This window comes from Homarus americanus, unplaced genomic scaffold, assembly GCF_018991925.1.
Source record: "Homarus americanus isolate GMGI-L3 unplaced genomic scaffold, GMGI_Hamer_2.0 scaffold53795, whole genome shotgun sequence".
NCBI lineage: Eukaryota > Metazoa > Arthropoda > Malacostraca > Decapoda > Nephropidae > Homarus > Homarus americanus.
Genome location: NW_024742832.1, coordinates 1 through 50,975, shown reverse-complemented (window position 1 = coordinate 50,975; position 50,975 = coordinate 1). Strand labels below are relative to the sequence as shown.

The window sequence follows — 50,975 nt, the reverse complement described above, 5'->3', positions numbered from 1 at the left end:
ATATATATATATATATATATATATATATATATATATATATATATATATATATATATATATATATATATATATATATATATATATATATATATATATATATATATATATATATATATATATATATATATATATATATATATATATATATATATATATATCCACTAATACCCCACCCTACCTCCACCTGACATTGCGTCCGGTCAGTTACATGAGACCCACTAATCCCCCACAGCTCCATGAGAGTGGAAAATACCAGTCTTTGCTGTAACACACAGCTTCATTCACGATCATATCATATAGATTTTTATTTTTTCAATATATTTATTTAACCAAACTTTTATATATACTATTCTGGATTATTTTAGTTAACAAACGGACTTTCTAACTTAATTAGATCTGCTTTTACAGACTCCGGTAGTTTAGACTCTTGGAAAACTCCCCAGCACTCAGAAACATTCTGAGGATGTGAGCTAGTGTTTGTCTGTGCAAGATGCATAGTTTAGACACTCGGAAAGTTTTTCCAGTAACCGAAAATATTTCCCGGGATGGGGAATTTTTCCGGGTTTGAGAAAGTCGTCTGGTTTGCCGGAAATCTCTCATCCCCGGAAGGGCCCCTACACCATTTGTTCCGGCTAACTGGGGTATCACTTTCTATTTATTACTGCCTGGCCTTCTAATGATTCTAGCATCGCATCAAGGTTTGACTGTGGCCACACAGCCTTAAGCGTCAGTACAGTATTAGTAGTCAAGTATTTTTCTTACATCGTGAGTGTTTACACGGAGACCCACAGATGGTGAGTAGGTCTATGGTGCCTTAATAACCCAGCACTGTACTGTACTACTGTACTGTACTTCTATACTGTACTGTACTACTGTACTGTACTACTATACTGTACTGTACTACTATACAATACTGTACTGTACTACTGTACTGTACTACTATACCATGCTGTACTACTATACTACTGTACTGTACTGTACTACTGTACTGTACTACTATACTGTACTGTACTTATGTACTGTACTACTATACTGTACTGTACTGTACTACTATACTGTACTGTACTACTGTACTGTACTACTCTACTATACTGTACTGTACTACTGTACTGTAATACTATACTGTACTGTACTACTGTACTGTACTACTATACTGTACTACTATACAGTACTGTATTGTACTATGATACTGTACTGTACTACTGTACTGTACTACTGTACTGTACTACTCTACTATACTGTACTACTGTACTGTACTACTATACTGTACTGTACTACTATACTGTACTGTACTACTATACTGTACTGTACTACTGCACTGTACTACTCTACTATACTGTACTGTACTACTGTACTGTAATACTATACTGTACTGTACTACTATACTGTACTGTACTACTATACTGTACTGTACTACTATACAGTACTGTATTGTACTATGATACTGTACTGTACTACTGTACTGTACTACTGTACTGTACTACTCTACTATTCTGTACTACTGTACTGTACTACTATACTGTACTACTGTACTGTACTACTGTACTGTACTACTATACTGTACTGTACTACTGTACTGTACTACTATACTGTACTGTACTACTGTACTGTACTACTGTACTGTAACACTGTACTGTACTACTGTACTGTACTACTGTACTGTACTACTATACTGTACTGTACTACTGTACTGTACTACTGTACTGTACTGTACTACTGTACTGTACTACTGTACTGTACTACTATACTGTACTGTAACACTGTACTGTAATACTATACTGTACTGTACTACTATTCTGTATTACTATACTGTACTGTACTACTATACTGTACTGTACTACTGTACTGTACTACTATACTGTACTGTACTACTGTACTGTACTACTATACTGTACTGTACTACTGTACTGTACTACTATACTGTACTACTGTACTGTACTACTGTACTGTACTACTGTACTGTACTACTATACTGTACTGTACTACTGTACTGTACTACTATACTGTACTACTGTACTGTACCACTCTACTGTACTGCTATACAGTACTGTACTGTACTACTTTATTGTACTCCTATACAGTACTGTACTGTACTACTATACTGTACTACTGTACTGTACTACTCTAATATATTGTACTACTGTACTTCTATACTATACTGTACTACTGTACTGTACTACTATACCATACTGTACTACTATACTGTACTCCTGCACTGTACTCCTGCACTGTACAGTACTACTGTACTGTACTACTGGACTGTACTTCTATACTGTACTGTACTGTACTACTGTACTGTGCTACTATACTATACAGTACTACTGTACTGTACTACTGTACTGTACTTCTATACTGTACTGTACTGTACTACTGTACTGTGCTACTATACTATACAGTACTACTGTACTGTACTACACTAAGGTATTGTATTGTACTACTATGCTGTACTACTATACTGTACTGTACTACTGTACTGTACTACTATACTGTACTGTACTACTGTACTGTACTACTGTATTGTACTACTATACAGTACTGTACTACTGTACTATACTACTGTACTACTGTACTGTACTACTATACAGTACTCTACTACTGTACTGTACTACTATACAGTACTGCACTACTGTACTGTACTACTATAATGTACTGTACTACTCTACTATACTGTACTACTCTACTATACTGTACTACTCTACTATACTGTACTACTCTACTATACTGTACTGTACTACTCTCCTGTACTACTCTACTATACTGTACTGTACTACTGTATTGTATACTATTCTGTGCTCTACAACTGTACTGTACTACTATACTGTACTGTACTACTGTACTGTACTAATATACTGTACTACTGTACTGTACTCTACTACTGTACTGTACTATTATACTGTACTGTACTACTTTACTACTGTACTGTACAACTGTACTGTACTACTGTACTACTATACAGTACTGTACTGTACTACTGTACTGTATTACTATACTGTACTACTATACTTTAATGTACTACTGCACTGTACTACTATACAGTACTGTACTACTATACTGTACTACTGTACTTTACTCCTGTACTGTACTGTACTGTACTACTCTACTATACTGTACTACTATACTTTACTGTACTACTGTACTGTACTACTATACAGTACTGTACTGTACTACTATACTGTACTACTGTACTTTACTCCTGTACTGTACTACTGTGCTGTACTACTCTACTGTACTACTGTACTGTACTAGTATACTCTACTGTACTACTGGACTGTACTTCTATGCTGTACTGTACTGTACTGTACTACTGTGCTGTACTACTGTGCTGTACTGTACTACTGTACTGTACTGTACTACTGTACTGTACTACTGCACTGTATTACTATCCTGTACTATCCTGTACTGTACTACTGTACTGTACTAGTGTACTGTACTAGTATATAGTATGCTGTACTACTGTCGACTGTACTGTACTACTATACTGTACTACTGTAGTGTACTACTGTACTGGACTGTAGTTCACCAGATGGCCATGAGGCAGTGTTTTGGTAGATGACGCCTCAGATGACTACTTTGTAGCTTCTAATTATTTTGTGGTTACCGTACACTGAAGTCTTCATATAATAGAGCTGACTATAATGGACTTTTCTCTCCATATTGTCTATGAGATGGAAGTCATGTGGTATATTGTATCTGTAGTGCTGTATTTTATTTATTTATTTTGTGCACTGATTGGCTGAACTTAAGACAGGTAGATGCATTTGTAATGATGTCTAGTACCGTATACTATACTGTATGTGTATTAGTTTAGGAAATGTATAATGATTTTTTTTTGTATTATAGGTGCATATGTAAACATTTGTGTGTTGTTCAGTTTAGGAAAAATATAATATGTTGTTATATCTTACAGCTGATATTGCCAGTGATGAATACTCACAGCAGTCAGAGCTCCATCCAGCTGGCTGGCACAGCCTGCTTGTATAACTTGACCAAGGGGCAAGTGGGAGAACAGATCCATCCACACATTCTCAGAGATGTTGTCCACACTACACTGACTGCCATGAACAACTTCCCTACACACGCTCAGGTGTGTAGTGAAACCTCTATTTAGCGGACTATATAGAAAGGAAAGTCCGCAATATCGAGGGTCTGTCAGATGTTAAACCTCCATATAATGGATTATATAGAGAGGAAAGTCGTTATATCGAGGGTGTGTCAGATGTTAAACCTCCATATAATGGATTATATAGAGAGGAAAGTCGTTATACCGAGGGTCTGTCAGATGTTAAACCTCCATATAATGGATTATATAGAGAGGAAAGTCGTTATATCGAGGGTCTGTCATGTACGTGTGTTTGTACACCATTGTAGGGGAGGCAGTTATTTGTTTTACTTTTCTTTTATTTCTTAATTTGATTTAATCTTTCTTTTCTTTATTTTTTGATACTTGTTTCTGTTTAATTTTCTACTTCAACTTCTCCGAGTATTTCTTTCTTTCCATTTCATACTTTATTCCTTCTGTTATCTTAGTTATTTTCCTTCTTAATACAGATATCATTTAAATTCTTAAACATGTGGTAGCATGGCCAGGTGTAGTTCACTCTTAAACATGTGGTAGCATGGCCAGGTGTAGTTCACTCTTAAACATGTGATAGCATGGCCAGGTGTAGTTCACTCTTAAACATGTGGTAGCATGGCCAGGTGTAGTTCACTCTTAAACATGTGGTAGCATGGCCAGGTGTAGTTCACTCTTAAACATGTGGTAGCATGGCCAGTTATAGTTCACTCTTAAACATGTGGTAGCATGGCCAGGTGTAGTTCACTCTTAAACATGTGGTAGCATGGCCAGGTGTAGTTCACTCTTAAACATATGGTAGCATGGACAGTTATAGTTCACTCTTAAACATGTGGTAGCTTGGCTAGGTGTAATTCACTCTTAAACATGTGGTAGCATGGCCAGGTGTAGTTCACTCTTAAACATGTGGTAGCATGGCCAGGTGTAGTTCACTCTTAAACATGTGGTAGCATGGCCAGGTGTAGTTCACTCTTAAACATGTGGTAGCATGGCCAGGTGTAGTTCACTCTTAAACATGTGGTAGCCTGGCCAGGTGTAGGTCACTCTTAATCATGTGGTACCATGGCCAGGTGTAGTTCACTCTTAAACATATGGTAGCATGGCCAGGTGTAGTTCACTCTTAAACATGTGGTAGCATGGCCAGGTGTAGTTCACTCTTAATCATGTGGTAGCATGGCCAGGTGTAGTTCACTCTTAAACATGTGGTAGCATGGCCAGGTGTAGTTCACTCTTAAACATGTGGTAGCATGGACAGTAATAGTTCACTCTTAAACATGTGGTAGCATGGCCAGGTGTAGTTCACTCCTAAACATGTGGTAGCATGGCCAGGTGTAGTTCACTCTTAAACATATGGTAGCATGGACAGTAATAGTTCACTCTTAAACATGTGGTAGCATGGCCAGGTGTAGTTCACTCTTAAACATGTGGTAGCATGGCCAGGTGTAGTTCACTCTTAAACATATGGTAGCATGGCCAGGTGTAGTTCACTCTTAAACATGTGGTAGCTTTGGTGTAGCACATTAAACATGTGGTAGCATGGCCAGGTGTAGTTCACTCTTAAACATGTGGTAGCATGGCCAGGTGTAGTTCACTCTTAAACATGTGGTAGCATGGCCAGGTGTAGTTCACTCTTAAACATGTGGTAGCACTTTAAACATGTGGTATGGCCAGGTGTAGTTCACTCTTAAACATGTGGTAGCATGGCCAGGTGTAGGTCACTCTTAAACATGTGGTAGCATGGCCAGGTGTAGTTCACTCTTAAACATTTGGTAGCATGGCCAGGTGTAATTCACTCTTAAACATGTGGTAGCATGGCCAGGTGTAGTTCACTCTTAAACATTTGGTAGCATGGCCAGGTGTCGTTTACTCTTAAACATTTGGTAGCATGGCCAGGTGTCGTTCACTCTTAAACATTTGGTAGCATGGCCAGGTGTAGTTCACTCTTAAACATGTGGTAGCATGGCCAGGTGTCGGTCACTCTTAAACATTTGGTAGCATGGCCAGGTGTAGTTCACTCTTAAACATTTGGTAGCATGGCCAGGTGTAGTTCACTCTTAAACATTTGGTAGCATGGCCAGGTGTAGTTCACTCTTAAACATTTGGTAGCATGGCCAGGTGTAGGTCTCATACAGTATACTCTTGATTTAATGCAAGGAATTATATTTTTTATTTTTTGCTCAATTTAGTGACTAGTTCGCTAAATCAAGATTAATTCCGTTAATACGCTCACACCTACAGAGACACCACAGACACATGATACAGTAAAACCTACTTCAGCCTACGGTGAGTGTACTAAATGTATAAAATGATAAATAATGATATAAAAAGCACCATATAAGATTCACCCCCCGTTTTAGCAGGGAGTATTTAGGAAACTGTTGCCGGTAACATATAAAACCACACAGGAAAAGGGAAACACTGCTTTATTCAAAGCATCTTCAGAGGCAACTGAATTTGCAGTGACTGAGAGAGGCTTATATACAATGAGTGGCCTTACATAACATAGGTCAGGTCAATAACATGGGATCCACTAATCCACACACCACCTCCACCACAAACAAAAGAAGAGTTTATAAAATAAATGGGTGACAACAACAGGTTAGGTAAAAAACATGAGACCCACTCATCATCTATACTACATCCACCTCAAATGCTTTCAAAGCATTTTTAAACTCGGGACAGTTATTATTTATTAACTAATATCCTAACACCACATGACACACACATCTAGAGTTTGAAATCTTGTGTGTGTGTGAGACACTGTGAGTTGGAGGGAGGGGGGTGGCAGGGAGGTGGGGAGGCAGGGAGGGTGGCAGGGAGGGGTGGCAGGAGGAGGCAGGGAGGTGGGTGGCAGGGAGGGGGAGGCAGGGAGGGGAGGCAGGGAGGGGGGAGGCAGGGAGAGGGGAGGCAGGGAGGTGGGAGGCAGGGAGAGGGGAGGCTGGTTGGTGTATGTTTTATCTTTGATAATATAAAATATTAAACAGTAAAGAAAAAATACTATATTATACAGGGCTGCCTCACTTATCGCAAAGGCTACGGACATGAAACTTGTTGAGAATATCAAAATTGTGAATAACGGAGCAATTTCTCCCATAAGAAATAATGTAAATAGGGGGGATACTGGTGGTCACGGCCGTCAGATTTTAACACTAGTTTTACTCAATACATATAGAACATAAAATAAATAAAGAAACAAGGGCATAATATCAAATAAACATCAATAACAAACACTTTGAGTTTATTAGGCGTATATGTTTACAAGTACAGTATACAGGGGTACTTTACATGTGTGAGTGTTTGAATGTTTATGTGCGTAGGTGTGTGAGGTAAGTTTTAAACATAGACTGTTAATTTACCTCTGATGTGCTGTAACTTGCTTGCTGAAGTTGGCATTAGGTGAGAGGAGGCTGGGGTCATCAGCCACCTCACTCTCCCCACTGTGTTTTAAGGCGCTGGGTCTGGTCGTCAATCCACGTGCTCAACATGCGCTCCATACTTTCGGTTAACAAAATTTTTGGTTAACGAACGACTCTGTGGAACGAATTGTGTTCGTTAACCGAGGGACCACTGTACAGCGGTACGACTGCACAGTCGGGACCAAAAAATTTTTCAAATGACGAGCGCATTTTCTACCGTATATCTCGGCCTATAAGATGGAATTTGCACCTTAAAAAAATCAGCCCAAAATTAGGGGTTGTCTTAAATACCGGGTATAAAATTCTTACCTCTTACATATTGTGGTTTAGCGTGTCAAGAGTGGTGATGGAGAACATCATAAACCACTCACACGGTCCTACCACTAATTATTTTATTCTGAAACTTACGTTTGGGAAGCTGGATTAAAAATAAGATTACCAGTATACAGTTGGGTCTCACTTTACGCGGTTAATGTAACCCACAGGGTACCGCGGAAAGTGAGAAACGCGTAAAGTGAATAACATAACATATGGGATTAAATGAAATAGAGACCGGCTGACCCCCAAACTCCACTTTTTCCGACACAATACCTATGTTCTTGTGTAAATAACATTTTAATTTTATGATGGTACATGCACACAATTAATACTTAAGAGAAATAGAGAAATACAGTCGCCAAGTTAATGTCCATTCAAATAATGGACTCAACTCCCTCCCCCTCTTCTCACACTACACTCGCTGGCTCTTCCCTCTCTGAGAAATTTTTGGGGGAAAACCACTAGATTTTAAGGTATAGTAATAAATAATACCTCAAACTAAAGTTAGGATAATATAATTGACATTGCTGGATTCCTTGTAAGACCAGGAATATTTTGAATATAAATGTCATATATTTTGCACAAAAGATAACATATTTACTCAGAGTAAACATTAGATCTAAAATTTGTATGTCTAATGCAAAATCTATGATGTTTATATTCAAAATCATCATCAAATTGTAAGAATTCCAACAATGTAAATTATATTCTGGCCGGATAATTTGTATGAATTTTATGAGCTAAATAAAAAAATTATACTTCACCCGTGAAAAAGGGGTACACACACCGCGGAATGTGAGCATCCTGGGTTCTGGCAGGGCACCACGTAAACGTGGAAACGCGGAATGTGGGACCGCGTAAAGTGAGGGTTGACTGTATTAAAATAATAAAAATGTATTATAAACCTGTCTAACATACCATAACTTACTCCGGTAATAAACACAGCTGTCATCACGCACCGCCTGCCATTTGCCAGTGACGAGACAAAAAAGGGAAAGTGGCCGCTGTAAGAGGGGGAGATAGGGCTATTTTTAGCCCGTCTTTGTGTCCGAAGTGGCCAGTAATGCATATTGGTATATTTACTGATCATAATACCTGGGTTTGGGTCCCTAACCCCACCATAAGTCGGGGAGGAGCTGTATTTGACTTGGTTTATTATTTGCTGATTTATCTTTATAAATATTTGGAAGAAAAAATGGTAAGTTTGGAAAAAAATTCATGCACCCAATATGAAAGTGATAATGAGAAATATCTGTGTGTCACATTGAAGAGGAGTAAATTTTGAAAATTTATAAGAATATAAGGGAAAAATCCTGGTATTAGGGATCAGGTAGAACCGATTCAGGGGTATTATAGCAACAATGTATCTGGTGTCCGTAACAAATTTTGTGGTTGTGCCGGACGCTTCCCTTTAACCTCTAAAACATGTGGTAGCATGGCGAGGTCTAGGGCACGTGGCTTCAGTTGTATGTAATGGTACCAAGATAGGGGAAGAAACAAAGGTAATACTGCAGGATAACGATACCCCAACAAGCAGTACAAATGATTTATTAAAATGAAATTGAGTACCAGAACAGAACATGCACACATGAACCACTCCTTGGAGTTCACTCAAGACATGACCAAATTTATTTTAGCACATACAAATTACACAGACCACTTGGCCTTACTTCCATGTCAGCCAAGCAAGCATTCAACGTTAACAGGACCAATGATCAGTCAAAATTACTATAGGTACTGGTAACATTCTGTGACAGTGACACAACATAGAATGGTCATCAGTCCTTTCAATTACTTTACTACTTACACGTAAGGTCAGTCCAGACTAGGAAACTTTGTTTGGAAATTTAGTTTGCAAACATTTAGCAAACTGTTTGCCAATAACAAACATTTATAAAAAATTGTTCCTGAAATGTTTGCAAACAGTTAACGAACCATATGTAAACTGTTTGCAAAAAACTTTTAGCATCCAGACTTCAGTTCTCTTCAGAATGTTGGTGAGTGAGGACAATGTGGCAGCAGCCTGTACAATTTTCTTAATGATGAATTCAGTGTAAAACAGGGTAAAGGTTGAGGAAGCTTTAACGAAAAGGAACATTTTATGCTGATGTTCTTCTGACAGAATTGAAACTGGAAGATGGAAGTGGTTTCAGGAATTTTGTCTGAATGTCTCCCACTGATTTTGAAAACCTTTTGCAAATGGTTGGTCCAAAAATATCGCGAAGGGATACGAAATACAGATCAGCAATTCCAGCTTTGATCAGACTGACTATCACAGTGAGTTATTTGGCGACCAGAGATTCATTTACAAGTCTCATGTACACCTTTAAAGTACCAAAACAGACAGACCATCTCCAAAGTAGTGCCTCAAGTCTGTGAAGCTCTAATCTCTTCACTGAAAGAATATGTAAAGTTTATAAATAATCCATTTTAATTTTTCTACCACAAATCTGTTGTCTCAATGATGTCTAAAGTTTTCTCAGTGGGCCTCATGGTAACCATGACTAAATGAACGGTGTTGACTGGTTGAAACCTTTGAACTGAACTGGTGAGAATCACCACTGCTACTCTAATGTTTACAAACATGTCCACACATACATGGTTTGTTTGTTGTTTTTCATTCTAGATGGGAAACAGGAATCACCCTAATTTTGTTTGTGAAATGTTAGTAAACTGTTTGTAAACAGTTTGCTAATTGTTTGCAAGCAAAATTTGCAAACAAAGCAGAGGCATCATTTCAGGTTAGGGGGTGGGCGGCAAAGAAGGCAGTGAGAGGCCACTCATAAGTCAAAATTTATTTAATGCTACTAACTAACATATTGTAGACTATGCACTTTATTAATATCAAAATATTATTACCAAAAATGATTAAATGGTATCAGCTAGACAGGTTTATTTTTCACCTATTTGCAGTAAACTATCAAATTGTTCAGCTAAGCAATAAGGTTTGAAATGGATACCTTGTAATGTAGTAGAGGATATCTTCTAGACTTCATTTGTGCAAAATCATCCATGAAAACATCAAAATCAAGGGTTTTGACCACTTCTTTTTCAGCGGCCATCGGAAGTAAGTCAATCACTTGATCATCTCTCATCGTAGTTGGTAAATAGTGCTTCACTGAACCCAACACAGAAAACAGTTTGCTGGTTACTGGGAGATTGATGATTATTTTCAACATTTCAGAATAAGTTAACTGTAAAGGCCTTAGCTCTTAATACAACTGAATCAGATTCTTTGACTTTTCGCTTTTGTTAGAATAGTGTCTTTTGGCAAAAAAAATTTGGGAATGTAAAAGGATTTCATTCACACCAATGATCTGATATGAGCGTGTGATAGAATTAAGTTCCTTAATTCAAAAAAGTCTCTTGAATTACAGTCAAAGGACGAAATAGCTGTCAAGAGGGGGCATGTTTTCTGAGAAGCGCCTAACAATTTCTGAAATAAACTTGTCTTATATGGAAAAATAATATATTTTGGCTTTCATTGCAAGAGTGAAAGATGTGCTGCTAAAAACCTCAATATTACTTTTCCCAATGGTTGTGTCTGAGAAAATGTTTGAGATGTGAAGAGACCTTCTGAATTATTTGTGATCTTCCCTCATTTTTAGCAACAGTCACTGAATGTGTGTCACCAGGGTGAATGTTAAATGACTCGGCAAAAGTTTTGGCTGTATCAAACTAGAGAAAACATTATCATTTATCATATTTAGTAATTCATTCCTGGTCAACTTAATAAGAGAACTTGCATCAGAAATTTGAGTATAATGTGACTGAATCTGCTGTGACAGACTGTTGATAGCACTAAAAATTTGTTGTACAATATGGAGATTAACAACCCAACCCCCTTGTCGGGTCCTTGTCCTTACCCTCTCAGTTGGAGGCAGGAGGACTGCAGCCCATCACAAGCACCGATGCTTCGGAGCTCATTTGTTTTTGTTATTTACTGTGACATCAGATGTTAGCCATCGATAATTTTTTGTCATAATTCATTGTCATTATTATTTCATTCAAATTATTCTAAAAATTTCTAAAACTCTAAGTCATTTTATTATATTAGTAAAGTACAAAATGTGAGGCACCTTATTTTAAGAAATTTGGCCGTCGAGGCACCCCTGGTGAGCTTGAGGTGGGCGACTGCCATTCACCCCACCCCCCCCCCACCAAAAAAAAAATGATGGCTCTGAAACAAAGTTTCCTAGACTGGACTAGCATTAAATCTTCATAGCACTTCTCAAACACCCGTCACAAGATTGTTGTTTGTGTACGGTTATTGTCAATAGCGGGGATACAGGTTACTCTGGCACTCACAACTCAGTGATACAACTTTACCTCTCATCTCTCTTTCAGTATTATAACCTGTTAACACTTCTTGCAACACAGGATACATCGGTATTCATTAACTCGGGAATAAGATATCCGAGACAACAATTACAAATAAAGACAGGATGTTACCAAGGGCTTATGCCACTTGTATTCAAAACACATGCCGGGTGTTTACTCTCCGTGATGCTGCGGCTTGGTTCCTCTCGTCCCGGGTTAGACCCATGCCTTGCACACACTGCCACACCCGTAGGCGTACGACTCGTCGGGCACCATCCACTTTAGATCTTAATCTCTGTGTTTGAAAGACATCCTGTTGGCCTCTTGGCAGCTCTAGCAGCACACACTTTGCCTGGTTGACAAGGGAAAGGCATTCATAATGCTATGAAATCAAAATACAAATATCACAAAATATGTCTCGTGCAAGAAAGCAGATGGCACATGAACACACTTACTTAACACAAGACTTCAATTACGTTAGCAGAAACACTGACACATTCAACACAATTCAGCTAAGTCAAATTCACTATATGTGTTGGTTAGACATGGAGTAACGCACCTGGTTGACGAGGGGAAGGCGTTCAGAATGAACTATTCAAACTGCACTCTCTTTTATACACCCTATGTTACCATCACCGATACTTTACGTACAATCGTATATACATATTCGTTGTTCTCAGTTACGGTACACCCTGGGCTGTGAAAATTAGGCTATGGGCTAATTTTAATTTCCTAAGATTAACTTTTAAATCTAATCAGTGTTTGAGTTTTGCACTGCAAGAATTAAACTGATGCCAAGTACATAGGATGGCAATACAGTGGTCCCTCGGTTAACAAACGGTTTGGTTAACAAAATTTCGGTTAATGAATTACCTCCCATAAAAATCTTCAATTCGGTTAACGAACAAAAATTCGATTAACGAAATCCTTACGAAAATCATTTTTTGTTGTGAGCATCAGCTGATGGGCTAGTCCGCCAATTCAGTATTGTTATCTGTTCTATGTTTACATTCGTTTCCAATGGAGTAAATATCAATAAAGTTGTGCTCTTTAATATTTTTGCATGTTCTATATTAAAATTATTAGTCATTTTAACATTTATTTAACATATTGATAATATATGCAGTACAGGGAGCTAGTTTTTTGTGCGCCCATCAGATGCGTGAATCAGTCACAAAGCGTCAGTTGGGCTTTGAAAACAGTGGAGAGAGCATCTATTTTGTTGGTGTCTTGAATATTTTTGCATTTTTCATTGAAATTATTGGTCATTCTGAACTTTAGTTAACATATTGATAATATATAGTGCAGTGTAGTGTTGATTTAAAGAAAATAATCTTGAATTACACCGAGTGAACTTAAAATTTTATTGGTGAAATTACTGCATCAAGCATGGGTCGCCTGAAAGGTGATTTCTTTTCCATCCTCACTTCCTTCTCTTCTCCCTTCTCCTCCACCCCAATTCTAATTCCCATCACCATCATCATCAACCAGGAACCTTCTACATACACACCTCAAAGTAAGTGTACATTTTTTTTTTTTACCCAATATCCCATTGAAGCAATGGATTCGATTAACAAAATTTTCGGTTAACGAACAACCTTCTGGAATGAATTGTGTTCGTAAACCAAGGGACCACTGTATACTCAATACATCTTGACTGCTTCAGCTCACGGTAGGTATATCTGACTTATGGCTGCTCATACAGGTTACATTGCACTTTAAATTTACATTACAGAAGACTTCAGGACATAATAGAAAATGGACGGTACCTCTCGCTAGAGAAAACTTGTCTCTCGAGGGGCAACTCATTAGTTTCACACATGTTTTGCGGACGTCAGAGCATAATTTGAATAAGTAGTGGTGAACATACTAGCTGTGCAGTAGTGACAACTGTAGGTTATGTATCTAAGCTACTGTGCTGAGTAGCAACCTTGTATATAAGCTACTGTGCCGAGTAGCATCTATGTATATAATTACGTGGCAACACTGCACGTGTTATGTGGCAACATTGCCCCGAGGCTGCCATATGGCAAGGCAGTCTCAGTCTGACTCTGTGGGCCGTGCAAGGCACACGCAAGTCACCACTTATATTTCTCCTATCCGTTAATAAATGGACTTCAGTGTTACCCGGTGTTTCCCTACCCATCACTGCTTTCTTCAGGGAACACTTGGAACCTTTATGGCGCATGGCGCAGTGAGTAGGATACGAACCTACTGCGCCATGAAGGTTCCAAGTGTTCCTGACTCTGATGATAGAGTTAGCTACCAAACTGCTCATAGTCTTTGTCTTGGCCGGACTTCCTAATCTAGAAATCGCTTTGAGTGTTGGGGTGCACTGTGGGGCGAATCACCGTGAGGTGTAGGGACTCGTCCTCGGTCAGGGGCCAGCAGCAGGGGAGTCAGACTGGCGGAGGAAGCGGCGGTTCCTCCACCAGACACGGCCGCTCAGCATCTTGACCTTATAGTCCGCGACGGCCCGGCGCCCATCCTATGCCTGCTTGTCCCCAGCGCGTGTAAGCCGTCGGGTCCTGGAGGGGCCAGCGAGACAAGGCTGCCCATCTCGAGAGTGGCTGAAGAGGCGGGCACGATAGTCATACCGATCCTTGGCGTCCTGGAGCACGGAGTAGCAGCGCGTGATCGCAGCTCTCGGCTCTGAATGTGCCAGTCCTTAATAAAGGCAACTTGGCGTGTGCAGGAGCGCGTGGGCGGAGGGTGACCATATACAGGATCTGGGCGAGGCGTCCTGTGTGGGTGGGAGTGAGGCGCGGTTTCTGGAGCATCCTGCGGCAGTGCCAGGTGCGTCCTTTCGTTGACTCACCCTGCTGGCGGTATGCGAGCAGCTGGGATCTGCTCAAGGAAAGTCTCCGGGCACCACGCCTAACTCCTTGCAGTGCTCCCGCAGCAACAAGGGTGTGGCGAGGTAGGCATACGTCGATCCATCCGTGACACTGACCTGTGGCGTAAATGATCTCCGGCTTGAAAAGGCCCACAGCGTCCGGCATCTGGGGCGGCTCGCATGCGTGCCGCGGCTGTGGCGGTGGCCCCAGGCCGCGTTGATGAGGCGGTTTCTGGAGGTGCTTCAGGGCTTTCTATCACCGTCAGTATCAGCGCCGGTGTCGGTATCACCTCGATGTGACCCGACACCACCGTGTGTGACGGCGACGGATGGTAGGGGAAGGGGTAGCCCCTGGGGCGTGTGGTCAGTCCACCCTTCTGATGTGACTCAGCTGCTGCGGGGCTGCGTGGGCCGCATTGCATCTGGGCGTGCGTCCACCCTAAGTGCGCTGCTTTCCTCCTCGTCCTCGGGCTTTTGGGCGGGTTGGCGGCAGCGCGCCGTGGTGTCCATGGCGACTGCGGGCCTGACACTTGCGGCCTCGTGCAGGGCACCTGTCTGTGTTGGGCAGTGGCCGAAATGGGGTCGCCCATTTTAATCGTCGGCGGGCATGTCTTGGGGCCATGCTGCTTTCCACAGCTGCTGCAGGAAGCACTGGCGGGGCATGGAAGCGTCGGCAGCCTTCCGTTGTTGGCCGCCTTCTTACCCTTCTTGTATTGTGAGATGGCTCTCACAGCAGGTGGGAGCCCATAAAAGGCAGAGGTAAGGCGGACTTGGTAGCCGCCATTATGACCGACACAGTCACTACCACCTGGGTGTGAAGCGTCAGGGGATAGTTGCTGCCACCAACTCTTCTTGCCTGACACCTGTCAAGATCCGTGTATAGAGCTACTCATTCGGCTGTGCGCATATGCAGACGTCGATCCTCTGACAAACTCTTCAAACCTTAAAAAAAAAAATGCGTCAAAGATTCATTCTCCAGCCTGCTTGCAGCTGGTGAAGCCTTGTGACATAAAGGCCTCGTTATTCCGACCTTCGCGTGCTCCTGTAAAATTGAGCACATCCCGTCACTGAAGATGTAGAATCGGGAGGCACTTGCAACGTGTGCTCCAAAACTCTCTGGGTCTCCAGCGACAAACACATCCGCAGTTGGATGAGCTGTTTGTTTGGAGGCATGCTGTCAAGGTCCACCATCGTGGAGTAATCTGTCCAACGCCGCCTCCACTCACGAAAAAGCTGAAACGTGGCGTCTGGTGAGAGGGCGGGTGGGGGTTGAACAGATGCCTTGGGAGCTGTTGGAGTAGCAAGAGTACCTGGAGGACGCTGGTGTGGTGGAGGAGGGAGGGTACTGGCGCCTTGGTGCGCGAGTGAGGGAGGGTGGGTGGGTTAGCGCCAGGGTCGCCAATATTGCATCAAAGTGCGCCTTTTCCTTCTCTCTTCGTGTCTCCTCCCTCTGAAGTTCCATCTCTCTGCGTCTCTGGTCCCTGTGATCCATCCACCTCAGAATTGTGGCAATGTCCGTCGCTGTAGGTGAAGGATAAGGGGCGGTGGGCGCAGAAGCTCCATCTGTGCCCGGTAGAGGAGAAGGTGGTGGGGAGTCGTGTCTCCCATCTTGACGTTGTCCCTTCTTACCGCCCATCTTAGTATGCTTGAACTGCGCTATTTAGTATATAAAGTGGCGCCTCATCAGCTCAACCACATATATATGACGTAAACAGCGCAGAAATAATGCATAGGGTCCACTGTTCTGTCCGTGTGTGTGTGTGTGTGTGTGTGTGTGTGGTATGTATGTATGTATGTATGTATGTATGTATGTATGTGTATGTGTATGTATGTATGTATGTATGTATGTATGTATGTATGTATGTATGTATGTATGTATGTATGTATGTATGTATGTATGTATGTATGTGTGTGTGTGTGTGTATGTGTGTGTGTGTGTGTATGTGTGTGTGTGTGTGTGTGTGTGGCTGTGTGGCTGTGGCATGTGTGTGTGTGTGGCTGTGTGTGTGTGTGTGTGTGTGTGTGTGTGTGTGTGTGTGTGTGTGTGTGTGTGTGTGTGTGTGTGTGTGTGTGTGTGTGTGTGTGTGTGTGTGTGTGTGTGTGTGTGTGTGTGTGTGTGTGTGTGTGTGTGTGTGTGTGTGTGTGTGTGTGTGTGTGTATGTGTGTGTGTGTGTGTGTGTGTGTGTGTGTGTGTATGTGTGTGTGTGTGTGTGTGTGTGTGTGTGTGTGTGTGTGTGGTGTGTGTGTGTGTGTGTGTGTGTGTGTGTGTGTGTGTGTGTGTGTGTGTGTGTGTGTGTGTGTGTGTGTGTGTGTGTGTGTGTGTGTGTGTGTGTGTGTGTGTGTGTGTGTTGTGTGTGTGTGTGTGTGTGTGTGTGTGTGTGTGTGTGTGTGTGTGTGTGTGTGTGTGTGTGTGTGTGTGTGTGTGTGTGTGTGTGTGTGTGTGTGTGTGTGTGTGTGTGTGTGTGTGTGTGTGTGTGTGTGTGTGTGTGTGTGTGTGTGTGTGTGTGTGTGTGTGTGTGTGTGTGTGTGTGTGTGTGTGTGTGTGTGTGTGTGTGTGTGTGTGTGTGTGTGTGTGTGTGTGTGTGTGTGTGTGTGTGTGTGTGTGTGTCAGCAGATCACGGTGGCCTTAGGCTGGAGCGCCCTTGGAGGCAAGAACGTCAGTGTCTCCCCAGATGTCACGCGAGAAGGGTGCACGCCTGCGTGCTCCGTGGGTACCACAAAAAACAGGCCAATGCTCAACTCTCAGCTCTAGACACACTAATACACTGACACTAACACTGCCACCGTCACTAAAAAGCACTGTGACGGCGCAACACTGCACGTCCCGGCGAAACACAACACAACACACTAAGAGTCGACACGCACATCGCCGGCAGTTGCACGTCGCCGGCTAACTGTCCATTCTTCACACACTTGTAAGTCCACAGATCCTACTCACTGCGCCATGAAGGTTCCAGGTGTTCCCTGAAGAATGCAGTGATGGGTAGGGAAACACCGGGTAACACTGAAGTCCATTTATTAACGGATAGGAGAAATACAAGTGGTGACTAGCGTGTGCCTTGCACGAGGCACGGAGTCAGACTGAGACTACCTTGCCATATGGCAGGCTCGGGGCAATGTTGCCACATAACACGTGCAGTGTTGCCACGTAATTATATACATAGATGCTACTCGGCACAGTAGCTTATATACAAGGCTGCTACTCGGCACAGTAGCTTAGATACATAACCTACAACAACGACAGATAGATTATGTAGAGAGGAAAGTCTGTTATATTGAGTGTTCACTGTATACAGTACCGGTAAATATATATACAGTAAAATCTCATATTTCGCGTGATTTCATTTCGCGTTTTTGAATTTCGCGAGCACTACCTAATGTAACCAAGTCTTATCTTTGGCTTAAAATCTCGTGAATTTAATGAGATCCAGCCCCCTGAATGCTGGCTACCGTCTTGAATGAGGTCACAGCCCTCATACCAGTTACAGTCATTTCTGCTACAACGTGTGTTTTGTCAACGTTAATGATGAATAGGGGAACGCCGTTTGTAAAACACAAACTTTTGCCTACGAATGCTGGCTATTGCGCAATTCCATCCTCAACGTTTTAAGCGTGGTGAGGGGTTATGCAATGTTTACAGTTCACATTCGGCATCACATGTTCAATTGATTCGTGTCTTTTGTTTGAGAAATACTCTGTAAATTTTGTTCTTTTTTTTGCAAATTTAGCTGTTACCCATAAATACTGTATGAAAACAATACAGTTTTACCCCGCTTAACGCGCTTTCACTTAACGCGTTTTCGCATATACGCGGTGCCTTGCCAAAGCTGAACTTTCACTTAACGCGGGTTTTTTCCACATATACGCGGTGAGTGTCCGGCTCGGATGCTATTTTTAGATTTTGACCACGCGCCACCCACCCGCCCGCCTGCCTGCCTGCCTCTCCCTCCTCCTCCCTCCACTTGGGTAAGCGGCGCGGTAAGGTTGCGCAGTGTGTGTCTTTGTTGCGTTATCACTGACGTCATATGACGTCTCGGACTGTGATTGGCCATGCAGCCCTACCCCCCTCTGCTGCTAGCTGTAATTGGCTTAAAGTATTATGACGTGACTACCCCGGGGAGGGAGGGAGGGAGGAGAGACGACGCTTGACCTAGCCGCGGCAGTTTCATCCCTCAAGGCCACGCCGGGTTAACGCGCATCCATTGTTCCGTAAAATGGCTTCCGCCGGACCACCACCCCCAGAGAGAAACCTTTCCTTACCTGGACCCAGCGGCACTAAACCAAAGAAGACACGACGTTCATTAAGCTACGAGCTGAAATACCAAATTGTTCAAGATTTGGAGAAAGGAAGACGCCAAGTTGATCTCGCGCGCCAGCATGGCGTCAACGAATCTACGATTCGTACAATAAAGAAGGATGCAGCCAAGATAAAGGAGCACATGAAGATCACAAAGTCTGCAGGTGCTTCATCTATCAGGTATTGCCAGAACAGGGTGCTGGCAAAAGTGGAAACTTTGCTGGTGAGTTATTTGGTGCGTCAGGCGCGACGCAACATGGCGGTGGACACGCGCTCAGTGCAGGAGTACGCACGTGAGCTATACGCAGCAGTGACACGTAAACTGGGAATTGCAGAGCCCAAACCCTTCAATGCTTCCCATGGTTGGCTGCATAGGTTTAAGAGGAGGAACAAGGTCACCAACATCAGCATTGTTGGTGAGGAAGCGAGTGCTGACCGTGCGGCGGCTAGAGATTTTCCTCCGTTTTTACGTGAGATTATGGAGGAAGGACAGTACAGTGACGACCAGGTGTTTAACATGGACGAATCTGGTCTTTTCTGGAAAAAGTTACCTTCCAAGACCTTCGTTGTCCAGTCTGCGAGCAAGGTAAGGGGCCGGAAGATGCAGAAGGAACGCATCACCGTCCTGTTTACCACCAATGCCTCCGGTACCTGTAAACCAAAGTTATCGGTGATTCACAAAGCCCGCAAGCCGCACGCCTACAAGAATATGGACATGAACAAGCTTAATGTCCACTGGCTAACCGCACGTAAGGCGTGGATGTCCTCTTCTCTGTCCCTCTTCTGGTTTGACAACTGTTTTGTTCCTGACGTGCAGAAATTCTGCGAGCAACAGAATGTTCCTTTCAATATTTTGTTGCTCCTTGACAACGCACCTGGACACTCGCCCCTACTTATGGATCGTCACCCCAACGTAAAAGTGGTCTTCCTTCCTCCCAACACTACGTCATTAATCCAGCCCATGGACCAGGAGTTAATCTGCAATGTTAAAGCTGCATACTCGGCAAAGAAATTCAAGCTCCTGAACGACTCTACCAACACCAAGGATGAGTTGCGTAAGCTGGGTGACACCGACAGCGAGAGTAAAAGCGACGAGGACAAGGAACAAGAGTTGGCGACTCAAGAACTTCTCGTCAAACAATTTTGGAAGAAGTTTAACGTCAAACAAGCTGTAGCCTTCTTGGTGGAGGCATGGGATCTGCTGACTATTGCTACGATTCGTCACGCATGGAGACATGTGTTGCATGGCATACCAGGTGAGAGGAGGAGTGAACCTGTGACTGGTCAGGTTCAGACTGTTGCAGTAGCAGTGGACCTTGCCAGAGAAGCTGCGCTCAGTATTACAGCTGAAGGCTTCTCCGAGACCACCAACGAAGACATCATGGAGGTGATCAGAGATCCTGAAGTGACTGCCGACGAGATGTTGGAAGAAGAACCCGCCAGTGAAGAGGAGGAAGAAGGTGCGTCATTCTCCGAAGAACCTAGTTTAAGTCATAGTGATATTAAGTGTCTCATAGAGTTAACAGAAAAAATTAAGTCCATCGTTTCCCGCGACACTGACGATGAACGCCATGACGTCTTCCATACCCGACTGGTGCAGGCTATGGAGCCGTACATCACGGTGTATCATGACAACATCAAAGCCAGCCGTCAGCAAAGCATAACCGAGTTCTTCGCCTGCAACCCACCACAGCCAGCCCAAGCCAGTGATAGTGATAGTGAAGTTGATTTTGAGGGATTTGTCAGGGAAGCCATAACAACTGTAAGTGACAGTGATATTGATTCACCTAGTAATGGTGATTCACCTAGTAATGGTGATTCACCTGAGGGGCAGTAATCTGCCCTCTGCCTCGGAACCAGCCTCCATCCCCGTATGCCGACCCATCTCTTCTACTACCGTGAGTGTTCCTCAAAAATTTTCGTTTTTTAACCTATTCTTTATTTTTCCTATGTTAACCTTTATCTTTCCTAACCTAACCTCTTCTATATTACTTGTTTTTCATGCCACCATAAAGTTAAGATAGAATTTTTACTACAACATAGTTATTTGTCGTCAAAAAGTGGAGTTTGGGGGTCGGGCTGGGTTCTATTGGAATTAATCCCATATGTTCTGTTATTCACTTAACGCGGTTTTCACTTAACGCGGGACCCTCTGGGTTCAATTGACCGCGTTAAGTGGGGTACAACTAAAGAATGTTTCGCAGTGAGGACTAATAACGGTTTACACCAGCGCTCTCTGTTTACATCACGTGATCAGTTGAATCGCGCGGTTTCTGCCAATTACTCCGTAATTTTTGCTGTTTTCTCCAATTTTGTTGTGTTAGCGATGAATATGAAAAGACAATGTGAGAAGAATGTTTCCAAGAAGCATTCTGGTGATCAAATTGCCTCTACCTCTACTGGGGGTCCTACTGGTGCTAGGAGACACCCACCTAAGCGGCCAAATAAGGAAAGGAGAAGTGGGACTATCACAAGGGAGTTAAGTTTACCAAGTACAGTGGTCCCTCGGATAACGAACTCAATTCATTCCAGAAGGTCGTTTATTAACCGAAACCATTGTTTCAATGGGATATTGGGTAATTGGTTGCAGCTCACAGAAAAGTATATACAAAGTAAAGCCAAAAACGCATACAGTCAGAAACACTCCTAAAATTCCCCTAAATCGCCCTTAAATCACTATATATATATACGTACATATACTCTTACTCTTAAATCACTACTGTAATGTGATACAGGTGATTAATTTTTATCTCGTGCAAAATATATGACGTTTATATTCAAATTATTCGCTGTCTTGCAAGGATTCCAGCAATGCAAATTATATTCTCCTAACTTTAGTCTGAGATATTATATATGATAAAAACTGTAAGCCTAAAACCCTGGCTGGACAGATGGGGGAGAGGGAAGGAGGGAGCATGGGGGGGGGAGGAAGCTGGAGGTGAGGAGGAAGCTGGAGGTGAGGTGATAGTTTGACAGTTGGCACCCAAGGTCTAGTGTGTGTTTATTTATCAGTCCTTAAGTGACTAAGCTTCTCTTATAAAATGCCAGTGATATGACCTGGGAGAATATAATTTACATTGCTGGGATTCTTGTAAGATCGTGATTAATTTGAATAAAAACAAGCTATAATTTGCATTAGACATACAAATTTTAGACTAATTTAAGATTTTTATTAGAGAGAGCAAAAATTTTATCTTTTGTGCAAAATATATGACGTTTATATTCAAATTATTCGCTGTCTTGCAAGGATTCCAGCAATGCAAATTATATTCTCCTAACTTTAGTCTGAGATATTATATATGGTTAAAACTTAAAGCCTTCTGAAAACCCCCAATCTTGGGAAGGTGGGGGGGTAGGGAGGGAGGGAAGAGGGAGGTGAGTTGTACTTTGACAATTAGTGGGTAAGGTCTGGTGAAGTATTTAATTTATTTATTTATGTTATATTTTGTTGAGTTTTTGTTTTTTGCTCATAAAATTTTATAGAAATGACCGGACAGAATATAATTTACATTGCTGGAATTCTTATAAGATAGTGATTAATTTGAATGTAAACATGCCATAGTTTGCACTAGACAAAAATTTTAGTAATCATTTTGTACATTATTCTGATTACATATACAGTTCAGCTTTGCCCTTAGGACAGTGTGTGCATGTAAATGAGTTTCAATAAATGAATAAAGTTACATATATCGAGCCAAAAATAATAGTTGAAGACTTTATGTAGACAGAGCTTGGATGGCTAAATTTTAGAATGACCAATAATTTAAAATGCACAAATATTAAAGAGCACAATTTTCTTGATATTTACTGCAATGGAAATGAATGTAAACATAGAAGAGATCACTGAATTGGCTGAGTACCTCCTCAGCTTATCAGCTGATGTTCAAAACAAAATGTGATTTTCGTAAGGATTTCGTTAATCGAATTTTTTTTCGTTAACCGAATTGAAGATTCTTAGGGAAGGTAATTCGTTAACAGAAATTTCGTTAACTGAGGGGCCACTGTGCAGTAAAGTCTCGAATAACGACGTTAATGTGTCCTCCAATATTGCAGTGTAAGGTGAATCGTCTTATCGCGAATCATTACTTACCATTAAAATAAAGCAATAATAATGAGATGCATTCCCAAGTGTGACCTTTTCATATCTTTTGTGTGGCTTTTTACCCTCTTTTCCCCCAAAACAATACAATTAATGAAAATTGCAAACTATATTCATTAAATAATGTTTCTGAATGCACCTCATACAGTACAATATAAGTGAATAATAATATGGTCACACAAGAGGAGATGGGACGCCATTGTTTTCGTTTGTGTTTACAGCCGGGAGTCCGGGACGGTAGTTCTACACGAGAAAATGAAGAAAAAAAGACCTTGGTTGTGGCTGTAGAAAATTTAATGTAAAAAAAAATTAATACAGTCGGCCCTTAACATACGCGGGGCTTAGGTAACAGAGATACCCGTGAATGTTAAGAATCCGCGTATTTTTGCTGCCCACCCCCCTCCCTAAAAACACCCCTGGCCCCCCATGTCCTTATTTACTGTATATACCTGTGTGTAGTTCGAGTTTTTAAGACCAAATTTTTTCCAAAAAATTTGGGGTCGACCTCTAAACGGGTAATAGTTTCGTTAGGTTGAAAAATATTTACCAGTAACTACCAGTAAACAATGGAAACGATGCACCACCAGCTGTGAGTGTCGGTACAGTTGCCAGGGCAGATCTCTTGCGTCATCATAGCAAGCCCAAAGTAGCCAAATGCACGGTATGGTAGCACAGGACGATGTAAAACATAAAGTATTAATTTTTTAAAGTTTATTTATAGATACATAAATTTTTGTTCATTACATTTGAAACATCAATCTTTGTTAATTAAATTTGAAACAAAAGAAAACTACAGTGACCCCTCGTTTAACGAACGCCTCGGTTAACGAAATTTCGGTTAACGAACTGCCTTCCATAAGGATCTTCAATTCGGTTAACGAACAAAAATTCGGTTAACGAATTTCTTACGAACCGACCTCAACATGTTTTCGCTTGCACTGGCCGGGCAACCAGCTTTAGTATCAGTCAGCCAATACATTAATCGGTTCTAGGGCTTAAATTCCTTACTATTTTAGTAAATATCAAGAAGTTTATACTATTCAATAATTTTAAAAGTTTAATATTCAATTTTTTAGTCATTTTAACAATTATTGAACATAATTGAAGGTAAAGTGACTAGTTTAATGCGCGGCATCCAGCCTCTTAACACAGCAAACAGGCGTTAGACTCTCTCTGTTTTCACTGGAGGTAACATCTTGCTTGAGACTCTCTTACTAAACGCTTTTCTTCTGTGTTTCCAAGCAAATTATTGGTCATATTGAAATTTATTTTACATATTGACAATATATAATGCAGTGCAGTGTTGATTTAAAGAAAATAATCTTGAATTACACCAAGAGAGCTAAAATTTTATGGGTGAAATGGCGCCATGGGGTGACTTCTCTTCCACCCCAATGCCTTCTCTTCTCCCTTCTCCTCCACCACCATTCTAATTCCCATCATCATCATCATCATCATCCAGGAGCCTTCTACATACACACCTCAAAGTAAGTGAACTTTTCTACCATTTTTGTTGAATTTAGGACATTTTCGGTGAGCTGGAACCACTTACCCAAAAACCCATTGAAACAATGGTTTCGGTTAACGAACGACCTTCTGGAACGGATTGAGTTCGTTAACCGAGGGGTCACTGTACGATACCGTATTTCTAAATACCGGGTATTTTCATTAAAGTATTACATCACAAGTATATTTTACCTTAACTGTGACTGAATGAATATATTCTCAGAAATAAATATGGAAATGTAATATTTTTGCTGAAATGACGTACGTATTACAGTGGAAAGTGGGATAAAATCATGAAAACAATGACTTTCGCTTTCTTTCGTTGTTCAAAAGATTTACAGTACAGTCGGCCCTTAACATTTGCGGGGGTTAGGTAACAGAGATACCCGTGAATATTAAAAATCCGTGTACTATTGCTGCCCCCCCCCCCTAAAAAATCCCTGGCCCCCCCCCATGTCCTTATTTACCGTATATACCTGTGTGTAGTTCGAGTTTTTAAGACCAAATTATTTGGCAAAAATTGGGGGTCAACCTCTAAAAGGGTAATAGTTTCGTTAGGTTGAAAAATATTTACCAGTAACTACCAGTAAACAATGAAAACGATGCACCAACGCACCACCAGCTGTGAGTGTCGGTACAGTTGCCAGGGCAGATCTCTTGCGAGCCCAAAGTAGCCAAATCCATGGTATGGTAGCACAGGTCGATGTAAAACAAAGTATTCATTTATTAAAGTTAATTTATAGATACTGGACATAAATTTTTGTTCATTACATTTGAAACATCAATCTTTGTTAATTAAATTTGAAACAAGAGAAAACTACGATACTGGATTTTCATTAAAATATTACATCACAAGTATATTTTACCTTAACTGTGACTGAATGAATATATTCTCGGAAATAAATATGGAAATGTAATATTTTTGCTGGAATGACATACATATTATAGTGGGAAGTGGGATAAAATCATGACGAAAGACTTTCGCTTTCTTTCGTTGTTCAAAATATTTTACTGTAATCGCTTTTCGAATGGTTTTCACTTAAAAAACTGTTGTACTCGTACTGTATTACAATAATATTCTATCCTATCATTAGTCTTATAATCCCACAACTGAAAACCATTCAAAAAGCGATTACGGTAACATCTTTTGAACGAAAGAAAGCGAAAGTCATTGCTTTCGTCACTTTCCACTGTAATACGTACATCATTTCAGCAAAAATATTACATTTCCATGTTCTCAGAAATAAATGGTAGTTTTGTTGAAACGTAATGTACAGTATTTAACATTAAAATGCAAAAATAGCTATAAAAACAATTAATACACCCGTAATGTGCTGGCTGGCATCTCCACTCGTCCCTGCTCCCTCCCGTCACCTCCTCCCCGCTCTATCCCTCCGCCTCCTCCACATCGTCACTACTGTTGTATTACAATAATATTCTATCCTAATTGACTTGAATAAATACTACGATACCATATTTCTGAATATTTTCATTAAAATCCATCCAAATCATTTACCTTGCCATCGTCTGCAGCACCAAACAGATTCTCCCAGTCCTCTCCTTGAAGAGGGCTAGAGGGTACGTGTTTTTCGAATCGTTTTCAATTAAAAAAATGTTACATCACACGTATATTTTACCTAAACTGCGCCTGAATGAATATATTCTTGGAAATAAATAGTAATTTTGCTGAAACGTGATGTATTTCAATGTAAAATAGGATAAAATACATGACGAAAACAAAAGACTTCACCTAACCTTCCAATGTTCAAGAGATGTTACTCGTTTTTTAATAGTTTTCGGTTAAAATACTGTTATATTACAATGATATTATATTCATACTGTGCTTAATATACTACATTCACAGAAATGAAATATTTTTCCTGAAATGACGTAAGTATTACAGTGGAATGTGGGACAAAATCGTGACGAAAACAATGACTTTCGCTTTCTTTCGTTCAAAAGATGTTACCGTAATCGCTTTTCGAATGGTTTTCAGTTAAAAAAATGTTGCATCACAAGTGAATTAGGATAGAATATTATTGTAATACAACAGTTTTTTAACTGAAAACCATTCGAAAAGCGATTACGGTGACATCTTTTGAGCGAAAGAAAGCGAGTCATTGCTTTCGTCACTTTCCACTGTAATACGTACGTCATTTCAGCAAAATATTACATTTCCATATTCTCAGAAATAAATAGTAGTTTTGCTGAAATGTGATGTATTTCAATGTAAATTAGGATAAAATACATGACGAAAACAAGAGACTTTACCTAACCTTCTGATGTTCAAGAGATGTTACTCGTTTTTTTTAGTAGTTTTCGGTTAAAATACTCTTATATTAGTGATATTCTATTCATACTGTGCTTGATATAATACATTCACGGAAATGTAATATTTTTGCAACTACAATGCTGATGTCAACACAAGTGTGGTTACAGCGAGACTGACTGAGTGAGGGAGAGCTATGCATGTGTGTGTGTGAGGTTGCGGGAGCGGGCGGTGTCCCGTGTTCGGTGCCGTGCGCGAGTTGAATGGCGCGCGATTTGAATGTACTTCAATTACTTCAATGTACAGAATATTCCTCCGGGTGGCCAATCCGTGTATTTGCAAATCCGTGTATTATAAACCCGCGTATGTTAAGTGCCGACTGTATATGTTTTAAGTAACTTTATTTAATGTTAATAAATGGAACAATCGAAATAGCTAACCACTAATGGCAAAGAAAAAAAAGAGATGAATTGGGAACGCCAACATATACGTGTGCATTTAAGGATACCGCGCCATTTATCTTTTTAAGATTATGTACAAAAGATTCATTATTGTTTATTACTGAATATGTATTTGCTTGAATTAATCTTTATATATGCGAAATGAACAATACAATTCATTAATAATACGTAGAATATTAAAAACACAAGAGGATAAGAGACGGCATTGTTGTCAGTGTTTACACCCAATGTATACGTGCGCGCTCAAGGAAACATACAGTCATTTATCTTAAGAATATGTACAAAACATTCATTATTCTTTATTACCGAATATGTGTTTTATTGAATTAATGTTTATATATGTGAAATGAACAATGCATTTCATTTATAATACGTACAATATTAAAACACACATGAAGAGACAAGACGGCATTGTTTTTGTGAGTGACGATGGTTCTACATAAGAAACTGAAGAAAATAAGACCCTGGTTGTTGCTATAGTGAACTTAATTTAAAAAAATTTAATACCTGTATGTATGTTTTAAGTAATGTTATTTAATGTTAATAAATGGAACACTAGAAGTAGCTAACCACTAATGGTAAAGAAGTAAGGTGAGATGATAGGGAACGCCAACGTATGAACAGTAAGTGCGTACATGTGAAAATATATCGTCATTTCTCAACATATGAATATGAAACCAACGCTTATTTACTGTTCATATATGTTTTAAATAATATTTATGAATGTAAAACTAAAATTCTACTCACCAATGATGGTAAAGTCTAGAACATAAGGACAGCCAATGAATATTGTGAGAGTTTTTCCTCAGATATTGGGTTTAACTCTGGCTGAAGCTGTAGCTTTCCATGAATCTGTTGCTGAAACTGTTACTGAACCTGAAGTTGATATTGAAGCTGCTTATGATGCTGAATTTGATGGTGTAGCTGAAGTTGATGGTTTAGGCCTTTGAATAATATAGCTCTCAAAAGAACCTTGCACAGCTGCTTTCTTTTCTCATTATACACCTTTATGTAGAGGTCATTTGCATTGATTTAAATTTTAATGCTTTGTTCTTTTTATGGATCCACTTCAGAAAATATGTTCATTGCTTGCTCTATATAAAATCCACAGACCTCTCACCTTTTTCATATCGTTTTAACACATCTAGTTTCTCGGCTAAGCTTATACACTTTCTATTACTTTCGAAACAACACTACCATCACTTGCTCTCTTGCCCATATTGGATAGGGATACAAAAATGCTGTAAGAAACTTGGGAAAGTTTTCTCCAGTTCCTGTTCCAGATGCGTGAAAACAAAAGGCCCGCCAAGCTCCGACTGTTGTTTACCACTCATTAGCAATGCAGCTTCTTTGCGCAAGTTGCTCATCATTTTTTTACAGTGTTTTTTTTTTTTATATATACCCCATAATACATACTATCCGCATTTAGTTATTATTTATATGAAAATGTAATTTTATTTTATTTTTATCATATTTTGATCGTAAATACAAATGAAATAATGACGTAAATTGAATTGGGTCCTAAATTAACTAGGGTTTTAAATATGAAAAGTTGTTGGTCGAATCGTTGTTATCGGAGCATGTGATTAAATTACTTGAGGAAGGCCTAAAACGTAGTTTCTGGAAAACACAATCAGGGCAATAAAGGCAGAATTTGTATCATTTGGAGGTTATGTATTTGCATTTGGTCAATTTGAATTTGGTGCAATATTTCCATTCTATATTACTCGCGAAATACAAGATCTTACTGTACTGTATATATATTTCAACCCTCAATTTTTATTTTTATTTGTATTGAAAATTATGAGCACAAGTACAGTACAGTGGACCCTCGGTTAACGAACACAATTTGTTCCAGAAAGTCGTTCGTTAACGGAAATCATTGTTTCAATGGGATTTTGGGTAATTGGTTCCAGCTCACCGAAAATTACATACAAAGTAAAAATAAATGCAGTAAAGTACACTTACTTTGAGGTGTGTATGTAGAAGGCTCCTGGTTGATGATGATGATGATGGGAATTAGAAGTGGGGGTGGTGGAGAAGGGAGAAGAGAAGGAAGTGGGGGTGGAAGATAAATCACCCCATGCTTCATGCCGTCATTTCACCCATAAAATTTTAAGTTCACTCGGTGTAATTCAAAATTATTTTCTTTAAATCAACACTGCACTGCACTACAGTATATATTGTCAATATGTAAAATAAATTTCAGAATGACCAATAATTGTACTGTAAAAACGTAATACGTAATAGTTTATGTTCAAGAGAGTCTCAAGCAAGATGTTACCTCTACTGACCAGAGATACAAACTGATGCCTGTTTGGTGAGTTGAGTGGCTGTTTGGCGCACTAAAAACTAGTTTCCTGTACTTCAATTATGTTAAATAATTGTTAAAATGACTAAAAATTTTAATATAAAACTTGGAAAATTATTGAATAGTACAACCTTCTTGATATTTACTCAAATGTTAACGAATTTAAGCCCTAGAACCGATTACTGTATTGGCGGACTAATATTCCAGCTGGTGAGCAAGCGAAAACATGTTGACAGGAATTCGTTAACTGAATTTTTTTCGTTGACCGAATTGAATATTCTTATGGAAGGTAATTCGTTAACCGAGGGACCACTGTATATGTATTTTTGGTTGTAAGAAATATAAAAGTAGAAGATTGGAAGAACATGATGAGAAAAGGGTATAAATGACAAGTTTAATGAGGTAGTTGCTGCAAACTGTTGTAATTAAAAGTTATATCGCTGATCACACAAACAGACAAAAATACTTGTTGCGTTACTGAAGCTCTGATGATAGAGAAAAGAGTTAAAGAGAGAAGTGATACAACATTACTATGATCCTTTGTGATAACTGGTGGGGATGTTTTAACCTTTAAACAGTAGTCTTTAACACAGTGTCTGGTACTAGCTACAGCATCTGAGGCTAAACAGGGTAGGTGGTGAGGACGGGAGATACAGGTAGAGCCTTGAGCAAGATGTCTCGTTTGAATATACAGGGTATTAAGATATATAGTACAGTAGTGACTTGTGACATGACAAGTTGAGAAAAATTACTGTATGTCATAGTACTGTACAACAAACGGTAAGAACTTTATTGATTGAGCAGTGTGTGTGTGTGTGTGTGTATGTGTTTGTTTTGGAGGTGAGAAGATTCCACACTGTAGAATCATAACCATCATTTTATGTCCAGTCTCCACACTTGCCTGTATTAGCCACGGTGAACTGTTGGCAGGAGTCCCAGTTGCCATGAGCAAATCTGAAGCAAGTTTTACAGCAGGACACCAACCCACTTTTATAGAGTGTGAACTGGGCAAAAAATGAATAAAGTTAGGGCACGGCTTGAATAGATTACCAAGTTTGGGTTGGTCGGTGGTGTTGAAGTTCAGGAGACTAAAGAATCAACCTTTCTCAGTGTCTAAAATCCTTAATGATGGTAAGATCTTCAGGATTAATTCCTTTAGTCTTCACACTAGTAATAAGATATACATTGTATAAGGAAATAAATTTTCTCTTAATATTTTTTATTGTTTACAGTTGCAGAAGAATGGGTTGCTGACTTTATGCTGTGATAGAATACTACACGAAGTATCATTTGACAAGTACTGGTGCGCCCGGCTGGTGCTGGACTGCCTCCTCACCTTCAATGATCCCTCCACAGACAGAATGGCAGTTGCTATCTGCTCTATATTAGCAGCTAAGATATCCACGTCCCAGACTGCCCTTCTAGGAGCAAAGGTAAACATTTATACTTCAATCAGTATTTCTGTACAAACATTTTGGCTGTACAGTACAGGTAGTCCCCGACTTACGACTGACTCAACTTACGTCAATCCTCACTTACGACCTGCTTTGACCGTACAACCATCCGCACATACGACCGCCGCAGTCGTGACCAAAAATTTTTTCAAATGACGCGTGCATTTTCTATACCGAAACGTTTCTGTTCTGAGCGAGAACGTGGCTGGCTTGGGTCACCGCGTGGTTACACTCACTCAGTACAGCGCTTAGTTGGTGTTTGGCTATCGTATCCTATACTGATCGCGCTGTGTACTTACGTTATTATTGTATTTAATTGACTTTATAATGACTGGAAAGCGTACAAGTGAGAGTGCTGGTGGTGCTCAGAAGAAAAGGAGACAGGCCATTACTTTTGAGATGAAAATGAAGATAATATGCAGTATGAGAATGGTAAAACAGTAGCAACAATCTCACGCTACCTAGGTTTCTCGCACTCGACCATATCACTATTCTGAAGGACAAGGAATGTATTCGTGATGTAGTGAAAAGAACAACACTTATAAAGGGAATTATGTAGTGAAAAGAACAACACTTATAAAGGGAATTATAATTTCGAAGAAAGGACAAGGTCCTATTCACGATATGGAAAAATTATTGATGATATGGATAGAAGACCAAACACAGAAGCGTGTACCCTTAAGCCTTCTAACCTTACAAGCTAAAGTAAGAAGCCTGTTCCAGAGCCTGAAGGAGCAGGCAGGAGATGAATGTGAGCAAATGTTTACAGCAAGTCATGGGCGGTTTAATAGATTTAAAAACCGCTACAGTTTACACAATGTTAAGGTGAGTGGAGAGGCAGCTAGTGTCGATGTTGGTGCTGCCGAAGCTTTTAAGGAGGAGTTAGATGATGTGATTGTGGAAGGGAATTATTTTCCTGAGCAAATATTTAATGTGGATGAGACTGGATTATTGTGGAAGCGCATGCCTGAGCGGACATAAATCCACAAAGAGGCGAAAACAATGCCAGGATTCAAGGCATTCAAGGACAGAATTACACTTCTGTTGGGTGGGAATGTAGCTGGTTTCAAGCTAAAGCCCTTCATGATCTATCATTCAGAGAACCCCAGGGCTTTTAAACATGTCAGCAAGCACACACTGCCAGTGTTTTATCGCAGTAACAAGAAAGCCTGGATGACCATTGTACTGTTTGAGGATTGGTTCATGACTTGTTTCATTCCACGAGCCAAGGAGTATTGTCTGCAACAACAGATTCCATTCAAGATTTTACTGATTTTGGATAATGCTCCGGGACACCCACCACACCTGGATGACATGCACCCTGATGTTAAGATAGTGTACATTCCACCTAACACTACCTCTATCATCCAACCCATGGAGCAAGGTGCTATTGCTGCATTTAAAGCGTATTATTTACGTACGACCTTCGCTCAGGCTGTTGCTGCTACTGAAGGTGAGAAAACGCTCAGAGAGTTTTGGAAGGAGTACAACGTTTTTCATGTATAAAGAACATTAGTGCAGCATGGGATTAGGTTACAAAACATTGCATGAATGGAATATGGAAGAAAATCCTGAAAAGATATGTGAACAGTTTTAGAGGATTTAATGAAAATGAAGTTATTTGGGATATTAGTAACAAGATAGTGGAGTTAGGTAAACAGCTTCAGTTAGAAATTGATAATGAAGATGTTGAACAGTTTGTTGAAAGTGTAGCAGAAGAGCTAAGAAATGAAGATCTCATCGAACTGGAAGCACACAAAGATGCAGAGGAAGAAACCAGTCTAAATGTAGAAGAACCTGCACCCCCCAAAAAGTTTTCAGTGAAGCAAATGGCAGAGGCATTTGCTACAATTAATAAAGGAATGCAAATGTTTGATGGCATGGATCAAAATTATGAGCGTTATGCCAAACTTGACAGAATGATCCAAGATGCACTTGCTTACTACAGAGAAATTTATAATGAAAAGAAAAAGCAAACTGTGCAGTCTAAATTGGACATCTATTTTAAGAAGTCCCCCAGTGCTGTCTCCTCACGCCCCACCAGTGCTGCCTCTTCACGCCCCACCAGTGCTGCCTCTTCACTCCCTCAAGATGAACCAATACCTTCAACCAGCAAGTTTCAACAGTACATAAACCTGTCTGAAGAAAGCGACATTGATGACCCACCCAGCCCTCTCTCCTCCTCTGCTTCATCCAATTAATATAGTCTCCATGTATCCTGTAAATAGAAAATTATGGGGGCCCTGTGTGCATTCAGCTGACTACATTAAAGGTAAGTGCTCAGTCACACTGTATCCATTCCTCATTATTTATTACTTTTACTGTACTGTATTTCATTGTAGATTTTATGGGTTTTTATTTTTGTTTATTTTTCTTTATTTATTTATTTATTTATTTATTTTTTTAATCTATGTCGGACTTACGACCATTCCCACTTACGACCTGGATTTGGGTCCCTAACCCCGTCGTAAGTCGGGGAGCACCTATATAGTATATTTAGTGATATTCCTGTTCGCCAGAACAGTTGGTGCAGAGCACTTCCGTGGATGACAGATTTCCAGGTAACCAGACGACTTTCTCAAACCCAGAAAAATCCCCCATCCCCGGAAATAATTCCTGTTACTGGAAAAAGTTTCCAAGAATCTAAACTACGCATCTTGCACAGACAAACACTAGCCCACATCCTCAGAATGTTTCTGTGTGCTGGGAAGTTTTCCAAGAGTCTAAAATACCAGTCTGTAAAAGCAGTTCTTATTAAGTTAGTAACTCCATTTGTTAACTAAAATAATCCTGAATAGTTTATTCAGAAGTTTGGTAAATAAATATATTTAAAAACTAAAAGTCTATATCATATAGGTGTGGATGAAGGTGTGTCTTACAGTGAAGACTGGTATTAGCAGGTCGCCTGACCTGAAGATGTCTTGAATGAAGATAAAGCTAAGATATTTTTGAGGTGTGAGGCTGCTAGAAAAAAGGGTATAAACTTTTATTCACATCATCTGCTCTAATTGTGTTAGAGAAGTGAATTTTGTACTACAGTGAACCCTCACTTTACGCGGTCAATTGAACCTACGGCGGCCCGCGTAAAGTGAGAAACGCGTAAAGTGAACAACATAACATATGGGATTAATTGAAATAGAGACCGGGCCGACCCCCAAACTCCACTTTTTCAGACACAATATCTACGTTGTAGTAAATATAACTTCTTAATTTTATGATGGTATGCACACACAATTAATAATTAAGAGAAATATCAATAATATTAGGCTTTTTAACACTTACATTAGTAGAAAAGATGGCTGGGCACACGGGGATGGGGGGTTGGTTCCGAGGCAGAGGACAGATTATTGGCCCTCACCTGTATCAATTGTATCACTCTCCACCACAGAGGCTTGCAGGGCCTCTTTGTCAAACCCCTCAAAGTCCATATAAGTCCATATCCTCACTATCACTGACTTGGGCCGGCTGTGGTGGGTGGCGGGTGAAGAACTCGGTAATGTTTTGATGACTGGGCGACCTTGTGCGCTCCCTGCTCGCGCCGCTCTCCGCGTAAAAGGGTACACACACCGTGGAAAGTGAGCATTCCGGTTTCGGCAGGGTACCGCTTAAATGTGGAAACGCGTAAAGTGGGACCGCGTAAAGCGAGGGTTGACTGTATTGCATATATGGAGATGCATTCCTGAAGAAGTTATTTTTTACCAATGCGATGTATACTGTACAGGAATGATTTATTTTTTTATTTTTTTATTTTTTTAGCAGGGAATAGCCCACCTGGGCACAGGTCATCGACCCACAACAGGGCTTAAGGGGGGGAATAAGAGTAAAATGAAATTAAAAATAGAAAAGAAAAGGGTTATATTAATCTACACCATGAAGATGCCGGAAAACCAGCTTTTTGAAACGAGGCAAATTGTATGAGTATGGAAACACAGAAGAAGGCAGAGCATTCCACAGTTTGGCTGTGTGAAGAAAGAAGGATGTACTATAACGGGTTATTCTCGTGTGACCGACATCCACAGAGAAACAGTGGGCACCGCGGGCAAGACGAGTGTTACAAGCCCATGGCCTTGCTGACAGTACACAGGATGCCAAACATTGCCCGTTAAAGTACCTGTAACAACTAAAGGAGGAGAGTTAATAAGACGAAATGCCTTTGATTCCACCCTACCTAACAGTTGGACAGAAGAAGAGCCACCCCAGATATGAGAGCAGTACTCCAAGTTAGGACGAATGAATCCCTTATAAATTTGAAGCAACTGCTCAGGAGTGAAGTAGCTATAGCATCTGTACAGCATTCCCAGCTTTTGGGAGGCAGCTTTAGCAATGTTGAGGATATGTTGCTTCCATGACATATTAGAGGAAATGGTGAGACTAGCATGTCCATTTTAGAACTTGGCAGAATGATTGTGTCCTGAAATGTGATTGGTGTGAGATCATCCAATTTGGAAAGTGTAATTGGTAAATACTGTGTTTTATTACTATTGAATTTAACCAAGTTCCTCCCTCCCCATTCACAGATGCTGCACAGATCCACATTGATAGATGAAATGATATCAACTCTAGAAACAGATCTAGTTTGATGGTGAGGGGAAAGGGGAAAATGTGAAGACGAGTGAAGAGTAGAATCATCAGCGTAAGAATGGATAGAATTAGTCGTAGTGTGAAGTAAATCATTGAGAAAAAGAAGGAAGAGAGTAGGTGAAAGAACAGAACCCTGTGGGACACCACTAATGGTAGAGAAAGAGTGAGAGATCAATCCCTTGACAACTACCATGGATCAGTTCTCAAGGAAGCAAGAAATTAGAGAACAAAGTGGGGGAGAGAAACCATAAGAAGAAAGTTTAGAAAGCAAAGACTTGTGCCATATCCTTTTAAATGCTTTGGAGATGTTGAGGGCCACGACGAAAGTTTCCCCATAATCCCTAAGGGAGGATGACCAAAGATGGGTGCAGTAGGAGAGCAGATCATCAGTAGATCTCGCCTGGCAAAAGCTGTACTGGTGATCCGACAAAAGAGAAAAGTGTTCAAGGTGACGGAGAAAATGGAAGTTTAAGGTAGTTTCAAAAATCTTAAAGAGGGATGAAGTTAGGACAATGGGGCAATAGTTAGAGGGATTCGAATGGTCACCCTTCTTCGGGATGGGCTGAACCAAGGCATGCTTCCAAGATGAAGGAAAAGTTTTGAGGCAAAGGCAAAAGAGACGAGCAAGCACAGGGGCCAGAATTTCAGCACACTTCCCCACAACACGAGGTATTCCGTCCGGTCCATGTGCCTTACCCACATCCAACCTGGATAACACACCAGCAACCCTACGAGTGGAGATTATAGGAAAGTGCACAGGTTCAGTTGGAGGATCAGAAGTTGGAGGGATAGAGTTGGAATCGTCTAAGGTGGTTAGAAGAGAATAAGGTGCCAAAGAGACTGGCTTTATCAGGGGGAGAGTTGGCTATAGAGTTATCAGGTCGGAAGAGAGGAGGAAAAGAGGGCGTGCAGTACAATACTTATTTTTACCTTATTATTTGGCTTGTCATTTAATTTTGATACAAATTATTTATTATATATTGTATTTTTCTTTAGTAGTATTTAATATTTTAGAATATCAATGATAAAACATACACCATAAGCATATGATCATACATATGCAATAAATACTGCAAGCATGCCCAGACATTTCACTGATTTTAAATTTGCGGATAACACCCTGGATGTACCCAAAAATGTGTAAGGGTTGTTTTAATGTTGCTGGCATTTTTTGGCCAGGACAGGGAGCCATTCGTTTTAGAGACAGTAACTTCCTCCTCGGAAAATCATTCCCAAACCCGTAATTTTCTGGAAAATTCCGAGCAAATTTCAGTTCCAGCTATCGGAGAGTTGCGGTTAAGAGGGATTCGGGCTAACAGAGATATTATTATAACCATGTACTTTATGGGTGATTTAAGGGATTTTCAAGGGTAATTTTGACTTTGCGTGATTTTGGCTCTACACGTCCTCTTCTGAACGTAACCCACCATGTAAGATGCGACACAACTGTACACTAATGTGGCTTAGAAATCAATAAAATATAATATAAAACTATGAAAAAAAAAAGAAAAATGAAGAGCAACAGTATGTGTATGTAAGAAGTGAAGGTAAGAACATAAGAATGGAGGAAACTGCAGCGGGATAATTGGCTCATACTGGCCAGTCCCATTTACACCCAACCCCTATTGCTCATATATCCATCCAACCTATGTTTGAAGCTATCCAGCGTATTCCAGTTGATGATGATATTTGGTAACTTGTTCCACTCATCCACTACTCTATTTCCAAACCAATGTTTACCCATTTCACTCCTAAATCTAAATTTGTCTAATTTAAAACCATTGTTACGAGTTCGCTCCTGGTTGGATAGTTTGAGTACCTTTGTAATGTCCTCTTTGTTTAGCTTTGACTTCCATTTATACACCTCTAACATATCGCCCCTCACTCTACGTCTCTCGAGGGAGTGCAAATTAAGATGCTTTAACCTGTCTCTGTACTCAAGGTTCCTATTGCCCGGGATTAGTCTTGTCATTCTCCTCTGTATTCTTTCCAAGGATTCTATATCCATTCTGTAATACGGTGACCAGAATTGAACTGCGTAATCCAAGTGAGGTCTCACAAGCGCAAGATACAGTTTTAGGATGACCTCGCTAGTTTTTGTAACTAACACTCCTTTGTATGAACCCAAGTACTCTATTAGCCTTGTTTCGAGCAAATATACATTGTTTACTTGGCTTAAGATTCTTACTTATCATTACTCCTAAATCTCTCTTGTAGTTGGATTTCTCAATAACATCGTTCTTCATCTGGTATCTGGTTACCCTGTTTACATGTCTTATACTGAGTACAGTGGGGTATGCTATAATGAATCTAATTGGTTCTAGAACCTCGTTCGTTATAGCATTCGTTCGTTATAGGATTAATCCGTTCCAGGCCCCCAAATACAACCACTTAACACTGAAAAAATTCTGTGGAAAATGTAAAATATACGGTACTTTATCTTACCTTAGTGTTGTTCAGCATGCAGGACAGGAGGCAGTGGAGGAGGGGGGAGGAGAGAATTATGGAGAAGAGGTGAAAGGAGAGGAGTCATCCTTCCTAGCCCTCTTTGGTGACTGTCTCACAGACACTTTGTCTGTATGTTCTTTTGTTATCTTTGTAAAGAAGGTATCCAGGGTTGGCTGCTTCAACCTTGATTTCTGGACCTTCCAAAAGTAGTTCATAACATTGTCATTAAACACACTGATGGCCTTTTGCACAGAACCAACTTCAGGATGATAATCCTCAGCAAGCTTAGACAGTTTGCTCCAGCAAAAGAATGCATCCTTGAGATCTTTGGCTGGAATGATGCGGCTTTTCTCCTTGTCCTCATCCTCCCCTGACTCCTCAGAAGTTAAGCTCCGCTTCAGTGTCTCGTTTTGTTCTTTGTGAAGCTCAAGCAGCTCCTCAGTGGACAGTTCCTTACTGTGCTCTTCCACCAACTCCTCAACATCATCATCATCCACTTCCAGGCCCATGGAATTGCCCAGAGACACAATTTCATGAACAACAGCCTCTTCTTCTAACTCTTCGAAGCCTTCAAAGTCTCTTTGAAGCACACATTCAGGCCACAATGGCCTCCAAGCAGCACAAAGACACCTCACAGTAACCTCTTTCCAGGCTGAGGTAATTAAAAATACAGCATCTGCTATATGAAGTGACTCTTCCAAAATTCCTTCAAGCTAACATCACTGGAAGAAGTGGACGCAAAACATTTTCTAAACAGTGCCTTTGTGTACAGCTTCTTAAAGTTAGAAATTACCTGTTGATCCATGGGCTGGATGAGAGGTGTTGTGTTGGGTGGCAAGAAGTGCACAGTGATGAAGTTCAACTCCTCTGGCAATTCAACCATCAAATTAGGAGGGTGGGCTGGTGCATTGTCCATCACCAACAAAGCTTTTAGTGGAAGATTATTCTCCCTGAGGTATTCCCGAACACTGGGTCCAAACACCTCAATCACCCACTCAGAGAATAAATTCCTGGTCACCCAAGCCTTTGGGTTTGACCGCCACATAACACCAAGGCGGGTCTTCCTAGTGTTTTTTAAAGCTCTGGGGTTTTCTGCATGGTACACAAGGAGTGGCTTTATTTTGCAGTCACCAGAAGCATTAGCACAAAGAAGGAGGGTAAGCCTGTCTTTCATTGGCTTATGGCCAGGGACAGAAGTTTCCTCCTTGGTAATGTATGTACGGCGAGGCATTTTTTTCCAAAATAGTCCAGTTTCATCACAGTTGAATACTTGCTGAGAAACAAAGCCTCCCTCTTTAATAATATTCAAAAAAATGTCATGGTGTTCCTTAGCTGCTTCCTTATCGGCACTAGCAGCATCACCATGTCTCACAACACTATGTAATTTATTTCTCCTTCTGAAACCAGTAAACCACCCCTTGGTACCCCTAAACACTGGCACATCACTATCACTTGCACTGGGAGTCTTGGCTTTAAGGTCCTCAAACATTTGTCTGGCCGTCTCACAAATTATTGCTTCACTAATGCTATCACCTGCCATTTCTTTCTCCTTTATCCACACTAAGAGTAAATTTTCCATCTCCTCAATCACATTACACCTTGCTTTGCGAAGTCTAGAGATTCCCTTAGCCACTTGCACAGTTTTCAATTCCTTTTTATTCTTTAAAATTGTACATATATTCGATTTAGCCACCCCATTCTCATCACTAAGTTTCGCAATGCTTGTTCCATCCTCACGTTTCTTTATGATTTCTTTCTTAGTTTCAAGAGTTATGAGCTTTCTCACTCGCTTTAGACGATTTATTGTTACATTTGTACACTTGTATAACAAAATATTTATACAAATAACTCTATTTCCACATCAAAAGACGAAATTTCAACAATAACAGTGGTGCACTGGCTACACAATGAGACAAAGATGGCGCCTGACGCTCTTGTTGTGGGTCGCTGTACAATAATATTCATGCGCCAGGCGAAATAGTCCCGTATTCATCTGCGTTCGTTGTAGGAGTTGCCTTCGTTATAGGAACATTCGTAGTTGGATCCGTTCGTTATAGCATACCCCACTGTACTTTATATTTGTCCTCATTGAATCTCATCTGCCATTTTTCAGACCATTCAAATTTTTTTTTAGATCTTCCTGTAGTTTTGCGGAGTCCTCGTCAGATTTAATTACACGCCATATTTTAGTGTCATCAGCAAATTTACTTATGTTGCTGTCTATGCCAATATCTATGTCATTTATGTATAATAATAGTCCAAGTACTGAGCCTTGGGAACTCCACTAGTGAAAAAAATTTTTCAGAGAGTCTGACCTTGAATAATACTCCACAGGCCGCTCCAGATGCCAGCATGATGTTTTGGATCCACCAAGCCATCTGTGATATCATGCTGCATCTGCCGGTGTGTCGGTGGCCTATGGCTGATTATTTTTTGAAGTGCTCTCGCTTCTGGAGTGCCAAACTTTACTATCACTGAGTCGGTAACTGAATGTGGCTGGTGGAAAGCTCCAGCAATTGAAACCATAACCATTTTGAAAAATTGTAGAAACCATTTTGAAAATTGCAAGAAGATTTTCTACGAAAATTTTTAGAAATGTTTTGAAATATTTTGAAAAATTTTCTGAAAATTGTGAAACCTTTTGAAATTTTTTGAAAAATTTTGAAAATTTTGGAGAAAATTTCTGAAAATTTTCGGAAAATTTTGAAAAATTTTAAATTTTTTGAAAAGATTTTGAGAATTTTGGAAAAATTTTGAAAAATTTTTCTGAAAAAATTTTGAAATGTTTGGAAAATTTTGGAAAAATTTTGGAAAATTTACTCTGAAAATTTTGTGAAAATTTAATGAAATTTTTGAAAATTTGAGGAAAATTTTTGGAAGAATTTCTGAAAAATTTTCAGATGGTACAGATATTTTGAAAATTCTTTGGAGAATTTTGAAAATTTTTGAAAATTTTGATTACACAGGAAGAATTTTGAAAGATTTTCAAAAATTTTACAAAATGTTTTGAAATATTTTGAAAAATTTTTGGAAGAATTACACAGAAAATTTTCTGAAAAGATTTTGTGAAGAATTACGAAATTTTGAAAATTTAGGGAAAATTTTGGAAAATTTCTGAAAAATTTTCAGATAATTTTACTGAAAAATTTTGAAAATTTTGGAAAAATTTTGAAAATTTTTTGGAAAATTTTTGAAGATTTTCGAAATTTTCAAAATTTTCAGAGGATCTGACATCAGGTGTATAAGGCCGCTCCGGATGTATGATGTTTTGGATCCACCAAGCCATCTGTGAAGTATCATGCCATCTGCCGGTTATTGTCGGTGGCTATGGCTTCAGTTATTTTTGAGGTGCTCCTTCTGGGTAAACTACTATCGCTAGGTCAGTAATTTAGATGTGGCTGGTGGAAGCTCCATGGTGGAGGAACTACTGTAACCATTTTTAAAAATTGTGAACAATTTTTAGAAAATTTTTTGAAAAATGTTCTGAAAATTTTGGGAAATGTTTGAAATATTTTGAGAAAAATTTTTCGGAAAAATTTTTGAAAGTACAGAAATACGAAAATTTTCCGAAAATTTTGGGGAAAATTTTTGAAAATTTTTGGAAAAATTTCTGAAAATTTTTGTGAAATATTTGGGAAAATTTTTGGAAAATTTTGGAAAATTTTTGAAAATTTTTGAAAATTTTGAAAATTTTTGAAAATTTTGAAAATTTTGAAAATTTTTGAAAGTTTGTTGAAAATTTTTGAAAATTTTTTGGAAAAATTTCTGAAAATTTTTGAAATTTTGAAAATTTGGGAAAATTTTTGGAAAATTTCTGAAAATTTTCGGATAATTTTGAATATTTTTGAAAATTTTTTGGAAAATTTTTTTGAAAAGTTTAGGAAAATTTTGAAAATTTTTGGAAAATTTACCGAAATTTTGGAAAGATTTTGGAAAATTTTGGAAAAATTTTAGAAAATTTTGAAATTTTTGAAAAATTTGGGAAAATTTTGGAAAATTTCTTTTGAGAGATTTTTGGGAAGAAATTTTAAGTTATGAAAATTTTGGAAATATTTTGATATTTTGAAAAATTTTGGAAAATTTTTGGAAAATTTTGGAAAATTTTTCTGAAAATTGCATGAAATTTTTTGAAATTTTTGGAAAATTTTTGGAAAATTTCACAAGGTACCTGGATATTTCTAGATCTTTGAAATTACATTTTTAAAAGTACTAATTTAATTTTAAAATTTCAAAAAATTTTTCAGAAGATCTGACAGGTGTGAAGACCGCTCCGGATGTATGATGTTTTGGATCCACCGAGCCATCTGTAGTATCATGCTGCATCTGCCGGTGTCTCGGTGGCTATGGCTTCCAGAGTTATTTTTGAGAGGTCCTTCTGGAGGTAAACTACTATCGCCTAGGTCGGTAATTTCAGATGTGGCTGGTGGAGAGCTCCTTGGTGGAGGAACTACGTAACCATTTACAGAAAAATTGTGAACAATTTTAGAAAATTTTGGAAAATTTTCTGAAAATTTTGAAATGTTTTGAAATATTTTGAAAAATTTTGGAAAATTTTTTGGAAAGAATTTTTGGAGAGATTTTCTGAAAATTTTTGGGAAATGTTTTGAAATATTTTTGAAAAATTTTCGGAACATTTTTGAAAATTTTTGAAATTTTGAAAATTTTTTGAAGTACGAAAAGATTACTCCAGTACTGGAAGGATTTTTGGAAAATTTTGAAATTTTTTGAAAAAATTTTGAAAATTTTAAGGAAAATTTTGAAAATTTTATGAAAATTTTGGGAAATGTTTTGAAATATTTTTGAAAAATTTTGGAGAAAATTTTAGAAAATTACTGAAATTCGAGATAATTGAATATTTTTGAAATTTTTTGAAAAATTTTGAAATTTTTAATTTGAAAATTTTTGGGAAACTGAAAAAATTTTCAGAGGGTCTGACCTTAGGTGCTGAAGGCCGCTCGGATGCCATGAAGTGTTTTGGATCACCAGAGCCATCTGTGAAGTGTCATGCTGCATCTGCCGGTGTCTCAGTGAGGTTATTACTTCAGTTATTTTTTGAGGTCCTCCTTCTGGAGGTAAACTACTATCGCCTGGAGTCAGTAACTTTGAATGTGGCTGAGTGAGGCTCCATGAATTGGAGGAACTACGTAACCATTTTTGAAAAAAGGTGTAAACAATTTTAGAAATTACTGGAAGAATTTTCTGAAAATTTTCAGAAAATTTTCTGAAATTACAGAAATGTTTTGAAATATTTGAAAATTTTCTGAAAATTATGAAATATTTTGAAATTACGAAAAATTTTGGAAAGAATTTTGGAAAATTACTGAAAATTCGGAAAATTTACGAATTTTGAAAATTTTTAAAATTTTTGAAAAAATTTGAAAATTTTGGGAAAAATTTTGGTACTATAAAATTTTAAGATATTTTAAAATAATACTGAAAAATTGAAAAATTTAAATTTTGGAAAAATTCTGAAAAATTTTGAAAATTACAGAAATTGGAAAATTTTTGGAAAAATTTCTGAAAGAAATTTTTCAGATGGTACTAGAATATTACAAAGTGCGGAAATTTTTTGAAAAAATTTTGAAGGTACAGGAGAAAAATTGAAAATTTTATGAAAATTTTAGAATGTTTGAAATATTTTGAAAAATTTTGGAAAATTTTGGAAAATTTTGGAAGAATTTTCTGAAAATTTTGTGAAAGGTACAGGAAATTTTGGAAAATTTTGGAAAATTTCTGAAAAATTTTCGGATAATTTTGAATATTTTTAAATTTTTGGAAAATTTTGAAATTTTTTTGAAAATTTTGAAAATTTACTGAAGAATTTCGAAAAAAATTTTCAGAGATCTGACCTTAAGTATGAAAGCCGCTCGGATGTATGATGTTTTGGATCCACCGAGCCATCTGTGAAGTATCATACTGCATCTGCCAGTGTCTCCGTGGCTATGGCTTCAGAGTTATTTTTTGAGGTCCTCCTTCTGGAGGAGTAGGCTTTACTATCGCCTAAATTCAGTAATTTGAATGTGGCTGGTGGAGGAAGCTCCATGGTGGAGGAACTACATGTTTCATTTTTTGAAAAAATTGTGAACAATTTTAGAAAAATTTACGGAAAGAATTTTCTGAAAATTTTGGGAAATGTTTTGAAATATTTTGAAAAAATTTTCGGAAAATTTTTGAAAAATTTTGAAATTTTGAAAAATTTTCGAAATTTTGAAGAATTTTGGAAAGTTTTGGAAAAATTTCTGAAAAATTTTGAAATTTTTTGAAAAATTTGGGGAAAGAATTTTTGGAAAATTTACGAAAAATTTTTTGTAAAATTTTGAAGATTTTCGAAATTTTCTAAAATTCAGAAAGTCTGACCTTAGGTGTATAAGGCCGCTCCCGGATGTATGATGTTTTTGGATCCACAAGCCATCTGTGAAGTATCATGCTGCATCTGCCGGTGTGTCGGTGGCTATGGCTTCAGTTATTTTTGAAGTGCTCCTTCTGGAGGTAAACTACTATCGCCTAGGTCAGTAACTTTGAATGTGGCTGTTGGAGAGCTTTCAGTAAATTGGTGGAAAATTTTGGAAAATTTTGGAAAATTTTCTGAAAATGTTGTGAAATATTTTAAATTGTGAACAATTTTAGAAAATTTTTGGAAAATTTTCACAGAAAATTTTTTGAAATGTTTTGAAATATTTTGAAAATTTTGGAAAATTTTTGGAAAATTTTGGAAAATTTTGGAAATTTTTGGAAAATTTTCTGAAAATTTTGTGAAATATTTTGAAATTTTTGAAAAATTTGGGAAAATTTTTGGAAAATTTCTGAAAATTTTTCGGAAAATTTTTCAACAATTTTGAAAATTTTTGAAAAATTTTGAAAATTTTTGAAAAATTTTGAAAATTTTTGAAAAATTTTGAAAATTTTTGGAAAATTTTTGAAATTTTTTGGAAAATTGTTGAAAATTTTCTGATAATTTTGGGACATTTTTTGAAAATTGTTGGAAAATTTTCAAAAATTTTCAAAAATTTTCCAAAAATTTTTCAGAGGGGCTGACCTCGAGTGTAGAAGGCCGCTCCGGATGTTTGATGTTTTGGATCCACCGAGCCGTCTGTGAAGTATGATGCTGCATCAGCCGGAGTCTCGGTGGCTATGACTTCAAGAGTTATTTTTTTGAGGTCCTCCTTCTGGAGGTAGGCTTTACTATCGCCTAGGTCGGAAATTTACAGATGTGGCTGGTGGAAGCTCCATGGTGGAGCTGTAACCATTACGAAAAATTGTGAACAATTTTAGAAAATTTTTGGAAAATTTTTCTCTGAAAATTTTGAGAAATGTTTTGAAATATTTTGAAAAATTTTGGAAAATTTTGGAAAATTTTTGGAAAATTTTGGAAAATTTTTGGAAAATTTTCTGAAAATTTTGTGAAATATTTTGAAATTTTTGAAAAATTTGGGAAAATTTTTGGAAAATTTCTGAAAATTTTTCGGAAAATTTTTGAAAAATTTTGAAAATTTTTGAAAAATTTTGAAAATTGTTGGAAAATTTTTGAAATTTTTTGGAAAATTGTTGAAAATTTTCTGATAATTTTGGGACATTTTTTGAAAATTTTTGGAAAATTTTCCAAAATTTTCCAAAATTTTCCAAAAATTTTTCAGAGGGGCTGACCTCGAGTGTAGAAGGCCGCTCCGGATGTTTGATGTTTTGGATCCCCCGAGCCGTCTGTGAAGTATGATGCTGCATCAGCCGAAGTCTCGGTGGCTATGACTTCCAGAGTTATTTTTTTGAGGTCACTCCTTCTGGAGGTAGGCTTTACTATCACTAGGTCGGTAATTTTGAATGTGGCTGGTGGAGAGCTCCATGGTGGAGGAACTACGTAACCATTTTTTGAAAAATTGTGAACAATTTTAGAAATTTTTTGGAAAATTTTCTGAAAATTTTGGGAAATGTTTTGAAATATTTTGAAAAATTTTCGGAAAATTTTTGAAAATGTTTTGAAAATTTTTGAAAATTTTCCGAAAATTTTTGAAAATTTTTGAAGATTTTTCGGAAAAATTTTGAAAATTTTTGAAAATTTTTGAAAAATTTTGAAAATTTTTGGAAAATTTTTGAAATTTTTTGGAAAATTGTTGAAAATTTTCTGATAATTTTGGGACATTTTTTGAAAATTTTTGGAAAATTTTCAAAAATTTTCCAAAATTTTCCAAAAATTTTTCAGAGGGGCTGACCTCGAGTGTAGAAGGCCGCTCCGGATGTTTGATGTTTTGGATCCACCGAGCCGTCTGTGAAGTATGATGCTGCATTAGCCGGAGTCTCAGTGGCTATGACTTCCAGAGTTATTTTTTTGAGGTCCTCCTTCTGGAGGTAGGCTTTACTATCGCCTAGGTCGGTAATTTTGAATGTGGCTGGTGGAGAGCTCCATGGTGGAGGAACTACGTAACCATTTTTTGAAAAATTGTGAACAATTTTAGAAAATTTTTGGAAAATTTTCTGAAAATTTTGGGAAATGTTTTGAAATATTTTGAAAAATTTTGGAAAATTTTGGAAAATTACAGAAAATTTATGGATAATTTTGGAAAATTTTGGAAAATTTTGGAAAATTTTCTGAAAATTTTTCAATGAAATATTTTGAAATTTTTGAAAAATTTGGGAAGGAAATTTTTACGGAAAATTTTCTATGAAGAACCCTAGGAGAAAATTTTCAACAATTTTGAAAATTTTTGAAAAATTTTTGAAAATTTTGAAAAATTTTGAAATTTTTTTGGGAAAATTTTGAAATTTTTGAAAATTGTTGGAAAATTTTAAATTTGGGGAAAATTTTGGAAAAATTCTGAAAATTTTTTTGAAATTTTTGAAAAATTTTGAACAATTTTAGAAAATTTTTGGAAAATTTTCTGAAAATTTTGAAAATTTTTTGAAAATTTTTGAAAATTTTTGGAAAATTGTTGAAAATTTTCTGATAATTTTGGGACATTTTTTGACAATTTTTGGAAAATTTTCAAAAATTTTCAAAATTTTCCAAAAATTTTTCAGAGGGGCTGACCTTGAGTGTAGAAGGCCGCTCCGAATGTTTGATGTTTTGGATCCACCGAGCCGTCTGTGAAGTATGATGGTGCATCAGCCGGAGTCTCGGTGGCTATGACTTCCAGAGTTATTTTTTTGAGGTCCTCCTTCTGGAGGTAGGGCTTTACTATCGCCTAGGTCGGTAATTTTGAATGTATGGTGGAGATTCCATGGTGGAGGAACTGATGTAACCATTTTTTTGAAAATTAGAACAATTTTAGAAATTTTTGGAAAATTTTCAGTAAATTTTGGGAAATGTTTTGAAATATTTTGGAAAAAATTTTCGGAAATTTTTGAAAAATGTTTTGAAAATTTTGAGCACCTTTTCCGAAAATTTTTTGAAAATTTTTGAAAAATTTTTGAATATTTTCCGAAAAATTTCAGAGGGTCTGACCTTGGGTGTAGAAGGCCGCTCCGGATGTATGATGTTTTGGATCCACCAAGCCATCTGTGAAGTATCATGCTGCATCTGCCGGTGTCTCGGTGGCTATGGCTTCCAGAGTTATTTTTTGAGGTCCTTCTGGAGGTAGGCTTTACTATCGCCTAGGTCGGTAATTTTGAATGTGGCTGGTGGAGAGCTCCATGGTGGAGGAACTACGTAACCATTTTTTGAAAAATTGTGAACAATTTTAGAAAATTTTTGGAAAATTTTCTGAAAATTTTGGGAAATGTTTTGAAACATTTTGAAAAATTTTCGGAAAATTTTTGAAAATTTTTTAAAAATTTTTGAAAATTTTCCGAAAATTTTTGAAAATTTTTGAAAAATTTTGAAAATTTTCGGAAAATGTTTGAAATTTTTTGGAAAAATGTTGAAAATTTTCTGATAATTTTGGGACATTTTTGGAAAATCTTTGGAAAATTTTCAAAAATTTTGGGAAATGTTTTGAAATATTTTGAAAAATTTTGGAAAATTTTGGAAAATTTTTGGAAAATTTTGGAAAATTTTTGGAAAATTTTCTGAAAATGTTGTGAAATATTTTGAAATTTTTGAAAAATTTGGGAAAATTTTTGGAAAATTTCTGAAATTTTTCGGAAAAATTTTGAAAATTTTTGAAAATTTTTGAAAAATTTTGAAAATTCTTGGAAAATTTTTGAAATTTTTTCGAAAATTGTTGAAAATTTTCTGATAATTTTGGGACATTTTTTGAAAATTTTTCAGAGGGGCTGACCTCGAGTGTAGAAGGCCGCTCCGGATGTTTGATGTTTTGGATCCACCGAGCCGTCTGTGAAGTATGATGCTGCATTAGCCGGAGTCTCGGTGGCTATGACTTCCAGAGTTATTTTTTTGAGGTCCTCCTTCTGGAGGTAGGCTTTACTATCGCCTAGGTCGGTAATTTTGAATGTGGCTGGTGGAGAGCTCCATGGTGGAGGAACTACGTAACCATTTTTTGAAAAATTTTGAACAATTTTAGAAAATTTTTGGAAAATTTTCTGAAAATTTTGGGAAATGTTTTGAAATATTTTGAAAAATTTTCGGAAAATTTTTGAAAATTTTTTGAAAAATTTTGAAAATTTTCCGAAAAATTTTGAAAATTTTCCGAAAAATTTTTGAAAATTGCAAATTTCTAGTACTGGAAAAATTTTGAAAATTTTTGAGAAATTTTGAAAAAATTTTGAAAAATTTTGGAAGAATTTTGAAATTTTTAAAAATTGTTGAAAATTTTCTGATAATTTTGGGACATTTTTGAAAATTTTGGAAGAATTTTCAAAAATTTTCCAAAATTTTCAAAAATTTTTCAGAGGACTGACCTCAGTGTAGAAGGCCGCTCCGGATGTTTGATGTTTGGATCCACCAGGCCGTCTGTGAAGTATGATGCTGCATTAGCCGGAGTCTCGGGTGGCTATGACTTGGTGTTTTTGAGGTCCTCCTTCTGGAGGTGGGCTACTATCGCCTAGGTCAGTAATTTTGAATGTGGCTGGTGGAGGCTCCATGGTGGAGGAACTACGTAACCATTTTTGAAAAATTGTGAACAATTTTAAAATTTTTGGAAAATTTCTGAAAATTTTAGGAAATGTTTTGAATTATTTTGAAAAATTTTCGGAAAATTTTTGAAAATTTTTGAAGAATTTTGAAATTCGAAATTAATTCAAAATTTAGAAAATTTTGAAGATTTTCGAAAATTTTCAAAAATTTTCAGAGGATCTGACATCAGGTGAAAGCCGCTCCGGATGTATGATGTTTTGGATCACCAAGCCATCTGAAGTATCATGCTGCATCTGCCGGTGTCTCGGTGGCTAGCTGGGAGATTATTTTTGAGTCTTCCTTCTGGAGGTAGGCTTTACTATCGCCTAGGTCAGTAATTTTGAATGTGGCTGGTGGAGACTCCATGGTGGAGGAACTACGTATTTTTGAAAAATTGTGAACAATTTTAGAAAATTTTGGAAAATTTTCTGAAAATTTTAGAAATGTTTTGAAATATTTTGAAAAATTTTTGGAAAATTTTGGAAATTTTTGGAAAATTTTGAAATTTTTGAAAAGAATTTTTGTGGAAATATTTTGAAATTTTTGAAGAAAATTTGGGAGAAAATTTTGGAGAAATTTCTGAAAATTTTTCTGAAAATTTTTGAAAATTTTGAAAAATTGAAAAAATTTGAAAATTTTAAATTTTGAAATTTTTGGAAAATTGTTGAAAATTTTCTGATAATATTAAGGACATTTTTGAAATTTTTTGGAAAATTTTTCAAAAATTTTCAAAATTTTCCAAGAGAATTTTCAGAGGGCTGACCTCAGTGTAGAAGGCCGCTCCGGATGTTTGATGTTTTGGATCCAGAGCCGTCTGTGAGAGTGTGATGCTGCATCAGCCGGAGACTCGGTGGCTATGACTTCAGTTATTTTTGAGGTCCTCCTTCTGGAGGTGAACTACTATCGCCTAGGTCGGTAATTTTGAATGTGGCTGGTGGAAGCTCCATGGTGGAGGAACTACGTAACCATTTTTGAAAATTGTGAACAATTTTAGAAAATTTTGGAAAATTTTCTGAAAATTTTGAAATGTTTTGAATTATTTTGAACAGAAAATTTTTGAAATTTTTGAACAATTTTGAAGATTTTCAAATTTCAAAAAATTGAAGGTCTGACACTTGGGTGTGAAAGCCGCTCGGATGTATGATGTTTTGGATCCACCAAGCCATCTGTAGTATCATGCTGCATCTGCCGGTGTCTCGGTGGCTATGGCTTCCAAGTTATTTTTGAGGTCCTCCTTCTGGGTAGGCTTTACTATCGCCTAGGTCGGAAATTTTGAATGTGGCTGGTGGAGCTCCATGGTGGAGGAGCTACGTAACCATTTTCTGAAAATTGTGAACAATTTTAGAAAATTTTGGAAAATTTTCTGAAAATTTTGGAAATGTTTTGAAATATTTTGAAAAATTTTGGAAAATTTGGAAAATTTTGGAAAATTTTGAAGAAAATTTTGGAAAATTTTCTGAAAATTTTATGAAATATTTTGAAATTTTTGAAAAATTTTTGAAAATTTTGGAAAATTTCTGAAAATTTTTCAAAAATTTTTCAGAAAATTTTTGAAAATTTTGAAAATTTTGAAAGATTTCGAAAT

At 38.1% G+C, this 50,975-nt stretch overlaps 1 protein-coding gene and 1 long non-coding RNA gene across 2 annotated transcripts; both read left to right on the top strand.

The window, feature by feature from the left end:
• Nucleotides 1-3,904: 3,904 nt before the first annotated feature.
• LOC121877053 (protein zyg-11 homolog) lies at nt 3,905-31,368 on the top strand (the record flags this gene model as incomplete). Its single annotated transcript, XM_042382661.1, has 2 exons — nt 3,905-4,084; nt 31,138-31,368. Coding segments are annotated over exons 1-2 (393 nt in total), but the record flags the coding sequence as incomplete, so codon positions are not given.
• LOC121877054 lies at nt 5,600-6,780 on the top strand. The gene is made up of 3 exons (XR_006090878.1): nt 5,600-5,690; nt 5,781-6,150; nt 6,188-6,780. It is a non-coding gene; the product is annotated as an uncharacterized LOC121877054 (long non-coding RNA).
• Nucleotides 31,369-50,975: the final 19,607 nt, after the last annotated feature.